General features: G+C 43.4%; 4 protein-coding genes across 5 annotated transcripts in view; 2 read left to right on the plus strand and 2 right to left on the minus strand.

Annotated features, from left to right (window-relative positions):
- Window positions 1–22,321: 22,321 nt before the first annotated feature.
- Window positions 22,322–28,518, minus strand: LSM3 (LSM3 homolog, U6 small nuclear RNA and mRNA degradation associated). Its single transcript, XM_034777086.1, has 4 exons — window positions 28,356–28,518; window positions 26,319–26,429; window positions 23,095–23,190; window positions 22,322–22,736 (listed from the first exon to the last, which is right to left on the minus strand). Exons 1-4 carry the CDS (start codon window positions 28,374–28,376, stop codon window positions 22,656–22,658), a joined length of 309 nt encoding a protein of 102 aa, XP_034632977.1. The 5' UTR covers window positions 28,377–28,518; the 3' UTR covers window positions 22,322–22,655.
- A 364-nt stretch (window positions 28,519–28,882) lies between these two features.
- Window positions 28,883–47,712, plus strand: XPC (XPC complex subunit, DNA damage recognition and repair factor). 2 transcript variants are annotated; one of them, XM_034777082.1, is made up of 16 exons: window positions 28,883–29,342; window positions 31,871–32,079; window positions 33,148–33,266; window positions 34,861–34,984; window positions 36,354–36,438; window positions 37,944–38,101; window positions 38,322–38,442; window positions 40,077–40,166; window positions 41,256–42,149; window positions 42,661–42,821; window positions 42,957–43,038; window positions 43,533–43,667; window positions 44,352–44,521; window positions 44,880–44,973; window positions 45,775–45,864; window positions 47,308–47,712. In XM_034777082.1, the coding sequence occupies exons 1-16, from the start codon at window positions 29,127–29,129 to the stop codon at window positions 47,518–47,520; spliced, it is 2,961 nt and encodes a 986-aa protein (XP_034632973.1). In that variant the 5' UTR covers window positions 28,883–29,126; the 3' UTR covers window positions 47,521–47,712. The 2 variants fall into 2 exon arrangements, with proteins under 2 accessions (XP_034632973.1, XP_034632972.1); XM_034777081.1 differs by having other exon boundaries at window positions 28,887–29,656; window positions 31,872–32,079.
- Window positions 47,713–50,232: 2,520 nt separating this feature from the next.
- Window positions 50,233–67,884, minus strand: TMEM43 (transmembrane protein 43). Its single transcript, XM_034777083.1, has 12 exons — window positions 67,635–67,884; window positions 66,549–66,698; window positions 64,681–64,815; window positions 63,633–63,727; window positions 61,139–61,188; window positions 59,668–59,737; window positions 57,230–57,300; window positions 56,892–57,013; window positions 56,031–56,105; window positions 55,837–55,938; window positions 53,945–54,062; window positions 50,233–52,747 (listed from the first exon to the last, which is right to left on the minus strand). Exons 1-12 carry the CDS (start codon window positions 67,644–67,646, stop codon window positions 52,545–52,547), a joined length of 1,203 nt encoding a protein of 400 aa, XP_034632974.1. The 5' UTR covers window positions 67,647–67,884; the 3' UTR covers window positions 50,233–52,544.
- Window positions 67,885–68,253: 369 nt separating this feature from the next.
- CHCHD4 (coiled-coil-helix-coiled-coil-helix domain containing 4) overlaps window positions 68,254–71,005 on the plus strand; it is a 20,442-nt gene continuing 17,690 nt past the window's right edge. The window contains exon 1 of the mRNA XM_034777085.1: window positions 68,254–68,427. Coding sequence (XP_034632976.1) covers window positions 68,406–68,427 — 22 coding nt within the window. The 5' untranslated portion in view covers window positions 68,254–68,405. The remainder of the gene's footprint in view (window positions 68,428–71,005) is intronic.

The raw sequence follows: 71,005 nt of genomic DNA on the forward strand, positions 1-71,005 counted from the left end.
TCAGATCCCCAAAGGAGAAATGCTAAGAATGCAGGCCATATTTACAGGAGGGGACTCAACCTTGGGAAGCAATGACTCCAGAAAAAGACTTGGGGAGTCATGATGGCTAGACAGTTGAACAAGAGCAGCTCCAGGTGAGATGCTGTGGCTAAAAGGTCTAATGCACACTATGGCTGGATAAACAAGGGAACACTGAGGAGGAGTAGAGAGGTTATATAACCTCTGTATTTGGCACTGGTACGATCACTACTGAAATACTGAACATTGAATTGAATCTATCTCCCCTTGTAAGTATTCTCACACTTCTTATCAACCTGTCTGTACTGGGCTAGCTTGATTATCACTTCAAAAGTTTTTTTACTCTTACTTAATTGGCCTCTCAGAGTTGGTAAGACAACTCCCACCTGTTCATGCTCTCTGTATGTGTGTATATATATCTCCTCAATATATGTTCCATTCTATATGCATCCGAAGAAGTGGGCTGTAGTCCACGAAAGCTTATGCTCTAATAAATTTGTTAGTCTCTAAGGTGCCACAAGTACTCCTGTTCTTTTTGTGAATACTGAAATACTGTGTCCAGTACGGGTGCCCACAATTCAAGAAGGATGTTGAAAAATTGCCACAAGAATGATTGAAGGGTTTGAAAACATACTTTATAGTGAGAGAATTAAGGAGTTCAATCTACTCAGCTTATCAAAGAGAAAGTTAAGGAGTGACTTGAGCAGAGTCTGTAAGTCAGGGGCATGGGCAGGGCCTACCCAATTAGCCCACCCAAATCTGAACCTGTATGAATGCCAGCTGAGAAAGTGCCATCCAGCAGGGGAGCCGACCCTTCCTTGGCCCCACTGGTGCTGGGTCCTGCTGGCCCTTCCAGGCAAGTCTCCTTGGGCAACGTGCTGTGCATACCCCTGTCCCTAGGCTCTACTGGCCCAGCCCAACCCACTGGCCTTGGTACTGCGGGAGAAGGCCTTGGCTGGCAGTGACGCTTCCCAACAGCCTGTGGTTTGGGGTTGGGCTATGGGGCTTCTGGGCTGTGTTCCTGGCCTTGCCATGGTCTGGCTGCATGCCTGGAGTGAGTCACAGCCCTGTGGGCCTCACCTTTCCCACTAGCTCCCAGCCCAGCTCAGTGGCTTTTTTGGAATGGGATCCAGCTTCTCTTGAGGCAGAGAGGTGCGATGAGCCCAGAACTGGGGGAACGGGACCAGGATCCAGATGCCCCCAGTGCTGTCAGGGCCTTGCCCCATGCCTGGTTCAACACTGGGGCTTGTTGCTGGCCACACTAGTGCAGGGTCCATCACTCTCTTCCCTGTACTGAGAGAAGCTCCCACCCTTCGGGCTGAGGGCTCCTGCCATGCTGATGACACCCCCTCCAAGCCATGTGAGCGCTCCTACTTGTCAGGATGCACAAGTGGGGGGATGCCTATCTCAGGGGGGTTCATGCCAGCAGCCCGGCTGCTGTATGTGCCAGTTCTGGGTCTGGGTAAGGGATCCTCTGGCCTTCTTGGAGAGACAACAAGGTCGTTAGGATTTGTGGATTCCATTCCCTCCTCTATTGCTGGCTGGCTGTGTGTGTTGGGGGCTGGGCCACATCAGTCACTGAGGCTGCTGTGGGTCTGGAAGGAGCCACCCCAAGACATCTCAAGCTTCCATGGGGCTGGGGCTGTGACCGTGCACCAGTTGGGAGTGGAGTGGAATGGGGCAGCACCCCCATCCTGTGCGTGGTATAGGGTGTTAGGATGCTCTGTAATCACACCCTGTCTAACCCCAATAGTGTGGCTCATGAGGCAGAACTACAGCATACTGGTGACTGAGTGCAGTGCCAGGCCCTTCCTGCCTGTCAAGGGATGGGAACCTGGGGCTTGCTCTCCCTTGTGGCCTGTGCCCCCCACACACCCACATCAGCTGTGTGCCGGTGCTGCCCCTGATGGGCCTGTTCCCTCCACCCTTCCCAGCAGGCAGCAGTGCCTGATGGAGTTAAGAGTCAAACCAGCCTGGGATCATGACTCCCCCAAGGAGCTGGAAAGCCACGGTCTGCATTTCTTGGGCCCAGCACAGTCGTGGCAATAACACGACACCTCCATGGATGGACTAGCAGGATTGGACCCTGTTGTCCACTCTGACCTGCAGCCAAAGTGCTAGGTTGTGCACTGACTGAGGTTCTCTCTGGGTCTGCGAAGCACGGTAGAGCCAGCAGGAAGCAATTACTCCATTGGGGCAAAGGAGAAGTGTCTATATGGGGCCTCTGTGTCCACACTGGTGGTGTGGCAGGGTACTGTTATAAGGGAGCACCCAGTGCTTTTGGGGGAGGGGAACAGTTCTTGCCCTCCAACACAAGGGGATTGTCATGGGGCACATGCTACTCACTGCTCAACAGCACCACCTCTTGGTCATCTGGGGAATTAGCTTGCCACTGTCCATGTCCTCTCCTGCAGTCACTGAGCCTGTTGCCTCACTCATTCACTCTGTGGTCCTTTCTCTCTGGATAGGAGCTGCAGTGCCTCTCCTTCATGGCTTAGCCTCTGGCCAAATCATGATTGTCCTTCCCTTCTGGGATCTTATCAAAGTCTTCTTCCTCAAAGTCTCAGGCAGTCTCTATCTCCATGATGCTGACTGTACTACTCCTGCAGTAGCTCACAGGGGATCCCAAGCCTGCCCGCTAAACCAAGTTCTAATCCTGGGACCCTCAAACCAGCAGTTCAGGTCTATCACTTTCAGACCTTACTGCTCCTTCCTTGGACTGCTTCCTCCCCAGCCTTTCTCTGGCTCCAACTCTCCCCCTTGTATCAGGGAGTGTGATTACAGACTGACCTCCCTGCAGCCCCTTCCTCAACTCCTGCATAGAAACCCTGCCTGTTCCTGCCCAGGTGCGCTTCATTCTCCATCAGTCTCATTGCCCCTTAGCTCCCCAGCAAGTGCAGCCTGAGATTAATTGGCCTCTCTTGCCACTTTAACCCTATCAGTGCTGGTGTGTTAGTGTGTTAACATCACAGCGATGTTAATGTTGTGTGTATTGCAGAAGGTGAGGCTGTGTACTCCATACATATCCTGGCTAGCCTGTACCAGGTAAGCTGGCCATAGAGTGGGTGGGGCTTGGAGTGAATGGATCTGTGGGGCTTGGAGTGAATAACCCATGGTGGATGGTGAGCCACGGAGGGACTGTAGGGTTGGCCCCCTGCTGGGGGAGGGGAGCCTGGTGGAGCAGTGATTTAAGGCCCTCATGGCTCAAGCTCTTTCTGTGACACCAGACCTTTGGTCATGGCCTAGCCACCATAAATGGGGGCCCACCCAAATATCCACTCCTAGCTACACCACGGCTGTAAGTACCTACATGGGAACAGAAATTTGATAATAAAGGACTCTTCAATCTGGCAGACAAAGGTATAATAAGATCTAGTGGTGGCTACAAATCAAAATTAGAGAATTCAGACTAGAACTAAGGTGAAGATTTTTAACAGTGAGGGTGATTAACCATTGGAACAATATACCAAGTGTTGTAGTAGATTCTTCATTACTGGAAAATTTTAAATCAAAATTGGATATTTTCCTAAAAATATGCCCTATTTCAAACAGGAATTAATTCAGGGAAGTCTTCTGGCCTGTATTATGCAGCAGAACAGACTAGATGATTACAATAGTCCCTTCTGGGTTATAATCTATGAATATATTAAGTGGACTGCAACCCTTTTACAAGCAGGTCACTTTATCAGATGGTAATAACATTAGAATTTAGTGGGCACCCTGCCTGATAGCCATAAGGGAAAAAAAAGTTGTCTATTATCACGTACATCCTATATTATTTTGGAGTAGGCTGATATGCTCATCTTCTCTCTGAAGATCCTAGTTCGACACTGCAGGTAAATGGGTGTTATTCTTTCAGCTGGTGGTCTTTGTTCAGCAAGGTCTGCCTTGAAGCTTCTGGCCCCCTACGCAAGACTAGAGAATAACACTTCTTATGGAGTCAGAGATGGGAGAATTTTTTTAATAATCATAGGATTTTCCATCTCGGGTCAGACCACTGTCCAGTCTAATTTAGCCCTAAAGAATTGTATTCACCCTCTTGCCTAGGGCAAATACGGGTTATGCTGGACAATAAGTGAATATCATTACTTCCCTTTTCCATTATCATCTCTACTACCACTGTAGTAAAAATAGGTGAGGAGAGGCTGATCTACTCTGACATCCTGCCTCTAGCACTAGCCAGTATTAGATGCTTCTCCTTTATGGCAAAGGTTTTCACTTATAGAAAGCTTATAAACATCACATGGAAGGATTTCAAGTGAGGAAACTTATTTTCTTCTTTACCTGCTTCTCTTGACAGGCAGGGATGTAAGCGGCAAAATCACATGTCCTGATCACTGCCTCCTTCAAGTTAGAAAGAGAGGCAAGGCGCAGCTATTTAAGTTATGCACGGCGACGTGACTGTTGGCTTTTTTTTTTTGTAGGACACAAACAAGCCCCCAGTGCACTAGTGCCTCTGAGCTTTTGCCCCTTAGATCCCCAAGCAGTTAGTGGTTTCCAGAGCATCTATTAGACTGGCCCTGCTACTTAAAAGTGATATGGTACTGGATAAAGTGGGCATCACAAGGGAGCACTGAAGTACATAGAGGGAAAGCATGAGGAGATCACTTGCCTAGTTCCAGCCCCTAATGGATCTGACTCTAGAAAGTGTACTTGTCACTGGGGATATAATGAGTGATGCAGCCAAAATTATATGAATGAAAAACTGCTTTTAATAGCTCCAGAAGTCAAGTGAAACCTTAGAAACATCCAGAAAAGTTTGGAAAACACATTCTTGGAGCAGATCCCCAGCTGTTGTGAATTATCATAGCTCCACTGGCTTCAACAAAGCTATGACAATTCAGAACAGCTGAGGGTCTGCCCCCATCTTTAATTTTCATTTTAAATGTCACACCTCTATTTACTTCCGGAAATCAGGATGGACTAAAAATAGAAACACTGGGATTGCTTCCTACTAGGTATTAATATAGAGCCTAGAATAATGGGATCTCGATCTCAACCGGGGCTTCTAGGTGCTACCAGAATAAGAATAATAAATAATAACAATAACAGAAAAATGCATGGTTCAGTGGTCTGAGAATAGGACTGAATACAGGGAATGTCTGGCTAATCCTAATCCCTGGTTCACAGAGTTCCTCCAGTTGTGGCCTTGGGTAAATCACTTAACCTCTGCATCTCATTTCTGTATCTCTAATCTGCCTGTTGCCAAAGTATCTAGGACTGAGTCTAGGAATTCCTGTCTATTCGAAAAGAGTGTGTGAGGGTTAGGCAATGTTTGTAAGATGCTTTGAAGATGTAAAGTGTAATTGTCTGGGGATTCCTGACTGGGGTGAAATCTTGGCCCCATTGATTTTAGAGGGGTCAAGATTCCACCTCAGGACTTTGTAACACCTAGAGAGTGTCCCTCCTGAGAACCCATCCTGGTTTTACACTTGCTCCAGTGCATGCTGGGACAGGACTTTGGGAGTTCAGGAAGCACTGATGGATACCAATACCATACAAATAGGATTAACAACACTCATAAATACAAACCAATGTGATCAAACTTTAAAATTAGGAATTCCCAGTAGCCTGGGACACAACACTGGACACTACCATCTAAGTGTTCAATACTACATTAAATAATAATTTTAAATAATTATTTTAAAGAATATAGGTAATTTTAAGAATACATTTGGACATATATATATAATTAAGTGGAGTTTTGAAAGAGAATTTATCCTCAAGAGTAGGAAATGTTGGGAATCACTCAAAAACACCTCTTCAGATGATATTCTCTGCCCTATGTCAAGATTGAAGATGCCCAGATAAGAATCCAAACCTTGATTATCACTCTGGAACTTCAAGACATTTTGAGCATCACTCATGACTAGCCATGGCATCCTACATTCTGCATACCATTGCATTTACTGTAAGGCAGTGGTTCTCAAACTTTTGTACTGGTGACCCCTTTCACATAGCTAGCCTCTGAGTGCGACCCCCCTTCTACATTAAAAATACTTTTTTATATATTTAACACCATTATAAATGCTGGATGCAAATACTGGGGTAGAGGCTGACTGCTCGTAACCCCCCATGTAATAACTTTGCGACCCCCTGAAGGGTCCCAACCTCCAGTTTGAGAACCCCTGCTGTAAGGGGACAGCATGCTGCAGAAAGCTATGTTGAAATATTTGCACAGATGGATGCAAACATAAAACTTCCTTCCCTCTCAGTGCACAATCTCCTCACTTCCCACTCACAACAGTTCTCTTATTCTGCCAAAGAAACAAGCCAAACAAAGTGAAATGACTATGGCACAGTCTGTGTTAGCTACTGCAGCCGCCTACAGCAGCCTAGTGAATTAACAATAGCCATTTCAGATGAAGGGTAAGAAAACCTGAGTGTACTGCTTTTTTGTGATAGTTTTAGGAGAGTGCACAATTTCCTGGGAAGAAATGAAGAAAAGCAGAAATTAATGCAAATGCTTATGTCAACATCTGCATTGCACATCACTCAAAAAGGGTATTTCGCTGTTTAGATAGGGTCTGTTTTTGGAAGTGAAACTTTTTATAGTGATCAATCAGGGAAGGGTTATAAATAAGTAAATTGGATCTATTGGAGATCAACCATGTAGGGTCTGAAACATACACAAGCCAATGGACTTTTCTCCTTTCAGAAATAAGCTGCTGCTATCATGGGAATAGTCTTTAGGGTTTATCTACATTTACCATGGATTGATGCTGCGGCAATCGATCCACAGGGGGTCATTTTAGTAGGTCTAGTGAAGACTCACTAAATCAACTGCTGATCGCTCTCCCGTCGACTCCGGTACTCCACCAGAATGAGAAGCATAAGGTAAGTCAACAGGAGAGTTTCTCCCGTTGACCCAGTGCAGTGTAGACACTGCAATAAATTGACCTAAGATATGTCGACTCCAGCGACTCCAGCTACGTTATTCACGTAGCTGGAGTTGCGTAATTTAGGTCGACTTAATCTCATAGACCTGCCCATAATGTTAGCTGGGACTGCAGTTAAGAATTAAATCTGAAGAAAAATGTGTATTTTGCTACAAGCCAAACAAATATCTTCTAACTGTACAATATGAGAAACCAAAAAAGATTCGGAGAGGTGATGAAGATAACTAGTCCATGTTGTCTAACTAACATTTCTTTAGTCATCTGATACAGCAGGATTATAGATCTGACATACGACAAGATCAGGCATCAATGGGACTACTCACCTAACTAAAGACAGGAGGACCAGACCCTTTGATCTGGGAATTGCTATATACATCAATAATACATGCTTAGCAATAAATTATATAAATAAATCTTCCCTTTTCCCTGGTACTTTCAACATTAGCTTCTCCGTTCCCTTGGTTCATATTTTCAAGTTCCTGAATAAAACACATCAGGCATCTTTGCGTCTTCATAACATTTTAAAATAAAGTTCTTACACTTTTTTGCTAGAGATCTATTGTATTTATTTGTTTAACCTAGTTATAAGCCAAGGGCTGAAATAAATCCTGGCTCCACTGAATACAATGGCAAAAGTCCCAGAACTTTATAAATCCTGACATCTGAGAAGTTTCTAAAGAATCAGGTTCATTTTCATCATCCCATCACATGGCTGTACAGATGGTGTGTTGACCAGAGATTCATAGAAGTTATGGAAAAGACACATTGTTTGCTCACCAAGTCCATCCACCCACAAGCAATGTAGGATTGCTCTCCATAGCATATTCTCCACTGATTTGTTGCATCTAGTTTATCATGTGACCATGCTAATGGTCTGTTCATCATGCAGTTAAGCTGGTGGTTTTCTCAACACCGAAGAGATGTTCAGGGATTAATGTAAGCCCTGGGTGAAATGAAAATTCCTTTAGCCTTGGCTCATGCATTGTAAAACTCCCACTTAAGTCCATCTCATTTCAAGTTCTGTTTTGTTAAACAATTAAAAACAAAACAAAATCTGTCTTAGGCTGGAAAGTTTTACATTCCAGTGCATATGAAGGATGGCAACGTGCAGCTTGTGGGCCAAATACAGCCCACACAGAGTTCCACAATGTGGCAGTTTTAATCTTCAGTACAGAGGAGAAACCCACAGAAACTATAGATCTGAGCATACAATGTTCCATCTTGCTCGGAGCAGAAACAGAGCATTGCATGATGGGCCCTGCAGTTAATGAGTACACTTGCAATCTGCAAAAACAACAAGGAGTCTGGTGGCACCTTAAAGACTAACAGATTTATTGGGCATAAGATTTCGTGGGTAAAAAAAACGCACTTCCTCAGATGCAATCTGCTACATCTTATTGCACTTAGACAACCAAGTACTGCCATTGATTTCAGTGGGAGCAGCACTGCTCCCTAGGTGTGAACCAGAGATAGCTAGCAAGGTGCTCGGAGGGCTCTTAGTTGCACTAAGTTTGCTACCCTATAATATACATTTTCACCCTTTAGTCCACTGATTCTTCGTATGTGCTGCATATTTATGAAGCCTTAGCATGCCAGAACCTCTTTGTTGGTGCACCAGCTTCATCCATGATATTGGTACAGACGTTCAAATAGCATTTGTGAGTTTATTGCCACTGTAGAACCAAAAGGAATGGATAAAAGATTGTAATGTTGTCGGGTCTAAAATATTGCGTATTGTAATTTCTCTGCAAATGTATGGGGCTAAAAAAATGTGCGTTGTGGTCTTCCAGTATTTTAGTAGTGTGGGAAGAAAAAAATTGTGTGTTATTTTGTCCTTATAATTGGTTCCTTGAGGCATTAAAATGCCCATGAAAATTATAAACATAAATACAAATGCAGATTTATTCAGCTTTATTTGGGTTGTTATGGAATCCAAAGTATCAACCCTACCGTAAAGGTATGTAAACAGATATAGCCAAGAGATTACTAAAGATCAGAAATTTTCATCTGGTACTGTAAATTAAATATTATTTCAGAGGTAGCTTGGAGGGTACTAGAAATGACCCTCCCCCCTTGCAAAATTTGGATCTAGATGTAAATTTCCTCAGTGTTTAGAGGTGGTCCAGATTTTCAATTCTGGCCTATCTATATAGAAAATATCTGACATTATGTCAAAAGGGATAAGCAGTTAGACAATTCCTGTGCTGCAGAAGAAGTGTTTTTCTCCACTCTCATAGAATCATAGAAATGCAGGGCTGGAAGGGACCCGAGGAGGCCATCTAGTCCATCCCTCTGTGCTGAGGTAGGACCAAGTATATCTCGACTATCCCTGACAGGTGTTTGTCTAATCTTTTATTAAAAACCTCAAATGACAGGGATTACAAACCTCCTTAGGTCACCTGTTCCAGTGCTTAACTATCCTTAGGCTTGGCAGGATTTGATTTTTTTTAATATTTTTTTTTTTTTGTAATTTCAACAGATATCAATATTTATTTGTATTTTGTAATCAATTTAAATATTCATGGTTTCATAGGAGGGGCTAAAGGGGGATCCTGGTGCAGCTGTGGGGCCAGTGAAAGTGGGGTTTGTAGGGGGCTCCCTGTGCAGCTGAGGGGCCCAGTTTACTGTATCCCTGCAGCTGCTAGGTACAGGGGAGGCTGTGCTCTCCAGAGAAGCGGAGACCCTGTTTGATTACTACTGATGGATTTTTTTTCACTGATTCATCTATTTCTGTGTGTGAAATTGATGATTAAAGATGATGGTACAAATCGAATCCTACCAAGCCTAACTATCTTTGTATTTAGAAAGTTTTTCCTAATATCAAACTTAAATCTCCTTTGCTGCAAACTAATCTGATTCTTCTTGTCCTACCCTCAGTGGACATAGCGACAATTGATCACCACCCTCCTTATACCAACTTTTTACATATTTGAAGACTTATGTCCCACCTCAGCCATCTCTTGTTTAGACTAAACATGCCCAGTTCTTTCAACCTTTCTTCATAGGTCATGTTGTCTAAACCTCTTGTCATTTTTATTGCTTTCCCCTGGTCTCTTTCCACTTGCTTAATATCTTTCTTAAAGTTTGGTGCTTAAAACTGAACACAGTACTTCAGCTGAGGCCACCAGTGCCAAGTAGAGCGGAAAATTACCTTCCACATCTTACATACAACACTCCGGCTACTACATAACAGAATGACATTTGCCTTTTTCTGAGCAGCATTGCACAGTAGACATTCTATTTGTCATCCACTACAACCCCCAGATCCTTTTCTGCAGTACTGCTGCCTAACTAGTTATTCACCATTTTGTATTTGTGCATTTTAATTTTCCTTCCTACACGTAGCCCTTGGCACTTGTCTTTATTGAATTTTATTATATTGATTTTGTACCTATTCTCCAGTTTATCAAGATCATCTTGAATCCTAATCTTGTCCCCTAAAGTGCTTGCAACCCCTCCCAGCCTAGTGTCATCCACAAATTTTATAAGCGTACTCTCCTCTCCATCAACCACGTCATTAATGAAAATATCGAACAGTACCAGACCCAAGACAAACCCCTGCAGGTCCCCACTTGATATGTCCTCTCAGCTTGACAGTGAACCATTGGTAACTACTTTTTGAGTATGATCTTTCAAGCAGTTGCACGCCCACCTCATACTAATTTCATCTAGACCATATTTCCCTAGTTTGCTTAGGAGAATGTCATGTGTGACAGTGTCAAAAGCCTTAATAAAGTTCAGTTGTATCACATCTACTGCTTCCTCCAGCCACTATTGTGGTTACTCTGTAAAAGAAGGCAATTATATTAGTTTGGCATGATTGGTTATTGACAAATCCATGTTAGCTATTACTTACCTTCCAGGCTTGAACAATTGATTGTTTAATAATTTGTTCCAGTATCTTTCCAACTTAGGCTGAGTGGTCTGTAACTCCCAAGGTGCTCTTTCTCCCCTTTTGGATGACCCTGTTTAGGACCATGTCTGCCTTTCATGAGTTATCAAAAATAATCGCTAACGGCTCAGAGTGCTTCAGCTAGTTTATCTATACTCTAGGGTGAATTTCATCAGGCCCTGCCAACTTAAGAACGTCTAACTTATCTAAGTATTCTTTCATTTGTTCTTTCCTTGTTTTGATGTGAGATCCTTCTCCCTTGTTAATATTAATTGTGCTAAGCATAGGGTCATCATTAATTTTTTTTTAATGCAAAGCTGAGCACTTCACTTCAGCATCTTCTATGTGATCTGTTATTAGCTCTCCTTCCCTCATTAAATAAGGGACCTACACTTTCCCCCATTATTCTCTTACTCCTAATGTATTTATAGAACCTATTCTTTTCCTTGCTAGGTGTAAGTCTTTTTTTGCCTTTAGCCTTTCTGATTTTGTCCTTACCTGCTTGTGCGATTCATTTATACCCATTCTTAGCAATTGTCATTGTTTCCACTTTTTTATTATTTTTATTATTTTCAGGTCCGTAAAGAGCTCTTGACGCAGCCATATTGATGATTTCTTATCATTCTTCCTATCTTTCTTTTGCATGGGGCTAGTTAGATACGATGTAGAAGAGGAGGAGAAAGAGTTGCCCAGCACAATCCACACAGATGTAGCTGGAAGATAGAATTTTCTGCTGTTTCATTTGCATGACAAGTTTCATCACTAACAGACTTTTGATAGACAATTTAACACTTGAAAATTGAGGTTCAGAGTTCTGATTCCAAAACAGATCAGTTACCCTAAAAGAGATCTGCAAAATAGGCAGGGCTAGCTCTTGAACAACCGCGGCCCCAGTACCATGGTATCTGGCTGCCAACTGAAGCTCTAATACAAAATCGTGGCCTCTGTAATTTGTAAGGAGTGTAGCTCCAGGTCCTTTAAATTCCACAATGACTCACACAGGACCTGATAATGCAGCCCTTACATGTAAGACTCAGTGGGACTCCTCTTGAGGAAGGCAGTGTGGTGCCAATTATGGACACTGGCTCTGGGTTCTACTCCCAGCTCTGCCACTGATTCACTATGTGATTTTGGGCAAGTCCTTTAATCTCTGTGCTTCATTTACCCCATCTATAAAAACGGAGATAATGAGGCTTATCTTTGTAAAATGCTTTCATGTTTACAGATGAAGTGTGCTTAAGTCCTCAGTATTATTATTCACATGAGGGCTCGTCATCTCTGTAAACTGGCTGCTACTCTACTCTAACATTCTGCTGAGCAATCTAAAACTGAGAAGAAACCCCTCCAAGGTACGAGGTGATGGTCAGGAATTGTCTCTATCCGTAGGATGATTTAATACCAAAGCAAGAGGTGAGACAATCTTGCTGCCCCTTGCCCTGAGCCAGACAGCATCAGGCTTGCAGTGTAGCAAAACACAAAACACAGAGTATATCCCATTCTTATGCAAACTCGCAAAAAAAAAAAATAATCTTTATTTGCAGGAAACTTAGGCTAGTGACCCAATGGAGACCAGCCCCTGCTACTCTGCCTGCTATTGCCTCAAACTCAAACCTCTCAAAATTTCCAAGGGCCTGCTGGTCCCTTAAAGTGGAAAATGTTCTGATTAATTCCTCACAAATATCCAGCTCATACACACAAGAGCCACACTGAAGGGAACAGTTATGCAACAAGGCCTTATGGAAGAGAAAAAGTGCTCAAGGCAAATTGGCCATTTACATCATAAATTTTCATGCTCTGTTTGTAATATCTTGCTGCAAGATTTTCACATTTCTGTTGCAACTAGAAATGGGTGAATAGGTTTGGATGAAATAAATAAAAATACCCAACCTGAACCTTCACCCCACACTTAATTTGAACAATTTACTTTTAAAGCTCAAACACATTTGGTGATTTCCGCATTTTTTTAGGTCATGTGCCCTCAATATCGTGGTTTCAAGTGGCAAAATTTGGTTTGATTTCAAATTTCCCCAAAATGCCGGGAGGTGTGTGAGTGGGAGGGAGCGTTGGCCTCATCTCTAACTAGAAGCAGAAGCAGCAAGAAATCTATTTCTGTAGTATCAATGGCTCTTGCAAGGAAGCCAGATTTCCAAGCTGGAGGCTCAGAGAGGCTTCCAAAAATCTGGATATTTTTTGGAACTGAAATGCCACGGCTTCAGAGGTTCACCCATCATTAACTATAACCAGAGGAAAAAAGTGTTAAAAGGCTAAAGTATTAACGAGATATGATGGCTGCTGCCACAGGGAAGGGCTACTTTAAGCACAAGCCAAGCAATCTGAGAGCTGGCTCAATGCATGTTCTGCAACTCAGGGGCAGGTCACATCTCCCTTTGGAGCAGCTAAAAGCAAGTTGACACCTCTCACTCCCTCATCTTCTCTTTTAGTATCAGAAAGGGACTGAGGAGGCAATCTACTGGCTGATCTCTTCTTTAGCAACAGGATCAGAGAAGGCAGCTTGTTATATAATTCCTTCCCTTCCCCACTGTGGCAGATTGGAGTCCTGCTTTTGCTTGGGGCCCCATGAACGTCAGACCAGCCTCATGCATCGCATTTCAGTGCGCAAGTATTATGTTCAGATTGAGAAAGCAGTTGTGTCTTACGTATATAGTTTAAATAGAGCTTCAGAGATTTGCTTAATGTGATAGATCTAGGCTGCCCATGATTCCCACTCCATCAGACATCACTTCTTTGAAATTAATGCAGTGTCCATAGAAACTTGACAAACATCTGCATATTGATCAAGTGCTTACTGATGCTTATGATTGCTCTCCCTTCTTGGCTGCTTAGGAGTCAGAAGAGTGAGAAGCACAAATGAATGACTACATCTGTTGCAATGTAGAATATGCTGCAGCTGACAACACTCTTACTAGCCTTTGGCTACAACAGAAAGAGCCAGAGAGATTAGTTCAATGTTTTTGTTTACTTTCTTAAAAGCTCTTCTCTGTTAATCAGACAAGAGAATCATTAGTATTGAATAAGGTGAACGATTTGCCTCCTTTTCAAATAGGAATTAGAGATTACAAGATGCTGTATTATACTAAAGGACGCAGCAGCATAGTCCAGTGGATAAGGCACTGGATTGGGAATCAGCAGATCTTTGCTTTCTACATTGACTCTGACCTATGGCAAGTTACTTCATCTCTTTGTGCTGCGGTTTCACCAGCAGTAGAAGGAGAACAACTATGTGGGTGAAACAAGCCAATCACTACGCTCTCGAATGAACTCACACAGAAAAATTATAAAAGACATAACCACCGTATCACCTGTGGGTGCATGCTTTTCATACAGTGATCACTCTCTATCTGAGCTCTCGTTCTCATCCTCAAAGGAGACCTACACAACATCTTCAAAAGATGAGCTTGGAAGCTTAAATTCATAACTTGGCTAGATGCTAGTGTGACAAAGTCAGGCTGGGCAGCTATAAGAGGGTGGTAGAAGGCATATATATTACCCCAGAATGATAAAGGCCCTTTTCCCTATAAGTTGAGAAGGGGTTACCTCAGGCCGATTCAGGACTCCCGAATCCAATTAAGGGCTGCCTGAGACCTTTTAAAAACTCTTCCTCAGGAGAGAGGGGGGGATAGCAAGACAAGCTGCTGCGGAGCTAGTAGCAATAAGGAAGAAAGGCTGCTCCAGGGTGGAGGGCTGCTCTCTTCCCTACAGGGGAAGCTACAAAACAGACTGTCTAGGGGAAGGGCTGGCACCCCAGGGCCAACAACAAGGCCACCCACCCTAGTGAGGGGAGGGAAAGGTATTTTCCCTTGCCTTCAGTTGGAATTGGTTTCCTTTTGTTTTGGGGTTGGGTTATTTTTGGCAGAGGGGCATTCCCTCAAGCCCACCCCAGGCTTCTCTGGAGAATACTGGGAAATAAACTGCCAAGTGGGAGAGTAAACACTGTCCAGAGTGGAGGCCGACTTACCCCAGGCCCTCACTGCCAGAGAGGGAAGCACTGAGCCTCTGAGCCAGAGGAGGTGCCTTGCCACACTGGATACTAAAAATCATGGACTGAATGAAGACACAGGATTTATGTTTATTACAACAATCTATAATCCACTTACCCCTGCCCTCCAAACTCCCACCCCCCCCTTTCCCCCTACCACTGGAGAGGCATTTGCAGACTACTTCACCTTGAATGATCCCTTGAAATATGTAAGCTCAAAAGTTTGTCTCTCTCACCTGCAGAAGTTGATCCAATAAAATATTACCTCACCCACATCATCACACATGAAAGAAAAGACAGACATGGTAGTTGGCTCTTGGATTAAAGAGTGACTGGAGCACTCGTGCCTAGAGGATGTCACAAATCTGTGGGCTGCACATATGCAACCACAATGGTTTTCATTTAAGATTACAGATGTGGTTTGGGGACTGAAATCAGGACAAGCAATTGCCACAAACCTTACCATTTGACCATAAGGAGAATTTCCATTTACCATACCAGTATTAAGTCGTTTAGCATATATGTAGAGCAGCCATTAGAAAGCAACATAACACTTGAGCAGGTTTGAATTGCACCAGCAGAGGGCAATAGTGATCATCTACGGCAGGGGTGGGCAAACTACGGCCTGCAGGCCGGATCCGGCCCCTCAGGGCTTTGGATTGCCCACCGTAGCACCGTGGGCCCCGCACCACTCTCAGAAGCAGCCTGCATCACCTCCCTGCGGCCCCCGGGCGGGGGGGCAGAGGGCTCTGTGCATTGTTCTTGCCTCCAGGCACTGCCCCCCGCAGCTCCCATTGGCCAGGAACAGGGAACCGCAGCCAATGGGAGCTTCGGGGAAGGTACCTGGAGGCGCAGCAAGAGCAGCACACGCGGAGCCCTCTGCCCCCCCACCCCCAGGGGCCGTAGCGTTTCCTGGAGTGGCGTGGTGCCGGGGACAGGGCAAGTATGCAGGGGGCCTGCCCTAGCCCCAGTGCACGCTGCTGCCACCCTGGAGCCGCTTTAAGTAAGCGACGCCGGGCCAGCGGCTGAACCCCTCCTACACCCCACCCCCCAATTCCCTGCCTGCACCCCACACCCCTCCTGCACCCCAACCCCCTGCCCTGAGCCCCTTGCCACACCCCACCTGCACCCCAACCCCCTACCTTGAGCCCCCTCCCACAATCCGCACCCCTCCTGCACCCGTCCTGAGCCCCCTCCTGCACCCCAACCCCCCTCATGTACCCCACACACCTCCTCTGCCCCAATCCCTTGTCCTGAGCCCCTTCCTGCACACCACACCCCCTCCCACACACCACACCCCCTCCTGCACCCCAACCCTACATACAATTTTCCCACCCAGATGTGGCCCTTGGCCCAAAAAGTTTGCCCACCCCTGATCTACAGCTACTTTAACCAATACATTATAAGGACCCTTTTAAGAACTACGTTTAATTTTAATATAGTATCTTCCGTTGGTTTGCACTGGAACTTCCTCTCTTGCCTTAATTAAGCAGGCAACTAAAATTTAGCTTGGAGGAATGTATCATAAACATATCAAATTTAAGACAAATCAGATTAGCTTCCATGCTTATTGTTAACACCTCAGTGCTTCTCCAAATTCTGCTGATCAGAAGCATGCAACATCTGTACACCGGGGAGAGGTAGCAATTTTACTTTAAAGTCCCGGAACTGGATGATCTAGAACATAGCAAATCATTTCACAGACTTTCTGACTGCAAGATCCACAGCCTTCGATGGAAGCCATCGCAATTATCTGAGGCAAAAAAATTAAATGATGTTCCTTTAAATTGTGCCTAATCTGTGTCACTGCTATGTAAAGAAAAGAAAAACAAACTGTCACTTTTATGATGTTAAAAAGAAACATGATTATAGCAATTAATCGTGAAGGATGAACATGACAAAGTCAGAGTCATCTGATGCAGAGACAATTTAAACTGCAGCTCAAGCATTAGTGCACCCTTTCCCTGGTTCAAGTTTTTTCCCTACAATCATAATTGGAAAGGTCTGGAGGAAGACTGGGTACACAGCTACAGCTAGGCTGATGCTCAGAATTATAAGCCTTTTAAATTAAGAAAGTTTATAAAGGAGAGACTCTCAGTTTCAACAACAAAAAAAATCAAGGTTCTCTGTGATTTACATAGAGTGCAGTGGGGAAGCCATTAAGTGACTCGTTACAAAATTTTAGACAAGCATTTTGTGTTTGGTGTTGAGCGATGCACTCACAAACACATTTGGAATAATGATTTGTGTGGCATTTGTGATGATTTTGTTGCCCAAAGATCATAAAATGAAATTAGAGCAAAGGAAAATTTAAAAGAGCAAGGAAAGTGTCTCAGTTGTGAGGTCTGTTAGACAGTGAATGATGGAGAATCCCTTAATGCATTGGCACCCTTGACAGCTATAGGATTTTGCACCCTCCCACTCCCAAATTAGAGATCCTCCACCAAGAGAACAACTCCCCCGACTCCTTCCGTGCAGCAGCTGGGTGTTATGACAAAGGTGCAGCAGCTAGAGAGAAATGGCCTGCTACTGGGAGACCAGGCCAGACCAGGGCTGCCATGAAGTTCCTTTAAATGAGGAGCCATATGCTGCCAGTGGCTAAGTCTGTGACTACAGTCAGTCCATAAAAAATATCCCCAAGGAAGTGGTGGAAGCCCCATTGGTTGAGTCATTTAAAAGTGGACTAGGTAATTATTAGAGAATATATTGTAAAGAGCAATCCTGTATTGGCAGGGGGTTGGATTACATGATTCAACTGGCTATGATTGGAGGAAGTTATGCTTGTAAAGCACTCTGTTGCTAAGGTGTTAGATGAATAAAGTATAATAATAATGAAAAATTTGTTTTAAATTTTAAGAAACTAGAGATGCAGAATTATTATTTATATAGCATTAGGGTTGTAACAGGTATTAGACTAAGACAAGCTCTGTGCCCCCATAGAGTTCACAATCTAAAATATACAACAGCATATCTACAAAAATGTTATAGGGCCAGACCCTTAGCTTGCAAGAGTCAGATAAAGCTTCATTGAAGTCAGTAGTGCTATGCCAATTTACTGCAGCTGAGGATCTTGCCCACTGCAAAATATTTCAGACATCTCCAGAAATAAACTATCATTTGGGGTCCAATAATGTTAATGCTTTCTTTTCAAAGTTTCAACTATTTTAGTAATTGCAATACTAATGTGTATTATGTGACTCAAACTTTTTGAGCCAAGGGCCACATCTGGGTGGGGAAATTGTATGCAGGGCCGGGGCAGGGGGTTGGGGTGCCGGAGGGAGGGGGCGCGGTGTGCATGAGAGGGCTCAGGGAAGGGGGGTGGGGTGCAGAGTGCAGGAGGGTGCAGACTGTGGAAGGGGGCTTAGGGCAGGTGGGAGGGGTGCAGGAGGGGTGCGGCAAGGGGCTCACGGCAGGAGGTTGGGGTGCACAGGGGTGCAGCAGGGAGCTCAGGGCAGGGAGTTGGGGGTGGGGTGTAGAAGGGATTCGGGCTCCAGCCCGACGCTGCGGGGGGCAATCCCGCAGACTGGATCCAAAGCCCTAAGGGGCTGGATCTGGCCCGCAGGCTGTAGTTTGCCCACCCCTGCTATAAAGCATTATATGCACTAAGGGTCAAATTCCCCCTTCTGATTCACACAGTAGGTTTAGATTCCACTATCCTATTATCCTCTATGCACGGTGGAGTCAAGGTAAGTCCTGTGGATCGTAGAAGAAAATTTTGCCCCAAAGAAAGTGCTCATATGAATAAGTGATTACCACCAAACCTTTTCACAGGATTAGGCAGAATTTTCTGAAATTCCTTTTTCTGCCCCCAGAGGCAGTTAATTGTTTTCCCAAAAGGCCAGGTGGTTCTGATCCAAAGTTTGGAAGTGGGTCCTTCTCTCATTCAAACATATTTAGGTAGCAATGCAAAATTTACCTCAGAAGCAGGTAACTGCACCTCTTTCCTTCAATAGTTTGTTTTGCTCTCCAGGCCACATCATCTAGTCCCTTCCTTTCACCCATCTGTTTCCCCCCTTCTTCCCCCATAAAAATTTGGATTATATATTATCTTTTTTCATTTGAACTTTCTATTTGCCTTTCCCATTCTTTTTGTTTAGTATATAAAAGGAACATCCTCTTTAGAAACTTGGAGCACAGCATTGTGCAGCCAAGTGCTTTGCAAACTTCCCTGTTGTGGATGACATGCACATTTCTCCTTTGCTATTCCAGGCCTGAGCCCCTGCATAGCTCTGCCATTGCAGCACATTAACCCACCTGTAGTATATACCCTTACTATTCAAGCCAAATCTCTCCTTTGCAGGGAGTAGCAATCCTGCCATGATGATAATGAGGTAACAGGTTTAGCCCACCCAAACTCACATGTAATCTAACCCAGATTTGAGAAAAGGATATTTAAAAGATGAAGGCTACCATGCAGTTACCCTACCCATTGCCCCTCCCCACCTTAATTATCTCTAAGAGCATGGTGTGGAAACAGAGCCTACCTTAGATACAGAATGAGAAACTCTGTGAACCAAAACATAGACTATACAATCTGTAGGTAAGAGTTACAAACTGAATATTTAATGCTGGTCCTTCCTCCTGCAATTTAGCCAGATTTGATCCAAGTCACTTTCATTGGCTCAGAAAGAAAATAAAGAACAATATGGTGACCGTAACTGGAAATAACAAGTGTTTGTCATGTTTTAAACAGAATTGGATACAGGCACATTCAGAAGCTTGACCTGTTTCTAATGCTGAACTTTAATCACATCAAGGCTGGTTCTCTACAGAATATTGAAGTCAATGGTAGCGATAGGCACAACTGGCACATGCATGCCTTCTGTGCTGCTGTTCTTCAAGGAGTGTTCAGCAGCAGCTGAGCGGTTAACCACAATTTTTTTTTTGAAATGGTGGTGTTTCACTGATGCTATTAGCAATGTAGCCAGCCAGGATTTCAGGAGTTTGAATCAGACATAATGCAGGCATGGACGGGAGGGATGGGACGTTGCCCCCTCCTCCTCCAGAACTGCAAACCTTGGGCAGCCATGGAATTTGCCCCCCATGCATGGCCCCAGTGGCCTGACTGGAGCTGCCCCCCCCCCAAATATAGAAGTCAAACTACACCTATGAATGCAGGGCACATGTACTAAACTGTTTTATACTTACTCTGCCCCGAAGTCATTTGTGCCTATGTAAATATCAAGACATATTTGGATGTCTAACTCTACTGCTCAGCATCAGTAATTAGGATCACATTTGATGGCAGTTTTAAATTAAAAACAAATGACTAATTTGAGGAGTATAGGTACAGCTCAAACATACATCACCGATAAAATCAGGCAAGGTGAACCAAGCTTAAACCTGAGGGAACAGAGCACCATCTAGTGTTTTGAATGAGTTAAAATTCAAAGATCAGCTTCAAATTAATCTACACAGAAAAATCGCAGGCAGAGATAGTCATGAAGGAAGAAGTAGTTGTAAACCTAATACCCATCCCACACCTCACCTATGGAGTAGAGGCTTTTTGGGGTCAATTGACAGGAAGTGCTGCACCTGTTTTGAAACACCACATTAAATACCAGCAGCAGACAGAAATAAGACAGAGTTGCACTGCACCAGAAGAAGCCATTAAGTGAAGTTTAGATGTTTACATGTTATGGGCATTTCCTAGTCTGCTGTGCTGAATGAGGTTTACCTGTTTCCTTGGAATGAGTTTCTCAAGGCAGGAAAGGTTTGAAAACCACAGTGGAAATGGGGCATATTACCTCCACTGTAGATCAGTAGTAAAAGGAAGCTGCAGCCTCTTCAGAAGAGGTGCTCTCCACAACTGCACATAGGAGCAGGGCATCCGAAGGAACTTTGGTGCCACTGGCGTCCTACACCTCATCAAAGGCAATACAGGTAGTGAATGGGAGTCAATGCAACTTGAACAGCATTAACTCTGCATGGATATGAATGTAGGTCATGTGCTGCAGCTGCTCTCCTTACCTCACAACAGAATTGACTTAGAGCAGCAGAGCTTCCAAGGCAATAATCAAACACAGCATAGAGAGGGAAGCTTGCTACAAACTCACTGGTTCCCTGCTCCACCAACCTTGTTCTGCTCCATTTCCCTTCAGTAGAAGAGAGCATATAAGGCTACATGAGGTGCCTAAAACACAAAAGCATTATTCTTAGATTAACTATTTTTACATGTGGAGAAGACTGGAACAATTTGCTTACCTAGCATGTTTTTTGCACCACATTCTAAAAGTTCTACTGCTTTCAACAGAAGGCTGTTATTTTTTAAATGGGATAATTAATGCACTGTTGTTACCTGCAGTAATTTGAACTTTGTTTCAGCAATTATTTCCATTTCACAGAGTTGAAGATACATCTCTCACTGTAAATGTAGGAAAATCATACTAGAGCTCCTCATATTATGAAACATATAGAAAAGTTAAGTTGAGGTATTCCACTGAAACCATAACTGGCTTTCTACCCACGTTCTCTTGAAATGAGGGGAGCAGAAACATACAGAACAGATGCAACGTGGAGGTTCTCGATCATCCTTGGCATAAAATGCAGCATGTTCTCTTTTTAGAATACAAACCCAGAAGTAGAGTCTAACACATCTGGCACTCTTATTACTCTGGGCACACAAACTAGGGGTACTGTAGATCAGGAAGGGTGTTCACTTCTAGGAGGACAGCAGCTTGTGCTGGCATTTATTACAAACTAAAATGTTAAACATGCACTATTTGAGAAACAGGCACAGTACAGAACCAGCATCCTCAATCTAGCCCAGAGAAATTTATTGAAATGGGAAATATACCCAATCAGGTAGCTGGCATTTTATAACTCATTATAAATTACATAGATACCTAGCTCTCAGGCAGTCCTTTTCAACAGTAGATCTCAAAGCGCTTTACAAATTTGGTTGGTATCATGATTCCCATTGTACAGATGGGGATTAATGGTTTTGCAGAATCTGCTATGCACTGTGGCTTAAACGAAATCACAATTTCAGACACAGATGCTATGATTCCCATGTGTCAGTGCTTGCTAGGTTTAAGAGTCTAAAGAAAGCAGGTTCCCATCAGCTACCAGGATCACACTTTCCAAATAGTCTGCAAGACACTGGTGACTACTTATACATATTGATGAACACAAATGGTTGATGTTCAGAGAACAAATCTAGTCAAAACTGATTTTGGATAATAGTTACTAGGGCTGTCCCAGTGTAAAGCAGAAGACTCTATACTTTAGAAATCATGAAATGTATGTGCATACACAAGGATACATGTTAAGAGACTAGGCACAAAACAGCCATCTGTATCTGAGTGATACAACAGCGCCCTGTAAAGTGTCACTACAAGCTGCAACCCTTGCAAATTAGCAGAAACAAAGATGTAATGCAATATAAAAAAATATTAGCCTCCTCCATAAAATAACTATAAGTGCACTTAATTCCACAATAAGTTGTAACTTGTAAATATGATGCATGTTGAAGAGGTTATTTTTATATACCAAAAATTGATGACAAATCAATAATCCAAAAGATAAACCATATTTATTAAAAAATTAGAACTCAGCAATTGCCAAGATTGTAAAACTGAAAAGATTAATTTACTGATTTGACAGACACCTGTATTATAGCATTTAAATTTACTCCTTGAAAACTAAACTGTCTCACACCATCCTTTCATCATTTTTGTCTGTTATTTTCAATGATCCACAAGCCAAGCAGGTGCAAAAAACAAAAACAAAACACAAACCAACAATATCATATAAAAATATGCACAGAGTTTTGCACAGAAGTGTGATCTGAATGGGAGCCTTATCTCAAAGCGAGCAGCTTTCCAACCAGGGAAAATCCTTTATGGTTTCAGCCAACCCGCAATGGAGGAGCTACGAGCACAACGCCGTCACCTCTGACAAAGAGCATTGGAATATTCCTCTTGGTAGACTAAGTGGAAGGAAAGGAAAGCATGATTTATACAATGCATCTGAGAAATGTAACCAACTTTAAATTCATGTTCAAAGAAATAGATATCAGAAGTTCATAAAAAGCAAGTTTTGAGGACATACAACTTAGAGTCTTATCCACACACTGAAAAGAGCAACACAGTTAGCAGGCAGGTTTGCTGTAGCTTTTACTTTGATAACAATTTGCCTGAAGTTGCTTTAACTCAAATCCTGCTCAAATCTAGCTATCAAAAATCAATTTTCATCTGTCAATTTTAAGTTTAACTAGATAAAACATTTAACTTAGAAAGCACTTTTAGTTTTTCTTTTCTCAACCATAAATACATTTAAACCCTTACTTTATAAATCTCTTCATAGGTTTCCTCATCAATCTCTATTGTTGTCACGGTCTCTTCAACATCACCCAAAATCATATTTAAGTGCTGATCATAAGCCTGTGAGAATGAGACTAGTTTAAATTATTTTCTTTACAATCTGTACCACACACAACAAAAAAAGTGTTTAAATATTTGTAGATCAAAGCAGTTCAAATACAAACTGATTAAAATGAAAGTACCTTTTCTCAGCGTATTTCAACTTGGACTCATGAATAATCAATTGCTTTGACCTTCAAATATACCAGTATTTTAACATTAGTGTTAATTTACTAGTGCACTAGTGAACACAGTACAACTTTTATTTTTACACATTAATTTTCTTTCAAATAGTTGTTACAGCTGTCACATACTTTAACCAAATTATAGTAGCACAGGTTTAAGATTACTAAAGTTATATAGGTAGGGCCCTAACAAATTCATGTTCCATTTTGGTCAATTTCATGGTAATATGATTTTAAAAATAATACATTCATTGGTTTCAAATATTTAAATCTGAAATTTCAGGGTGTTGTAACTGTGGGGGTCTCAACCCAAAATGGGATTGTGGGGGTGAGATTGCAAGGCTATCGTAAGGGATCGAAGTATTGCCACCCTTACACCTGCGCTGCTGCCTTTGGAGCTGGGCAGCCGGAAGGCAGCTGCTGGCTGGGTGCCCAGGTCTGAAGGCAATGCCGCCACCAGCAGCAGTGCAGAAGTAAGGGTGGCAATACTGTATGATGCCACCGTCACTTCAGCAGTGCTGCCTTCAGAGCGCAGCTCCCAGCCAGCAGCTGCAGAGCTTCCTGTAGCCGGGGGAGGTTCCCAGAGGTCGGCCTGACCTGGCCCCGGAAGCGGCCCATGCAGGGGAAGAGGAAGTCCTGTCCCTCCCCAGCCCATCCAGGACTAGCAACTGGAGCCCAGCGCACAGTAGGAAATCCTGGCTGGGGCATCCCCAGCCCTGACTCTACTCAGCTCCAGGCTCAGTGCTCAGGAATTAAAGGGGCCTTGAGCTGGCTGTGTGTGTGCAGGGGTGACCACAGTCCCTGGGCAGTTGCCCACTCGCCCACCCTTTAGGCCAGCCCTGCCCCCCTTCAAGCGACGACCTCCTCCCCGCGTACCTTGCTACCCTCACTTCTGTGTTGCTGCTGGTGGCAGTGCTGTCTTCAGAACTGGACTCCCGGCCAGCAGCTGCTACTCTCCAGCTGCCCTATGTGAAATCAGGTCTCCACTACAATAGCCAAATTTCACAGGGGAGACCAGATTTCACAGTCCATAACATGTTTTTCATAGCTGTGAATTTGGTAAGACCCTATATATAGAGCCTAATGTTGAAGGTTTCACCTAAGCCAAGATCCCCACAGAAGTAAAATGAAAGCTTACAAGAGTAAGGCTGCAGGATTGGCAACCTAGTGTGGGTTTTGTGTGTGCACTGATCACAGATTGGACATAAGTGTGCGGTATCTGCTCTATTTGCAGGTTATTTTGCCCTGACACCGTCTCTAAGTGAAGGAACTCTTTCATGAACTATCATTTTCATGTGTATAGAACCTCACAGTGATGACGTGGTGGATGAACAACAGACAAAATGTTGACCCCTCACTTCCACCTTTAACTATCAGATGGGTAGCCGTGTTAGTCTGGATCTGTAAAAAGCAACAGAGAGTCCTGTGGCACCTTTAAAACTAACAGATGTATTGGAGCATAAGTTTACGTGGGAGAATGCCCACTTCGTCGGATGCATGTAAGCTTATGCTCCAATACATCTGTTAGACTTAAAGGTGCCACAGGACTCTCTGTTACCTTTAACTATGTAATTCTATTTGAAGTATTCCTTAGAAAATTCAATGAGCTTTTTCCATTAAAAAGCCAGCAAGGTAGAACTCAGCAGTACAATGACATAATGCCTATGTATTCATGAAATAAAAGTTCCTACAGGAAACAGATTTGAAGCTTTCAAGATGTCATAAAAGAACACAGGCAAAAGGCTTAATGTGACCTTTTTAATTTAGTCATTTATGAACAGTAAAAATCCACACAATCATCTCCAGTAGGGATGTAAATACTGTTTAAAAAATTAACCGTTTAAATGATTTTAAAATATGTCATTTAAACAGTTAACTGTTTAAGTGGCTGGGGCCCATCAGGCCAGCATGGCTCGGGCCGCTCCGGGCAGGGAGTGCGGCTGGGCCTGCTCCGGCTGGCCGGGCCTAATGGTTAAGGCAGTTAACTGGTAAGACTATACTTACCAGTTAACTTTTTACATCCCTAATCTCCAGTATGCCCACTGAAACTGGATCTACCTGGGGCCAACTCAATAAGCCACGTAAGAATTTCAGCTAGCGTAGCACTCAGAAGGCCTAATCAGAGATGACCATTCCCAACACATTAAACCAACATGCCATGAACCACACTTGTGCTGAAGCCATTTCAAGGTTATTGTCCTTGGGATAGCCCATTTGGGACTTTGAAGATGAGGACTATACCACATTGCAGTGTTCAGAAGGGATGCTTTGACAAAATGCCAGATATCTACTTGTGAGAGCAAGGGACAGGCCATTATCACTGAAAGTTGCTTGAATACAGAATAGACTTCTGTAGGATATCAGCTTGATCCCAAATACCATTACTTTTAGAGAATGTTTCAATACCTACCTTTTATAAAGCTCTTTTCATCGGCAGATCTAAAAGTACTTTATAAAAAGGTTGGTATCATTATCCCTATTTTACAGATGGGAAACTGAGGTATAGCAAGCTGGAGTGACTTGCCCAAGGTCACTCAGGAGGTCAGTGGCAGAGGCAAGAAACAAACCTGGGTGTCTACTGAGTCCCAGTCCTGTGTTCTATCCACTAAGCAACATTGCTCTAAACTAGTTTAAGCTAGGTTTCTCCTGAACCATCATATTGTTAAGACAACTGGTAATGGCAGGAAAGAAAATCCAGCATCTTGTCATTCTAAGATAACAGAATAAAAGACAAGGATTTCTACCTTTTACCAGTACTGGTGCTCAGATACCAAGAAATGCTCAGATAACATGTCAGGCACAAAAGAAATTTCTATACACTTTAAACAGACCTTAAAAATGAACTTGAATGGAATACCACAAAGCAACCAACCTTTATGAGTATAAGTTGCCTTGCCTTTTATATCTACTATTTTATAGTTAAAAGTACACCAGTGTTAAATCTTGCCACAGTGTTTTACTTACATGTAATCTGCCTCGAAGTTCTCGGTCATTCCTCATTTTCACATAGATTCGTTCATCTAGACTGAGTCTGATCAGATCCAGTGGCTCCTCTACAGTATTTGTTGTTTGTTGCTAAAAAAAATAGAAAGCAGTTTTTGCAATATACACAAAAGCCTCTGAACTTTTATGTTCAAAAGCAGTCTCTCTCTCTCAGGGATAGGATAAAGTACCTTTCACCTTCAGGTCAGTTATTTGATCCTGCCCAAGCTGGTAGCAACCAAAAATCATTACCATAGGACGAGCATTTGGTGACCTGTATGAAGTTACATGAATTTCAGTCCACACTACCATCACAATTGGTACCCTTTACTGGCAGTCTTAATGGACAGGCCAGAAACCTGAACAGAAAGGGAACCAAATATGCCTTTCACTCTCAAAATAGAGCTCACATGGTCAGGTCTGAGATACTTTGGCAGGGGATGTAGAGAAGTTTACATTGTCACTAACTATACTGTTCTCATTGGTGGATAATTAATTATTGTAGCACCTAGCAGCTCTAGTCACGGACCAGGACCCCTCTGTCCTAAGCATTGTTCAAACAGAACAAAATGGTGGTCCTTGTCCCAAAGAGATAATGCATTGGGGTCTCCGGGGTAAGTGTCCTGTATTTTATATTCCTTCAAAATTATTCCTTCAGCTTCACTTTCAACAAAACAAACTGCAATAAAAATAGGAAACATAAAGCCATGCATCTCTTAAGCTTGATAGCACTGACAATATTAAGGTTCCAGGAGACTTAAAACAGCACTGAAATGGCACTAAGACCACAAGGAACAATTCAAGTTAGATTTTTATTTTTTAATAAAGCAAAGATCATAGTAAAGACTGAAACAAAGGAAAAAGTTTTGATGTAAAATGCAGTAGTGAGAGCTTAAAGATTTGCTGTTCCATAAGGAACATGCAGTCTGCCTCACATCAAAGGCTGCAGCTTTCTGCAATTTTTTTATGTCATGCCTCCACTCTGTCATAGAATCATAGAAAATCAGGGTTGGAAGAAACCTCAGGAGGTCATCTAGTCCAACCCCCTGCTCAAAGCAGAGCCAATTCCCAACTAAATCATCCCAGCCAGGGCTTTGTCAACTCGGGCTTTAAAAACCTCTATGGATGGAGATTCCACCACCTCCCTAGGTAACCCATTCCAGTGCTTCACCACCCTCCTAGTGAAATAGTTTTTCTTCCAATCTAGACTTCCCCCACTGCAACTTGAGACCATTGCTCCTTGTTCTGTCATCTGCCACCACTGAGAACAGCCTAGCTCCATCCTCTCTGGAACCCCCTTCATGTAGTTGAAGGCTACTATCCTTTTCCTGCTCTGCCTTAGCTTACTAACCCAGGGAAAAGGAAGCATCTCGTGTCACTCTTGAGCAAGCCCCTCTGGCTGAGCTAGGACTGAGGAGTGGTGGAGGCAGGCTCTGGAGTAGTGGTCACCAATCTCCCAGTCGATTGCGATCTCCGGTTACAACGGTCCCCCGTGGACCAGGGGGGCGGTTCTCCCTCCCCACGCTGCTCCTGCATGCAAGCACCACCCCCGAGGCTCCCATTGACTAGGAGCAGGGAGCTATGGCCAATGGGAGCTGCAGGAGTGGTACTTGCAGAGAGGGGCAGCTCAGAGAGCCATGTACCCCCCCCTCCCCCAAGGGCATGTTGACCCCTTCTGGGAGTGGCGTGGGGCCAGGATAGGCAGGGAGCCTGCCTTAGCTTTGCTGTGCCGCCGACTGGGAGCCACCCAAGGTAAATGTTGCTTGGTGGGAGGCCACACCCCAATCTGCCTCCCGGAGCCAGCACCCCATACCCCCCCCTAACCTCTACCCCCGCCTGACCCTCTCAGAGCCAGCACCCCACACCCCCACAGGAACCCCAACACTCCGCCCCAGCCCAGAGCCCCCTCCCACACTGCAAACCCCTCAGCCCAGAGCCCGCACCCAAACCCCTGCTGGGAAGGGGGCGGGCCCCAAACGTGGCTCCCGCCGAACAGTAAGAAAGGGGCGAGTCGCTCACCTGGTCCACTTCGTCCGCCATCTTTCAAACGCGAGCCCCGCCCCGCCTCCTCTCGCGCGAATCTGCCGCCCCTCGGCGAGCCGCCAGGAGCGCGGGCGAGTCGGCGCGTAAGAATGGAGGGTGGTGACGACACGCATTGCGCGAGAGAGGGGGCGTGGCTCGGTCTCCAAGCGAGGCTAGAGTGGCCGTTGCGCCGTTGGTCGGCCCAGGCTGGCAGAGGCGGGGCCTGGCGGGAGGGGCGGGGCAGGCGCTGTCTGTGCCCCACAGGCAGGGTGGGGGCGAGAGGAGCTAGGGGTGACTCCCACCTCACCCGTTGTTCTGCCCTAGACGCTGTGGCTCAGTTCCCCCCCCCCGTCACAGGGGGATGGGCAGGGTGAGCGCTGGCTCCCAAAGGGCGCGGCGAAGACCCACGCTACAGATGGGCAAACTGAGGCACTGCCCGGCCGTACCCACAGGCTCCTTTGGAATTACTTTAGAATGGCCTCAGTAGGCGCGAGAGCTGCCAGCCCACGGCCTGTCTGCCCCGCAGTGACCGCGCCAGGTGCTCCAGCAGCGGTGCCCCCAGGCAGGCGCACGGGGCGGGGTGGTAGCCGGGGACGTGCTAGTGCCAGGCAGCCTCGGGGCTGGAAAGTGGCCCGTGGAGACCAGTAACTGGCACGTGTGACCGGGGTAGCTCGTCTAGCCCCTGCCCGCAGTCACTCCCGTCCCGGGGGGCACGTAACGGGGACACGGCGTTCGCCCAGCCTGGAGCACGGGGGCAGAGCGGACACAATGGGAACAACCGCTGCCAAGAAGGGGCAATTAGCGAGCGCTGTCCAACAGGCCTTTGCAGCGCCCCGCACTGAGCAACGGCAGCCCCGCGATCCGGCCCTAGGCAGCTCTGCACAAACGGGATGTGACGGGCGCCGCCATCTCCTGCCCTTGCGGGCTGCAGCCCAGCCGGCTGGGACGGAAGAGACGTCAGGCAGAAGGGGAGGAGAGAACAGCGCTAGGAGCCGGCTGTGTCAGCCCAGCCTCCCCTGGGCTTTTCTGCAGCGACGGGAGGCCAGAGGGTGCACATGAGCGTGCAAAGGCCTTGCCAAAGGAAGGGGGGCTGCCTTCATCATCTCCGCCGTGTTTGCTTTGTGTCCCCCCACCAGTCTCTGGTTGCTCCCCTTGACAGACGCTGCTTTGAAGAGGAAACAGCATGGGCAAGAAGCGCAAAGGTTCCCTGCAGCAAGAGGCTGCCAACAAGAAAGTCAAGGGAGAGCCTGCTGCAGCAGCCACCAGGGCCCCCCAAACTCACAGGCAAGAATCAGAGGGTGAGTGTAGAAATAGACTCTTTCTTGGGCCACAGTCTGTTACAAGCAGTTGCATAAGCATCACGGAGAATATAAAATCAAAGAGAAGCAGCCCCTGGCACCAGATTGCGGGAGGGAGATTCATTTGGAGGGAGTCAGGGAGATTTCCCCTTCCCCCAACATGCTCCTTTGGAATTACTTTAAAAATGACTTTTAAATGATCTATCTGTGCTGATGAAGGATTTTTTGTACCATATTTCTATAGGACATTTAAAATCTTACTTGATTTTTTGGACTTTCCCCTCATTTAAATGTTACTGTGTTTGCAAGCCTCTGGCCTGCTGTCCAAAGTGCATTTCTAATTAGATTGTGAAGAACAAACCAAATTTTCCCCCGTAGTGTTTATTTCTAGCGGCATTCATTCTGTGACTTCAGTTTTCCTGTAAGGTTTTTATAGGAGTTTAAAAAAAAAAAAAGGTAAAAGTTTATTTAGAATTGTTTTTGACTCTATTTTTCTGTTTAAAGCTTAATAGAGCGTTTGGAATATTAAACAGCAGATATACCCCTTTAAAAACACAATCTGTTTTCATAGCCACTAAATAATGTAGTGTTTGTGTTTAACTCCATCTGCTGATATGTTGTCCCTTATACAATGTGTAATCATGTGATCATGACTGATTTAGCTTTTTTTGTACGCCTCATTTAAATTGTACAGATGTTACATAAGCAAGATAGTTTCCTCTCTAGAATTGAGAAAAGTTCTTAGTGCTGTCAGTAGACCATCCAAGATTTCCAACCTTTCCTTTGTCACAATGAAAGAGGGCAGGATCAAATGAATTAGTCTGGCAGCTTCAGCTAAGAAAAATGAAAGGTTCTAGGGTAGATTGTGGTTGGTGGCTTTTAGTAAGTACAAATCATTTTAACAGATCTTTAGGGCATTATCTTATCTGTGTAAAATATAAGCATGGAATTCAGGCCATTCTTAATGCAAATAATAGAATTTGATTGATTGTACATCTGCTTGTGGAAAAGGCTAACTGAAAAAAACACTATAAACTCTTAAGGCCTGAGCCTATATTTCTTGTGCATCCAACACTCCGGCTCATAATTAATATTATACTATGGTATCGTCGTTCCTTTACCACATCTTCCGTGCGTATTATTTCTCTCTGGATTTCACATAGGTGTAGAACAGGGAGTCTCAAACTGGGGGTTGGGGCCACTCGGGGTCGCAAGGTTATTACATGGGGAGGTTGCGAGCTGTCAGCCTCCACCCCAAATCCCGCTTTGTCTCCAGCATTTATAATGGTGTTATAAATTAAAAACACTTGTTTATATATTTAAGGGGGGTCACACTCAGAGGCTTGCTATGTGAAAGGGGTCACCAGTACAATAGTCTGAGAATCACTGGTGTAGAAGATGATGTGGTGAGAGTTCCAAGCAGTCTATCATTCCTTAACGTGTGAGAGAGACCCTAAATTTTCACAGAGAACTGTCCTGCTCTTTTGTGACTGCTCTGTCCAACATATTGGATTTGGTCCTTCAAAGTGCTCAGCACCTTTAACTCCTGTTCAGTGAGAGTTGAGGATTTGGTCCATTTTTTTCCTTACATAGAGTGGCTTTGGAAACCACTTATAGATATGAAATGACTATTCCTATATACTGGATACCAAATGAAATAAATTATGTGGAACCATGCCATATTCTAAAAAAGGAGGAAAACCTAGCACATTGCATGAGGGGATTGTGCCCATCAATCCAATCTCATATGTGTATAATGCAACCATCACAGTGGGCACAGTGGTTTCACCCAGGTGTGATGAGGAAAGCATCTTGCTATTGTTACGGGAGAATCTTCAGAAAAGAGGTGCTTTAAATCAGTCTTGCTAAATTCCACTTGTCTGGGGAAAAAAGCCTTTTGCAATAGGTGATTACAATATTTGTTTTTCATCCACCATCAAAGGTAAGGGTAGGTATTGTCTATCTTGTGTATTTTGGGCTGCCAAATTTCCCTGATGGTTTTGCTTCAAATGCACTTTTTGGTAAACACTTCACATTTGTTATTAAAATATTCTCATAGGCAGTATGTTCATTTTAAGCCTTCATTTTTCCCTGCCGCCTATGAGTGATATATGCTGGCTCCCTTGAAGTTGTTGGGAGTTTTATTATTGACTGAGTTCTGTGGAGCTAGGATTTCGCTCTTTGACATGTATTTTTCCCCTCTGATCCATTGCAGATGATTTTGAAGAGGAAAAGCCCAGTATGAAGAAGAATCTCTCAAAAGTTTCTGGTGGAAATAAGAAGAAGAAAGGAGATTGTGACACTGAAGTTCATAGCCTACCAGGTAGATCTTCAAGGCAAAAAGGAGCAAAATCAGTAGCGAAAGAGGAAAATAACATAGATGTAAAAAATAAAGGGAATCGTAACAAAGGGGAAATGTGCAGGTAAGTTAATGTACAGCATCAGCATAACAGTCTGGAACAATATTGTATTCACTGTTAAATCTGTTTAGTTATAGCCTGATCTTGCACATACGCACATGTTCCTTTACTCACACTAATAACCTCATAGTTCCAATATGCACTTGAGCATAATTATTCAGGTGCATGGTTGTTTGCAGGATCAGGCTGTTGGAATTCATTCTGGGTGGAAGGCTAATATTTGAGACATTTTCAAGTTTTAGTGCAAATAATTGTAATTTTATATGGAAGTTGTCAAGTAATTTAGGTCAAAAATTCAGGTTTGTTTGTCTTTAAATGAAGGTAGGGAGGAGGAATGTAACCTATGACAAGAAGCAATGGGCTTAAACTGCAACAAAGGAAGTAATAATCCTGCCTTCTGTGCAGGGGACTGGACTAGATGACCTACTGAGGTCCCTTCCAGTCCTACACTTCTATGATTCCATGACATTTTGTATTTAAAAATGTCAATAGACGCTTTTGTATGGACTAATAGCAGGAAGTGAAACTGATCAGTTTTGTTTCACTGGCCAACCTGAACAAAATTTACTAAAATAGCAAAACAGACACAGTTCTAATTCCTATTCTTTTTATATTGATGAGGCTTCAGCAAGATTAACAGTTCAGTGCATGAATTCTGTAAGGCCCTGATCCTGCAAAATGTTATATGGAGACAGAACCTCTGCATCTATGTAGAGCCCCATTGATTTCCCTGGGTTTTTTTGAGGGTGCAGATATCCATCTCCATGAAGATCCTTACAAGATGGGGACCTACATTACACACTGCACTGGGAAGAATATTTCCCCATATGTACTGTTCTCCCTCTATTTATGGTAGAGATGTTTTACTTTACAAGTACAGATACATTCTTTGCATTTGTGCTTTGCTTGTCAAATATTTTAAGGCTTTGCAGCTGTTATTTTTAATACAGATACATTGTATTTGTTTTTCTATTATTTTAATATTGTTTTCCTCCAATTTTTAAACAAACTAGCAAACTACACACTGCAACTCTGAAAGCCTTTTTTTGTTGTCTTTTGTAATCTTTATAGTGCTTTACCGAGCCCCTCTCAGAAGGAGATGACTTTGAAGAGACAGTCAACTATTAAAAAAGAAATGGATGATGATGATGATGGAGATGGAAGTGAGGATGAGTGGGAGGATGTGGAAGGTAACAGTCTTTTACAGTGGCCCTATCAACTATTATGCTCTAAATATTGTCATATACTGTTCTCAGTGATGATTTATTTGATTTTGGTGCAATCTCTCTTGGATTCAGATAGTTTCTACAGTCACTATTACAGCTATAGATTTTTTTATTGAATCTCTTATATAAATATTATAAAGGATCTAATCTAATATACAGATCAAGATTTTGAACGTCCCAGTGTTCATGGGTGTTTAAAGATGGGTCCAAACTAAAATCAATATACTTACCAACAGGTGGCATTTTAGCCTCATATTATTCATGCATAAACAGTGGATAAAGGGGCAGCCTTACCCCTTTTCTGACATTTCCTTTACTGCTTACTTAAATAACACAAGGTTCCTAGCAGAATTTTCCCCTGAGTTTAGGATTGCTCCCTGCAGAACCTCTCTGTCTTGCCCCTCATTCAGTCTGCCTCAGAAAGACAGTAGGGACCCTTTTATGTATGGTAGTTGGTGTTACTAAGACCCACCTAGTTTGGCCGCCAGTGTCTGTGAGCAGAACTGCTCTGCATATTTAAGCACCTGATACCTATTAACATGTGTAGCAGTGCTGCTACCCAATATGTGGCACTCTGAACTATTTGTAAATATGAAATATCACCTTATGCCGAGAGAAGCTTAGAATGAGTCCAACAGAAGAATCAGACTGTGATTTCCTAGAGATGGGGACTGGGCAAGTTAAGTCATTCAGTCAGATACCAGTTAGTTGGCCATCAAACCAGGCTGTGAAGACTAGAATTGTATTGTCTTGTAGCTGTAAATGTGTGCCTACTGAAGTGAACTCTCTACTTAAAAACACTCCTGAGTCTTGCCAGTCCTTTTGAACTGATACATTCAGGCTAAATCTTTCACTAAGACTAAGGCACCAAGGGAAGAGGAGCTCCAAAAGCCAGAGGGTGAAGTCGAGAATACCAAGGCTATGGTAGAATTTTGACATTGTTACCGTACGTAATAATATCTCTCTACCACAGGACACATGGTAGAGCCCCAGAACATGTTACTTTAAATAGGGCTGCAGCGCTGTAGAGAAGGCTGCATTCTCAGCTCCTACCTAATGTGGAGCACCCAGTCCACGAAAATATGAATGAAGATTATTTTACAAATAACTGTCTAAATGTAGTGATCCTGTAAGGTGCCATAGAGACTGATCTGAAACCCAAGTGCTTTGTCCCCACAACAAACGCAGCATGGCCCATAGCAAGGCAAAGCTTCCCTTATGCTGCTCCACCAATGTTCCTCAACCCACTTAGGAAGAAATTATTTGTTCTTTCGACTTTCTGCTAAAGTGATGTGATTGTGATGGTAGTGTAGTGAAAGGGAGACCTGTCTGCTAGAAACTGGACTGAGTCAATACCTTGATACTAAAGCGACTGGCATTCCATGAATACCTTAGATACAGAATATCCGCTCATTTAACATAGGTTACTAAAGAGACACCCAATGGCAGCGACTTTTGGCAGTCCAACTTTGGCTATGTTTGAACAGATGAACTTGAGAGGAGAGACTCCCCAGGGCCATTGATTCCATGGGTATTAATTTTAACTTTCCATTTCCAGAGCTCGAAGATCCTGTCCTGGATAAGTCAGGAGAAGCTGCTGCCCTTCCTGCACTGATGTTGCCCAGCCAACCAGTTGAGATAGAAATTGAAACTCCAGAGCAGGCAAAGAAAAGAGAGAGAAGGTAAGATCAGTTATACAGGGGAGGCAGCATAGGCTAGTGGGTAGAGCAGGAGGGGCAGGAGTTGGGAGACCTCTCAGGTTCCAGCTCTGATCATTGTCTGGCTGTATGACTTTATCATCAGTTGGGGTAAGTAAATGGTCATAGCTCCATTGACTTGAAGTCACTGGAGTTATGACCATTTAGACCATCTGAGGATCTGTCCTCTGATCTTTAGATGTGCTGAGCATCCAAAACTTGAACTGAAGTCAATGGGAACTCACGGTGCACAGCACCTTAGAAAATCAAGCCCTTAACTTTACTGTGCCTTTGTGTGTCCCCATGTATAAAGTGTATATACTTTTATAAAGCGGTTTGAGATCTGTGGCTGTTGTAATGTAATTATACAGTACTATAACTGTATATATCGGGGTGGCCAACCTGAGCCTGAGAAGGAGCCAGAATTTACGAATGTACATTGCCAAAGAGCCATAGTAATACATCAGTAGCCCCCCATCACTTCTAGCGCCTCCCACCCACTGGCAGCTCCCAGCACCTCCCGCACCTTCCGATCAGCTGTTCTGTGGTGTGCAGGAGGCTCTGCGGGGGAAGAGCGAGGGCACTGCAGGCTCCGGGGAGGGCACGGGAAGGGGTGGAGTGAGGGCAGGACCTGTGGCAGAGCCGGGGTTGAGCAATGAGCATCCCCCAGCACATTGGAAAGTTGGCGCCTGTAGCTCCAGCCCCAGAGTCAGTGTCTATACAAGGAGCCGCATATTAACTTCTGAAGAGCCACGTGGCTCCAGAGTCAGAGGTTGGCCACCCCGGTATATACCTCCTTTGTCTTTTCCCATTTCCATAAGATTTTTTTAATATAGTAGTACCCCATCAGTAAATTCAGTTAGGAACAGCCCTTTTAGATCCTGTCACAAATTTGGGTAGCCAGGCTAAGAATTTACATCTGGTCTTATAAATCTGTGCATACTAGTTACAGGTAGAATCTTGTTACCTGTATGCTGAATTTTTCTTTCCTAATTCACATGGGTATTGGGAGAGATGAGTAGTTAGTTAGTTAATGAAAAGTGCTAAATAATACTAAGTATTTTTTTATTGTTAGTTTGCTCTACCCCCTTACACTGACAGCTCTTTAAATTAAGGCACTAAGTCTCAGTAGTAAGGTATGTAGAGCTCACGGTTTTTTAATCACATCTGCACCTCATGACTGTTTGCATAGAATTGACTGAATTCTCCCAAAGCATGCACGGGTCTCCGTGTAAAACCTGGAATTGATTCTCTGACGCATTCTTTTTTTGATTATTCAGAGTCCTGGTCAGAAACCTGGAATGGTAGGTCCATAGGGCATTACAGCATTCATTTATTTTATAACACTTTGCAGAGAGAAAAGGAAAGCCGAGTTTGAGACCTATCTCCGGAGAATGATGAAACGCTTCAACAAGGAGGTTCATGAAGATACGCATAAGGTGAGGGTCACAGAAGCAACATGGCAGAGAGGGTACAGATCATGAAGACTTCAGAACAGTTGTGGTATGTGATTAAAAAGGCACAATGACATGCAGAGCCAATTCTGATCTGTATGATCCATGGACATGCCTAGAAATTAAAAGGAAAGTAAAGTTCCAATCAAATTCACATACAGGTTTCTCTCTGACCATCATTTGGAATGCCCTGCCGCTTGGAGAATCTGCATTACTGGAATTCAGGAACAAGATAGATGTCAGTGGTGTGTGTATATAGGATTAGCTACTGAACTGGGGTGATTCCTGCTCATATTCATGGAGTTAAACTGTTCATCACATTTGGGGCTGGTGATACTGATGAGCACCAAAGGGATTTTGATCCAAATCCTCAAAGGTATGTAGGCACCTAACTTCTATTTACATCAATGGGAGTTAAGTACTTACATACCTTTGAGGATCAGGGCCTTTATCACCTTCCTCTGGAGCACTGAAGGGTAAGATGGCCTTGTGTTCAAGGCACTGGGGCTCAGGAGATTTGGGTTCAATTTCTGTTTTGACACAGATTTCCTCTATGCCTCAGGTCCCTATTGCTAGATCCAAGGATATGACTTTCCTACTTCACTAGAGTGTTACAAGAATAAACCCATTATTGTGTAGTGCACAGATATGGTGAAGGTAGCCAGATAAGTACCTAGATACATTGAGTTAAATTAGGAAGGCATATGTACATGATTTTATCATTGTTTTGTTATTGGCGGATCTCCTTCCAGCTTCTGTTTCCGTACTGGCTATGGGAAAAGGGTGGGAAATCCAGTACAATGAAAAGTATTTAAAATAAGGACTAGCTTTTGACTTTGAAATTGCCTTTGAAGATGAATATTGCTTCTGCTTTCAGGTGAAGCAATGACAGTTGTTTCAAATGAACAAGACACAAAGTTGGTTTTATATCTGTTTTGTGCCTAGTCCTAGAAAACAAATGATGGGAAGTGTTTAAAACAAAGCTCATCAGTGTTTCCAGATGGTAGATGGATGCATGGCTGTCAAAAAGGGAACTTAACTGGCATTTCATTTTGCATTAATTTCAGGTATAGTTTTAAAATTTGCTCCTCCTATTTTAGCTATCGTTATTTCACTTCCCTAATAATTGTGTCATGGAGAGGGAATTGAAACAAAAATCTTAGAACTGATCATTTGAAAGACAGAATTTATGCTGTTCCAGCGGAGGCTACAGAAATTGTAGTCACAAAAGGCCACGTTCTCCTCTGGCTTATATGGCCACAACTCCTTTGAGAATCTTGGTATCTCCTTCCTCATATAGCTATTGGGTCAGATTCATGCTGGTATGTTAACTGTAATGGTGTTGCACCTGAATTAATATGGCTTGTTGTATTAGCTGAAGAGCCTTTGGATTTGCCCTATCCCTGGCTGTTGATGGAGGAGTAAAGTCATTAACTGTACCAAAAACACTGGCTGTTTCAATCTTAAAACCTATTTTCTATCTCCTCCAGGTTCACCTACTATGTTTGCTAGCAAATGGTTTCTATAGGAACAGGGTCTGCAACCAGCCAGATCTTCAGGCTATTGGCCTTTCCATCATCCCCACCCACTTCACTAAAGTGCCTGCAGGTCGTGTAGACCTTCTCTACCTCTCCAACTTGGTGAAATGGTAAGAATCTCCCTTATAAGCCAGCTCTCTCATGTTAATTTTTGATGCAGCACAAGGAGAAAGATCAAGGTTGATGAGTGTAGTCACCCAAGCTCAAGTGATTTATCTTGTTAAATATTAGTTTGGGGAAAATCCCCCCTCCTTTTTTTTAAGGGGGGGGTGAACTATGAAGCAGTTATTCAGGAAACTGGACACTAAGGTGAATTTGTCATTCTTCAAGGTTTGTTGCAACCTTCACTATCAACACTGAACTCTCTGTTGATGATCGAGAGAGCCTGCAGTCCACTTTAGAGAGACGCTTCGCCATCTACGCTGCAAGAGATGATGAAGAGTTGGTCCATGTGAGTGACTTGAAGTCTGGAAGCTCCCGAGGTTGCTTGCTGGGTTTGGATGCCAGATCACTGGGGCAGTATTGCTGCTGTAGAGGTTGCAGGTTAAGTTCAAGGGGTGGGGCTGAATTTGAAGAAAACAGATAGATCATCTCTGGGCTTCGGCTTTCTCTTTTATTTTTTTCTGTTTTGAACGTAGCCTCTGTGCTTTGAATGACATATGTGCCTTATAACCTGAACAAGCACCCACTGGGGTTCTGCTGTGATTAGGCCCTGGTTCTAAGCTGTACCCAACTGAAGGCCTGGTGACTTTGACCCTCTGTTCTAAGCAATATCCAAGTGCGTTAGTGTAATTGGTCCTGATGCTGGTGGCTTCACAGATAAGTGTGTGCATTTGTTCAAAATCATTACCCCCGAGTCTGCTCTGGCAGTGCAAAGCAACTTCAGAGACAAATTAACCAGCTCCCTAAAGATTCCTCTTTTGTAAAGCGATTCCTGGGGTCACACAGCCCCTTCTTGGTCCCTGGTTTAAAGGGTTTACCTGAAAAAAGAGTTGTGATCAAGGTGTCACTGCATTGAGGCAATCCTCAGCAGTCAGAATGACCCCTTGAGGCCAACACAGCCAGGTGTGATTTAGAGCAGCCTAAAGGCTTTAACTGACAACTGTTTTTCAAGGCATCTGGCAATAAGTCAGCCTGTGACTTTGGAACTGGGGTAGGGGGCAAACTAGAGTCATGTCTTTCCAGTTCACATAGGGGTTGCTGGTTAAAGAAAAATAATTCATGAGTATAAAACTGAACATTGAGGGAAGGTTTCCCATTCTTTGGGAGAGCAGCATGTGAACTGCCATTTTGCAGGCTTTCTGCCCCCAAGTCCATCATGGTCCTTGGAAACCTGGGAAATTGCAGCCTTGATCTAGTTGTAGAATGTCTTTGCTGTGGCTGGAGATGTAGAAGTACCTCTAGTTAGGAACTGAGGAATCATGTTTATATACATTGGCGGGAGAGGAGCACAGACAAAGTGAACCATGCCTAAGTTTGAACGCTTCTGGTTTGAATTTATCTGTTCTTGCCCATTTCTGCTGAACTCCCACATAACAAAACAGTCAGCAGGTCACCACTGATACTAGGTTACAGTTACTAAATTACCATTGCAGTGTCCACATGAATGGCAGATGTTTCTGTATAGTAACATCTTGTTAGCATACATAATTTACTCAATCTGTCCTTGAAAGAGGTGCCACTTTGTCTTCTTTCATTCCGTTTACCTCAGGAATGAGGAACAACGGTTCAGTGTTGGAGCACTAGACTAGGACTTGGGAGAACAGGGTGCAAGGCCCTGCTCCACCACAGACTTCCTTTGTAATCTTGGGCAAGTTATTTAACCTCTTTGTGCCTCTGTTCCCCATCTATAACATGAGGATAAACACATATATTGTGAGACATTGACATTGTGGTAATGGGCGCAATGTAAGTACCAGAAATGAATCTTTATCAGCACACATGGAAAGATCTGGATGAAACTGACTTTTGGGTTAAAATCTGGCTCCAATGTGGTTTTAAGCTGGCTGTTCATACTTAAAAAAAACAACCCCCTCTCCCCACCCTCCACCCCCAACCTCAAGTCTTTTCTTTTTTCTTAAATAGATGTTTTTACTTATTCTACGAGCATTACAGTTGCTGTGCCGGCTTGTGCTGTCTCTGCGACCCATTCCCCTGAAAGAGCCAGCAGGAAAGGTAGGGTTCATTGGGATTGTGAAAGAAAGGAATTGACTATTTTAGGGGTCCACACTCTGGCCCAGAGAATGATCGTTTGGAGTCACATGATGTTAATGAAGAAGAAAAAATTAGGCTGAATATCAGAAAAATCTTTGACAATGAGCTGTATTAGGGCAGAGTTGCCAGGGTTTACCTTAAGGTGTGATGTTAAACCGATTTAGCTAACAGTAAAGGCTGTGTGGACACTCTCTTATTTTAGTTTGAATGTCTTATTTCAGTTTAGCTTATACATGTTTCTATTCAAATTAAGATTAATAGAAATAAGCCAGGTTTAAACTGAAGTAAGAGTGTCCACACAGCCTTTGCACCAGTATAAATTAAATCAGTTTAAAGCCACACCTCAAGTTGAACTGGTGCGATTGAGACAAGGATTTAAGCTGTAGAATGTCTTCCACCACTTTTCTTTGGAGACCAAGTTGCTTGGGACTTTTAAAACTAGGCTGGATGAAACACTAGAGTTGGACTGAATGATTGAATAGGTCTTTTCCATCTCTGACATCTGTAATGGAGACTAAGGCCTGGTCCACACTAACCCCCACTTCGAACTAAGGTATGCAAATTCAGCTACTTTAATAACGTAGCTGAATTCGAAGTACCTTAGTTCGAACTTACCGTGGGTCCAGATGCGTCAGGCAGGCTCCCCCGTCGATGCCGCGTACTCCTCTCGTCGAGCTGGAGTACCGGCGTCGACGGTGAGCACTTCCGGGATCGATCCCAGAAGATCGATTGCTTACCTCCGGGTCCGGAGGTAAGTGTGGACCTGCCCTAATTAACAAGCTCAGATCCTTTAAAGCCAGCCAGCCCGTGTATCTAGTCAGTGTTTTCTTCTCTGGGGTTAGGAACACAGAATACAGCCTCTTGAAGCTCACCAAATGGCCCTCCCCAGCTGTTTGACTTATGGTTCCCTAAAACCTGCATATTAACAACAGTGTACTGTACTCACAAAGTTTTGTTCCGCTTCCACCTACCCCAGTTAGTAGAAGTTGGAGTTTGTCTAACAAACGTTATTTACTCTAGAAAAATCAAGATCGCCTCTTTTGTTTTCAGGGCAAGAGCTCCTGCAAGAAGCACGCTGCCAAAAACCCTAAGGCTCCATCAAGAAAAAGCTCCTGCAAAGGAGCCAAGCAACAGGAGACTCTGTCAGGGAGTGAAGGAGCTGACAAGGAATCAAACACCTCTGGAACCAAAAGGAAAAGTAAGTCAAAGGTGATCAAGGATTGCCAGGAACAAAAGGAATCCAGTGATGATGAAAGCAACCTCGGGGAAGAGGAAGGAGCACACAGGCCCAGAAACAATTGCCGACGAAGAGTGACCTTGAAAGTGTCTTACAAAGAGGAGAGTGGAAGTGATGAGGGCAGTGATTCTGAGTTTGAGGCTTCGGAGGAGGAGGACAGTCATTTCTCTGATGAGGATTTTGAAACTGTGTCTAAGAAGCAGAAAAGATCATCGGGGCCCCATAAAGCAAGGATAGCGGTTGAAAACAGCAGGAAAACCAGGTCTTTGGAATCAAAGGGGCCCAAGAATTCAGGTGGAAATGAGCAATTGCTGGCAAAAGCAGCTTCTCCAGGCTCTTCTAATACACCCAGGAAGAGGAACAAAATCATATCTAGTGACGATGATGGGGAGCAGGAGGTGGTGAAAGTGACAGGCACAGATCAGTGGCTGGAAATCTTTGTTGAGCGGGAAGACAGGTGGGTGTGTGTGGACTGCGTTCGTGGCATCGTTGGCCAGCCCTCTATGTGTTTCAAATATGCCACCAAGCCAGTTTCCTATATTGTGGGGATTGACAGCAACGGGCACGTAAAGGATGTAACACAAAGGTACGACCCAGCATGGATGACTTCGACAAGGAAATGTCGTGTGGATCCCCAGTGGTGGGAAGACACGCTGGAACCATATAGAAGCCCCTTTGTGGAAAGAGAGAAGAAGGAAGAAAGGGAGGTAAATGAACACCAGATATTCGGGTCATTTCATACCAAGAGCCAAATCCTGACATTCTGAATCTGGCAAAACTCCCTGGGAGATTTTCCCTGAGAAGGGATGCTGGGATTTGGTGCCAGAATATTTGCTGTAATCATATCTGGGTGTTTTAAATCTGGGATCACTAAGGGGAACATATATATATGTTAGTTACAAGAAATAAAATAAAATGGAGGCTGTTTAGGAGAGAATCTGGGGAGAACAAATGCAGAGGACAGACCCATTTGTAATTTGTCGCATAGAACAGCATTGCCCTTGTCGTTAAACACTTTGGACCAAGTTCATCTGTGGTGTAATTCCATCAACACCAAAGGAGATACACCAGGGATGCCTTTGGTCATTTGGATTACCTGCTTTTGTATGGGTTTCTGATTCTTTTTGGGATCAAGTTTATAATACAATCTTTCTTCTTTTTGTAAAATGCTGGTGCAAAAGACCATTGAATTCACTATTATTTGCATGGGTCATGCAGTTTCTAGTTAAGCTTCAAGACCAACCGCTGCCGACAGCCATTGGAGAGTACAAAAATCACCCTCTTTATGCATTGAAGAGGCATATCCTGAAATATGAGGCCATCTATCCTGAGACTGCTGCTATCCTAGGATACTGCAGAGGAGAGGCAGTATATTCCAGGTGAGACATACATGCTTGTCATATTGTAAAAATTTATATAGGTAGCTAAATTGATTGAACATCAGCAAGAGTTCTGTGTATTTTTGCAATCCATTGAAAGAGTATAGACGGTTGCTTTTGTTCTGGCGTCTTTAGAGACTGTGTGCACACACTGCACTCCCGGGACACCTGGCTGAAGCAAGCTCGAGTGGTGAGGATTGGGGAAGTGCCCTATAAGGTAAGGGAGCTTGGAATCACGTCATTGCACTGCCCTCTCTGGATAAATAGTCATTGCTTTTATACCTTTTACACAGACAAGATTTGCACTGGGGGTGGGATTCTTTCTCTCCAGGCTGCAGGGAGCTGCCCTGCTGCTGTGGATCCATCAGCCAGCCATGCGCCAGCTCTAACCAGAACTCCACTATGTGCTCTTCACACTCTCAGGGACCATCCCTGTTTGGAGGCCTCCTGCCTAGCAGAACTGCACTCGTTAGATTCTGTTCATAGCCTTCCAGGATCCTTCCTTGAACTGGAGGATTTGGCCCCAACTTGCTCACAACGTGCCTAGGTGCATCAAGCATAAGCTATAAGTTACAGATGTCAAAGCTATAGAATGAGCGCTCCTTTCCTCCCATACCCTTCTCTTTCGGTCTCCCAAATAAAATCTGAGATCCCTGACTAGTGTCCGTTTGTTTCTAAAGTGTGACAAATGCAGCCATTGTGTTTACACAGATGGTGAAAGGATATTCCAACCAGGCAAGGAAAGCACGACTGGCAGAGCCTTCAAACAGGGAGAAAGACGATTTGGGGCTGTTTGGCCTGTGGCAGACAGAGGAGTACCAGCCTCCTGTGGCAGTGGATGGAAGGGTAGGCAGGAGGGAAGAGAGGGTGGTGTGTGTGGGGTGAATGCAAAAATCTGGAATGAAGACACAGGCTTTAGTTTTCTAGAGCATCTTTATGTGTTCGAGGTAGAACAGTCTGCAGCTTCTGGATCCCAAAGTTCTGGGATTTGTAGATTATATTGGTTAACTGCCCAAATTTTAGTCACACCTTAAGTAGGCCTCCATTTTTATGATTGGAAATAATTATGGAGTTCTGTGCCTGCAATTCAGGGCTTGCAAACATGGGGAGTTATTCTCGATTAACTTTGGAAGTGAATTAAGTTAATTTGGAATAAGGCACTCTTGTTCCAGTGTAAGAGCATCCACCTATGGAGAAAATTGGAAATAGTTAATCTGCTTGAAATTCACACCCCACCATATTCTGGATTAATTTTTAATTTTAATTTTCAAGCCCTTAGTTACGAAGCACAGATGGTAACCATAAACCAGGGTTGTCAGTGTAGTTGCAAAGTGTAGGCCAATGCCTGAAAATATGGCTTGTGTCCTGAATATTAAAGAATTGTTGCCAGATGTCGCTAATCAGACATTCAGAATAAGGATCACTAAGCAGACACTCGTAATGTATCTATTTCTGAATGAGAGGAGAAATTTCCATTCATCTTCTGACTGAGCATGAGCTTCACTTTTTATTTTCATTTTTCAAAAACAGGTTCCCCGGAATGAATATGGAAACGTGTATCTCTTCCTGCCCTGTATGTTACCAATAGGCTGTGTGCAGCTAAAGCTTCCCAACCTGCATAGAGTGGCACGGAAACTGGACATTGACTGTGTTCAAGCCATCACTGGATTTGATTTTCACGGTGGCTACTCACACCCAGTGTATGTGATGTGCCTGCTTTCTGGTTTGTTTGATTTGTGAGGATTTTGTAAACTGCATGGTGGGTGCTCCGTGCTAAGGGGCTATACCATGCCATTTTCACTGTCAGCTGCTGTAGAGACAGAACACCTCAGAGCAAGCTGTGGCACGTGACATCACAGAATTCAGCTCAACAGCCTGTCCTTGCATTTCCATTAGCAGCCTGCTCTTGCTCTGGAAGAGTAGGGAAACCATGTGAGATACTCTGCTTTCTCTGTCTATGATGCATCAATATGTATTGGCTGGCTTCCTTTCTTCCTCTAGCACTTGGCCTGTTTTGCGGATGCATAAACTGATAGATGAATGTATTCTCCTTTTCAGTACTGATGGCTACATAGTCTGTGAAGAATACAAAGAGGTGCTCATCGCAGCCTGGGAGAATGAACAGGCGGAGATAGAAAAGAGGGAAAAGGAGGTGAGAATTATTTTCACGGGGTCTTTATTTTTATATTGAACAATAAGTTACCTTCACTTACAGTTATGTAAAGTAACAGTCAAACATGGGGGCTATTCAAGCATTAAACACAGAGCTGAGCCAATGTAAATGTGTAGTGGTCACAATCTTACATTTCAATAGAACCACTTGTCCAGCTGGATCCCAAAGCACTTTAGTCTGTCCATACCCTGGGCTAAATTTTAGGCACAATATAATTACCCAAGTTGGAATTTGCCAGGGAACGAGGGCCAGCATCCCTGCTCATTCAAAAATAGTTATGAATGGCCATGACATCAGTGTTATATTTAATCCAAATGATGGCCCCTCCAGCAGCCCTGGTTAGTGGGGCATTGATTCAGTACTTACTTTGAGAAAAGTGCCCAATTCAGTATTGACTCGGAGATGAATGCCCCATATCCTGCAGCATCTATTGACATGTTCTTTTGGGGCTTCCTATATAAGTACTGGCCAATCCTGACACTGCTGGGCTTGTGAGATGTGACACTGCAAAAAGCCATACTGGCTGCTGATAGTGAGTAAAATGGGATAAAGTCATATGATGGAGTAAATACAATGATTCCTGTACAAACAGATACCTCTTAAAATAATGATGATTGGTTAATAGGCCTACTGAATGCGCAGGAGTGATGCAATACATTTAAATTAATATACAGAATTTTTCTGTTTTGTTTAAACACCAAAGACTGTTTATATGGGTCTGAATATATCAGAATTCCTGACTTTAAGGATTTATTTTTTTGAAATAATAATTGCACATAGAAAAGAGAGAAGAGAGCACTGGGGAACTGGAAATTGCTGGCAAAAGGACTTCTCATAAGAGAGAGACTGAAGCAACGCTACTGCAGAAAGGTAAGAATCTGTGTGTATATCTGCTACTAGTAAGGACTAAGGAAAATGATAGCAGTAGAATTTGCACTGGATTCTTGAGTCTATTTTTTTTTCTCAGTTCTTACAATCTCTTCTTGCTTATGGGACAGCTCAAATGATTGTGATCAGGCTTTGACCCTTCTGAATGTCAAAGGTGGGGAGGTGTAAGAAGCCCAACTAAATGCTTCCTCGATTCATTTTAAAATATATTTAACATTGTAATTTGTCTAGTGCTCCCTTTGGCCTTTTCATGTGTTAGTTGCAGCCTGTGAAAACGCTTCTGGGCTTGTCATAGCAGATGAAGCTAACCGAGCACCATTGCTGTCCTCTCTATTAATGCAGCCTAATTACATCTCTTTCAACACAGCTGCTGGTGGTCAAGATCACTACATGCTTAGTCATTTGATGGATGACGCATGTAATCTTTAGCAGCGTTTGACCCTGTCTTGCTTTATACCCAAAATCTTAAATTTTCAATTGATACATCAGAGAACTTCCAAAATTTCTTCCCGCAAAGCTCTCTTCCCCTCTTCTCACACTAACTTTGAATAGGAGCTCATACTGGGTTTTGAACAAGAATTCAGCTCAATCGTGTCAGTTGAAATCTCATCCCTATTTAACATAAGATGAGCACTCCGCAACCAGGCAACATGGTTTTATATTATGGCCCTATTCTTCTGACATAGCCACTTCATATTTTGGATTTCTTAGTCCAAACCACACATGTAGTTTTCAGAGGAGCAAAGTGACCTGTGTTGGTTTGGGTTATGAAGTGAAATGATTCTGTCCTTAAATATGTTTTTCCTCATGCTTGGTGATAAGTCAGATTTTAAAGCCGGTTTATTCTTACACTCTCCTGACTAGTGAATATTCTTTCTAAACTTGAATTAATGCTGCACATATGAGACATGGACTGATACTGCTTTGTGTAGAGAATTACATAAAATGTACCACTTGTCTGTTATAGATAACTCCTGCTAACTACAGCAGCATGTTCCATGGTGTTGAGACTATATTATGACAAAAAAGACCCTTAAAAAACACCACCTAACCACAGTTGCCAACTTTCACATGGTACATAAGCACCCAGACTTTCACAATAAGCCAAAAAATCAAGCTAATCCCATTTCAAAACAAGGCCCAAACAAGCCAATCCCTAAGAACCCCAATACTCTGTGACTCGATCCCCCGCAGGGTGCCGTGTGGGACTGTGGTGGGCCTGCACCCCAGATTCCCTCCCCCCCTTGCCAGGAGCCGATTTAAAAAAAAAAAAAAAAAAAAAAGCTACAAGCCGAACAAGCTACAAGCCAAAAACTAGGAAACAACAACTCACAAACCAATTAAGCCAAAAACAAACCCAATTTCTGTGGGTTTTTTTGTGGGTTTGGCATGTCTGCCCCTAATATTCATGCTTATTTTTTCCAGAGTGAGGCATCCGGCTCCATGATGGAGAAAGGAGCTGGATTTTCTTCCGATGAAGAAGGGGAGCCAAGTTCAGAGACTCCAGCCGAAGATGTGGTTGTTTCTTGGCCTCAGAATCGGCAAGTGGATGAACAAAGAAAAGAGAAAAAAGGCAGAAAGAGCAAGCGTGAAAAGAAAGGAGAAGTAGCACACTTGTTCCCCTTTGAGAAGTTGTGACCAGAACTGAGTCCTAAACCCTTTGCATTCAATTTCCCGATGCAAGGATGAAGGTGGTTGGTTTCTTTAAAACCATCTAGTAAATACTTTCAGAGCTAGAAAATGTTTGTTTTCTACTAGTTGTCTACTTGGGACTGAATGAGTCATAATTCTATAATTAGAGCAAAGAACAGATGTGGCGGTAGATAAAAATACATCACAACAGGAGCATACCAGCCCGTGTGTGTTTTCAGCCCTTCAGTGTATAAGCATTTCTGGTGGTCAGAGGTGGACTCTCTCCATAGTGTAATCTCAAGCCTCTCTCTCTCTGATCCAGCATTAAGAGTTCTAAAAATATGAAACTGGATTTATTTCTTTTGGAGTCATGGGTAACCTTTTTATTTGTGGAGTTTTGAGGAACAGACTTGTAGATATCCTATACCTTCTGAGAAGAGTGACCCATTGCAGCTGTTCTTCCCCTTTGACAAGTATTGTCACCCCTGCAGTATACCTAGCTCTGCATCACTTTCACGATCTCCTTCCCCCAAGTCTTGTTTACTGACAAACAGAAGCATGTGTAGCTGCTATTCAGGAGTCCCTTGTGTACTCTATTATTGGCCTATTATCGCTATAGGTAGTTAACCCATATTGTTTCAAATCAGTCATGCAATAGATTGTTTTATTCACATTTGTAGTCCATCATCACAAGGGAGGAAATGTAAAGAATCAAGTAGCACCTCAGAGCCTGGCAGATCCCTAATATTTACATGTTTTGCAAAGGACAGAGATTTCTTAAGCGTAGTTTTGACTTATTTTACTTTCCCTGCCTCCATAATCCTTTCTAGAGAGAGAGAGAGAGAGAGAGAGAGAAAAGTCTTGAGATAATTGGGACACTGTCATGTTGCATTTTTTAAAGATTTTTTTTATATTGTCACCATCTTATCATTAAACTAAAATAACTAACTTGTCACCCTTAATGTTTATTCACTGTCTGCATATGGCATAGCTTAGACAATGAGAACAGACAAGGAACGTTTAGTTTGGTGCAAAATTTGAAAGAGCACCATTGCCAGAAGTAAGTCAGTGGGACTTGGGCACTTTTGAAACTGTTACCCATTATCTATAGCAAGTTTCACTTTCTCTGCAACACAGTGTTGGGTTTGTATTCTAAACACTGTAAGGGAATGTTTAAATCCATGCAAACTGTTTATGGGATTTTTAAAAAAAATGTAATTATCATTTCAATCTATTTTTTAGAAAACCTATAGTTGGGCTTAAATGGACCTAAATTTTCTCTTTAAGAAAACTCCTAGTTATGGTGGGAATACAGTAATGTTAAGAGCCTGCTGCTTTCTTGCCTTATGCCACAAGTTCAAACTCATTGTAATCCTAGTGGAGAGGCTAAAAATGCAAGAAAAAAAGCTTTAGTACTTATGTATATTTAGAAAAATATTTTTATACTGAATTTTTGGAAAAAAATAAAGTGTTTGCAAAGATCAATCTTGTGTATGGTCCCTGTTATTTCTATGGGTCATTTATCTGTATTCCCAATGAACAATTATTAAAGGAAAAAAGCAGTGACCCTGAGATAGCTTAGTTATCACACTTTTGTATTACATCAGCAGTATCACCAGTCCTAAGTGTTCAAAACATGTAAATTTGGGGTTTTTTACATTCTGCTCTTGAAGCTTTTTTTAAACAAAGATTAAAAACTTTTTTTAAATGAAAGCTGAGATTCTCGGGTAATTACTTGACTGCAGATGAGGCTTCAAGAAAAACTCTGTATTGCAAGATTTGAGAATACTGCAGCAATTACCAGAGGGCCCCTTCAGGGTCTGGGTCCTCCTGTGCAAATACATATGAGGACATGCTCACACCCTGAACCATTTTCAGTGTAAGGGCTAGAATCCAACTCTAACTGAAATTTTGGAGTCTTTCCCTTGCTTTAAATGGGTCTGAAATGGAGTGACAGCTAGGCATAAATGGAAGATTGAATTTTGGACTGTATCGCTGGTGGAGGTTCCTAGCCTGTACAACCAGCATAAGAGAAATTTTATGCTGCAGTTGTTAGTATAGAAACCTTGGCTGTATATATGCAATGAAAGCACCAATTCTGGCTATGTTGTTTAAAAAGAAAATGCACCTCCCATTACATGGAGTTTTGCTTCACGTTATTTGTGAACAAAGTAAGCTATTGGGGATCCATACTTAAAATTGTTCCGATTGTAGAATTAAGCCCAAAGCCCTTAAATATTTAATCCAATGGAACGAGAACCATTACAATAGTTCTAGTTCCATTGTATAATGCCTTTCAAAGAATTGTGGTGGAGATAGAAATGTTGCTGCAGTTAAATAAGGAAATGTATGCCAAGGTTTAAGCAACTTGATCAAGGCCTCACAGCAAGTTTGTGGCAAACTAGGAAACAGCCCCTGTCTCCAAGTTCTAGTGCTCTTCAACCACTCCACCATGCTGCCTCTAGTATAGATAAAGTGCCTTACCATGGATACTAGTAATTCAGGTAATATGAACATGCCTCCTGATAGTGAAATATTTGAATGCAAATCTACAATTACAGGTGCCTTTTTCTTCAGTGTCGTTTTAGTAATGAGCTCATTTGTCTGCAAGCTGTATGTCTCACTGTATTTAACAGTCTCCAGAAGAGTTTGGACTAGCTGTGGTTACAGCATCTTTAGCATCAAAGCCCAGTTACAAAACCAAAACACACACTTAACCATCTGAGAAACTTTTTTTAATAAAAACATACAAAAGTTCAGCACTTTGACAGAAAACTGTTTCAAGAGTCTCCATTGTACAGTAGCTGAATGCTGGTTGGGGTTTAAGTTTTAATATATGGAGATATACCCATCTCATAGAACTGGAAGGGACCCCAAAAGGTCATCAAGTCCAGCCCCCCTTCACAAGCAAGACCAAGTACTGATTTTTGCCCCAGATCCCTAAGTGGCCCCCTGCAGGATTTAACTCACAACCCTGGGTTTAGCAGGCCAATGCTCAAACCATTGAGCATTGTTAAACACATTGTTCCCTAAAAGGAAAACACAATTTGAGGTACTGGAAGATATACTGCAATGATTAAGTAGCAGACAAACACTCCATAAGTTTATTAATAGACTATTTGTATATCCAGGCAACCTACCTAAGAGCCTGTTCCAATTGACTTCATTGGGAGCAGAAGAGGGTCCTAGAGACTTGAAACTGAACCAACACTGGCTGGATACCAACGGGAATAAAAGGGCACCACTTAACAATGATTATTGTTCATTCAAGAAGTAGCAACTGCCCAAAGTTATATTTTACAAGCCATTCTATTTAATAGTTTTGTGCAAAAAAAAAAAAAAAAAAAACCTTTCACAAATTGCCCCATCACTAAAGCCTTGGATTCTTATCGTGTAGTCAACTTTTAAATAGGCCTTGGGCTGTTAGATAAGTTACTAATGCTAATAAACCCTAGTACCAACAGAAATTGATTTTAAAAATCACATGGCCTGATTCCTTAAACATGTCAACTGTATGTGTTAAGTGGATTTAAGGACTATGCCTTTCACATTCCTCAGCTTTGGTGTAGTTTCTCCTGTTTAAGATCCCAAGCAAGCAAAATCCCCTTCTTCAGCCGTTAGATATCTTCAAGTAAAATAGTGTAGCAAGGGGAAGGAAGCTTTCTTGAAGTTCTTAACTGGACTTTAAGGGATAAGATTTTGAAAACCAAGGTTGAAGTCAGTGAGCTGCCACGTTCCCGCTTTGTGCATGGAATTAGGTATTCTTCTTAAACATCAGTTGTGCTTACAAAAGTGGAAGCATAGGAAAAGGCAGGCTGAAAGACAGCCCCAAGTTGTTAGAAGCAAATGCACTTTTTAAAATAATACAAAAGGGGTTCCAAAAACAAATACTGGTGTTAGCAGAAAAATGTAAACATGAATCAGTGAGAGGTTAGAGGTGGAGTTGCTTCCCCCCCTAACATGACAAAGCCGAACATTTAGGTTACTAAAGTTTACAAAAAACATTAACTAATTTTGTAATGATTTAATTTCAATTAAGGTGTTTAAGTATGAGGCAGTTGCAAACCCTGCAAGAGAGCATTTAAATCCAAACACTACAGCTTATACAAGTACTCAGTTTGTCTCTGATGCATCTTTCATTAGCCAAATGAAGTGAAATAAATGGGAAAACATTACATCAGTTTTTAAGTACAGGAGTTTACACTAGTTTTACAGGTTACATCAGTTCTTCGTTTCAAGCTGTTATGATTTTTGACCTTAGACTATCCCTTTAAGCAGGTGGAATTTGAAATCAGTTTTCAAGTTTTACAAAACAAGGTAGACATGCTAGCAACTTGAAGCTGTCTCATTTGGGCACCCAAAGGGTTCTGATTCTGAGTAGGTGAAGGCTTTCTGAAAATCAGGCCCCTTTAAAATGTAACACGTTGAGCAGCCAAAATCACTAATTACTTCTGAAAACCTTACACATTATACGTGGCTTTCTAACTACTGAAAACAAATTAAATGCATAACACAGCTTTCACTCAGATGCAAGCAGCATTTTGTCTATGAACACGCATTTCAAAACATTGTCAACATAAGTATATTTCTCTGTGTACATAAGAAAATAGAGGGAATAGTTAAATGAGAGGCAGGCACACAAAATCTGCTAGAGATTGCACATCATGGATTGCTTAATTAAATCTGTCCCTATTCCCGTGTAAATAGCACACACCACTGTTCTTTTAACAAGTAAAGATTGGCAAATAATTAAGTAACAAATGCTGTTTCCTCCCCTAAATACACAGAATATCACCCACTCCAAACTGCAGCTTCTACAGTTACATTGTCTCATGGATGTATAATAAGCATAAAAAAATTGCATCTTGGTCTCCTACTGGACTCTCTAGTGTAGGGAGTCAAGATTCTGAACTGTAATGTGCCTTAAGCATGTCGTAATAGCTTGAAACATGATAAATGCACTGGGCTTCAAAGGATAATAAAAAAAAACAGGATTCAAGTGCAAGGGAAAAAAAGGAATTCTTCCATCTTCACTGATGCTTCTTTGGTGGAACCCGGGATTTTGCAATCACAATAGGAACGGCAGACAGCAACCCAATCAGTAGAGCCCATAGTGGGCGGTAGAAGAGCCACCCCACCGAAATAGTTAGCAGGGAGAGTGAGGTGGCTATACAAAAGGCAAAAGCTTTAAGTCCAATATCAACCAGATCTCGAACAACAGGAAACCAATCCACTGTGGTTAGGAAGAAAAATTAAACAGAAAATGAAACATTTGAGAATGTGAACAGCTGTAAGATTTAATACTCCTAAAAATTTGTGGTTAGAGTCCCCATACAGCTGCCAGTGAAATCAACGGAAAGACTCCCATCCACTTCAATGAACAATGGATAAGGTCTTTCCACAGTCCTTTCAATCAGAGGATCTCAGATCACTTTACAAACATTGACAAGGAAAGCCTCAACGTCTCTGGGAGGCAGCTATGGGTCATTCCCCTTCTCTTCAGATAGGGAAAGTCAGGCAAAGTAGTTAAATACCTGTTCCAAGATACAACAGTAATTGTATAGCAGAGCTGGGATTAGAATCCAAAGCCTCCTAGTGGCCAAGCCTGTCCCATATCTACAAGGCCATCCTTCTGCTTATGTTTAAAATACATAGGATAGATGTGTGTGAAAGGCACAAGAGGAAAGACTAGGTATAACTGGTCACATTTCACTGAAAACTGGAAATTGCATAAACTTCCTGGAAGAGTCTCAAGTACCATGAATGTTTTTCTCAAAATATGGGATAGATGCTATTTCAGAACAAGAGGTAGCTCTGGAATTCAATTTATGCAAGTTTAATGTAAAAAACGCTCTTTTGCCAAGTTTCTTCTTGTAACATTTGCCTTAAACTAAAATACAAATAATTCAAGGACCATTTTTTTGTTCTGTGTTTGTACAGCGCCTAGCACAGCGGTGGCCTGGGACTCAAGGCATTACTGCAATACAAATAATCACAACAATTCAGACTTCAGACATGGCAGTTCTGTATTTGGAAATAAGAGCAGGTCTGACAGAGATGCATGGGGAAAAGTCTTTAAAGAACCTGCCCAGCTTGTGTTATCAGTCTCTGACTTTGGTAAGCACCCGCTGGGGACTAGACTGAGAGACGAGACCATGAATTGTGACCTAATCCACATTTTAAATTACATGGGTTCAAGTCTCAAAGTTCTGATCCAGATTTCATACACTCACAAAGCAGACGTTTGGATCTGGGATTTTGGGTCTGATCATTATCGATTTAGAGGCCAATAGCAAAGTTCAGATCCCGATTCAAATTCTCCTCCCCACAAAAATTCATGTGTGTGTGTTGGTCATTTTATCATTAGGATCCAGTGTTTTGAGTCCGCTCCCATCTCTAAACCGAGCTCCGTTTCTAGTAACAGACTTACCCAAAGTGTAAAGGATTCTGGTCATAAGGTTGATGCCTACAAACATCGCCAGCCAGCCAGCTGCACGGAGACCCCAGGTCTTCATGGTGTTACTTTCATGCTCTTTTTGAAACACCTCCTGAAACCCAAACACTGTTATACATTGCCCATTTCTGGGTTCCTCCAAGCCCCAAATCCTGCTGCTTCCTGAACCTTATGAATAAACACATCACAGCTGATCATGCTTGGAAATATTAATGCTTCCCAAGAGATACAGGGCCATTTGCAATACTATACTGGCTGCTAAAAGTGTGGCTTTTTTTCCTAGCCCAACATGTTACAACAGTGGCCAAACGGCAGGGCCAAGGGCATCTTTGTGGAGTCCTAACTTGGTTCCCAAAATTTTCTGTCACACCTTGTGACTAAAGGTGAGGACACACCTGAAAAGTGCACAATTGTTGTTGCTGATGAACTCAAATAAGGAGCATCCATTTCCCTATCAAGAAAGAATCAGATAACCATTTAATCAAAAACTAGTGTGCTTACACCTCCGTAAAGATTGCTGCCTTCTCTCTCTCCTTATTCAGACACATGCACTAAAATCAGCAGTCTCCATTGGGACCAGGAAAATTGTAAAAGAGCTGCATATTAATTCATTTTGTTGTTTTTATTCAGAAGAGATACGTGTGTTTTGCTGACTAGAAATGTGGGCATGTTTCAAAAACAAGACACTGCCTAGCAAACAGTTTTAGTAAAGGAGATTTTCAGAACCACATGTACTACATTAATGAATTAAGTTCACACATGCTTTGAGATGCTCTGCAACTGCTTATAAAGATTTAATAGTAGTAAGACACCTCCTGGAAACTACTTGTATCCTGTTTGGACCAATTTCTACATTGGTGGTGTCTCTGTTTCTGCTGAAGTAAAAATATATTAAGGTTCACATCTTACAACGAAAGTGGTTACTATTTCTTATCTCTTTCCAGTTCAGCCTGAAGCAAGAGCCAGTTCACCTGCTTTTAGGAACTCAAATACTTGGCATCAAGGATCTTTGCAGCAGGGCACAAAACCATCACTAATGGGAGCCAACCTGCCAGGGGAGTAAGTGAATCACCAAACTGCTAGAACATGCAGGGTTTATTGGAACCCAGTTAGTTGCCTGAGGGTTCCTATCCAACTTTACTAACAAATTGTATTTAATGTCTAGGTCCCTTAAAAGGGAAGGATTTTGGAAGGGGTGGGGGTGGAATTACAGGCTTTAATTAAAGAACTAACTTTTTTAAAATATCACCTTTAGAAAGTATTTGGGTGATCATGAAACAAACAGATGGCAAACAATGGGGTGGGGGCTAAGAATTTACAACAGAGTTGTAGCTGAGTTGGTCTCAGGACATGAGAGAGGCAAGGTGGGTGAGGTAATCTCTTAGGTCCACTAACAGACATTACTGTACCCACAGTCACTCTCTCATTTACAGCAGAAGTAAGCAGTAGCAGAAGGAAGTTATTTTGTTTGGTAACTTTAGCCACAAATCACTATTTAATGAGCAAGAATGAAACAGCCAAACTGGCTACTGCTAATAGGGTAAGAGTACACAGAGTTTGCATTCTTCTGAGACAGAGCAAAGGTTAGGCATACACAAAGACCAGGGTGGGGGGGGGGATGAGGGAGGTGGACACAGGCTCACAACTTTCTTGCCCTCCAGCAGTGAGATTAGAGGCAGGAAAGGCAATACTCAGACCAGATTTCTCCTGTCCAGTAGCAGACTGGTAACTTAACACCTGATCTTTCCCCTGCAAATGGAACGTGAAGAGGGAGGAAACTCACTGTCCCATTCCCTGCTTCTTGCTACCTCCTCCAGTTTCAATGCTAGCTGTCTCCAATAGTTTACTCATGCTGTGGGATAACTCACCTCAGCAGAGAGATCGCCAGGATAAAGAATCTGCAGAATGTCTCCAGACTTGGTTTGGTACGAAACCAACTGGTCCCCTCGCTGACGAGCAATCACGGTCACCTTACAAGAGGCAGAGGAACCAATCAAAAGGCTTTACTTATTACAGCACTGGGGCCTTAGGGAGAAAATTACTGGAGAACCTGAAGATTTACCACTTCTGCTGGGCCCCGGTGGGACTTGTCTCCACTCAGACCCGCATAGAAGAATGAAACACGAAGGTCTCCCACCTGAAAATAGGGAAATCATCATAAGTTAATAAAGATTTACTTCAACAAAAGATTCCCAGTGAAGCCACTCTGCACGGGAACGTCATGGGAGGATGTTGTGCCATAGGCTTTGCACCAGCATGTGAGACAGCCAGGTAGGATTCCTGGGTTGTGATTTTTCCAGGCTGGGTTGGCAGAAGGGGAAGGCTGCAGACAGCACAGCTCAAGTCCCACAGGAGAGCAAGCTTTATGCCACTTTCCCCTCTGTCTGATTTAGGAGTGGCAAGGATGGGCTTCCAAAGAGAGTTCCAGTTAGCTCTCCTCAGCCGCAGGCAGGCAGTGCCAGCCAGCATCAACCTGGCTCACTCATTACTGCGCTCAGTTCACTTGCACTGAGCAGACCTAACTCAGACAGACCAGTTAGACACCGATGAAACCCACCTATGCGAGAATAGCAGTAGCCCTGCTCCTGTTTCTTTAAATTTAAAAGCATCTTCTTAGCCTGTCAGTCTAACATGCAGGAAGAAGACACTCAAGAAAAAGAGGAGGGTGAGGGCAGGATCAGAAGTTCCTTTGATATACAGAAATTAATCACTCTTCCATTAACTCTGCAGTCAGAGCTAAGTTGACAAACTGCTCAGCACTATGACTTCCATTGATTTCAATGGGAGACGAGAGTGGCGTGCAGCTTGCAGGATAAAACCATATCAATGGCATTTCTGATCCTGCCTTCACCCTCCTCTTTTTCTTCGAGGAATAGATTTTAGTTGCTGCCTTGATGGTCTTTTCAAAGCCCCTTCATCTTACTTCTGGACGCCCGGGATTCTCGCTGTGATAAAAGTAATCTCCTCTTCGAGTAATGTCAGCATGCGGATCCTCCAATTTCGACAGGCTCATCTGCTTAAAACTGTCAATTTTCTCAACAAGACCTGAGCAGAATAAAGAGCCAAATGTAGGTCTTAGGTGGCGCATTGACTTCAGGATCCATTTCGTTAGCCCTAGACAGCCATTTAAAAGTCCACCATCCCAAAAGATAATGAACCAAAAGCCATCCGCAGTGCAACGCCAGTGAACTTAATGGTGTTACACCAGTGATGAACTTGACCCAGTGTGTATTTGTTATACAAGTAAAAAACATCCCTTACCTTTTGAAAGAAAGAAACTGCCCACCTGGACATCAGGAGCAATTGCAGTGAAAGATTCCACAGCCATGGCACTTGGGGGAAAGAAATAACCTCTGTATAAATTCTAGTATTATGAGCACACTCTTGGCCAACAATATAGAATACACAGAAGCACAAAATACTGTACGCATGCTGATAGAGACAGACAAAGACCTGTGAGTGTGAGAGTGTCCCTGTGAGTTAAATAACTGCCATGATGTAAAGATAAATACATTAGAAGATTGTTAGGTGCTCAGATACTACAGTAATAGGACCACTAGTAGTTACTAAGGTCAGAAGGGGCAATTATGATCATCTGGTCTCATTCCTGCATAACACAGGTCAGAGAATTATACCAGGTGATTTTTCACATCTAGCCCATAACTTCTAGTTGAGCTAGAGCATCTCTTTTAGAAAGCCATTTAAGACGTCACATGATGAAGAATCCATCACATCCCTAAATAACTTGGTCCAAGGGTTAATTACCATTATGGTTTAAAAAATGAATCTTATTTCTAAGTCTGAATTTGCCTAGCTTTAGTTTCCAGCCACTGGATCTTGCTATGCCTTTGTGTCTGGTAAATTAAAGAGCCCTCTATCAGAAATCTTCTCCCCAAGTTGGGACTTAAAAACCATGATCAAGTTATAGTAGCAGAAGCCCCAGTAGTTCTGGAAGCACTTACACATGTGCTTAACTTTACTACCATGAATAGTTCCATTGATAACTCATGATAGTAAAGCAAACAAACATGCATAGTAAGTGTTTGAAGGATCAAAGCCCAAGATACATATAGAGAGAGCACCCTATAAAAGAAAGAATAAATTCAAAGACCATATCTTTTCCCTACAAACTTGTTTCTTAGAGTTTGAGTCTCTTACACTTATAAGAGTTAATGAGGGGATAAGGCACTTTGACACATTTAAAACCGACTTGAAAGACATAGATTGCCATCAGAAGGGCATGAACTGTAAATTTTAGTGTTCAAATTGGTGGGTTTGAGTCAGGCATGTAACTCATTTACAATTGCATTCACAGCTTTTATGGCTTGCACCATTTGACTCTGGGCTGCTACATATTTTATTGTTATTCCTGTGGCAGCCCTACAAGCAGAATGTGATTTGCTTTCAAATAATAATTTTAATGGTAGATCTGGTTGGAAAATGTCAATAAAAAAAATAAAGGAAAACTGACACAACAGTCCCTCCACCCTGCCATGTTTTCTGACCAGCTCTAAGTTATTCGCATTGCTCATGGTGCCAATTTGTTAAAAATACATAGAATATATTGGAAACAAAATTCCACTTGCATAAAAATGCTTCAGTTTATGGGACATTTGTGAAAGTCCAAATCTCCAAAACAAAGACGCAGAGATTTTGCAAAATCCCAAATGTCCGTTTTCCCACCTATCCTTATAGACATTCTTTGCCACATCACACCACTGGAAAATGCTCAGATACTACCCTAAACATGGTAGTATAAGAACCTTTATGTAATATTATTTGTATTACCATAGTGCTTAGGAGCTTCTAAATCAGAACCCCACTGTGCTAGGCACTGTACAAACACAGGACAAAAAGAAGGTCCCTACCCCAAGGATCTCACAAGAATAACTCAAAAGTTAATAACTCAATAAGTCAAAATGTGGCAGCAAGGAGTAATTAAAAATAAATTATGTCTTGAGTGACTGACACAAACCAATCTGTGATCTTGCATATGCGCTGTGAAAAGATGCGTGCACTATTGCATCTGGCATGACAATCACACGGGATGTCATTCTATTTTTGTATTTTTAATAGCTCCATGCTTCACTGATGGATTATGAAAGTCAGAAAGGAATCCTTTCTAGTTTTCATACTTGGAGGCAGCTCACTCCAGGGGCACAAGAATACAGTTGGAAGTCAGGAAGACCCCCTGCCTATTAATTATTAGTTATAATACAAATAACTTAATCTTGGCTCCACTGTTGATTCACTGTGGCCTGGTCCCCAGTAAGTCCCTACTTCGGACTAAGGTACGCAAATTCAGCTACGTTAATAACGTAGCTGAATTCGAAGTACCTTAGTCCGAACTTACCGCCGTCCAGACGCGGCAGGAAGGCTCCCCCCTTCGATGCCGCGTACTCCTCTCGGCGAGCTGGAGTACCGGCGCCGACTGCGAGCACTTCCGGGATCGATTTATCGCGTCTTAACCAGACGCGATAAATCGATCCCAGAACATCGATTGCGTGCCGCTGGACCCTCCAATAAGTGAAGACAAGGCCTGTGATACCCTTGGGCAAATCCCCTCCCCCACCGTGTCTGTATCTCAGTTTCCCCACCTATAAAATAGCAATAATTCTCACTACCTCACAGAGTGCTGTAAGGATTAGTCAGTTAGCACGTGTATCAAATTCAAAATATTATATTAAAGTCAGAATTACCTGGGGTTTTTATGGCCAATCTCTCGATCAAAGTTTCTGCTGTTCACAACTTCTGATTTCCATTCAGTGTCTAAGGAAAATGGGACAGAAGTTGGGAAGAGAAGAGTTAAAAACACTAAAATCAGGAATGTTCTGCTTAAATGCCACAGACGGAGACGACAAGCTTTAGGCAAGGTGCCTTATACTTGCAGTAACATTCTTTACACCAAGATGTACATTTAAAAAGGTTCCCTATGTACACGTACGTCTCATGACATATTTATAAAGGAATGGAAGGATTTAGGGAAAGACTACCTGGTGTGAAATCCTGGCTCCTCTAAAGTCAATGGGAGTTTTGACACGGACTTTAGTGAAGCCAGGATTCCACCCCGGTTCCCATCACTGGATGATTTCTGGCTGGCTGAGAAGGGAGAACTGTTCTGCTGGAACAAGCTGGTTCAGTGTGGAGATCCAGCAGACAGAGAGGGGAAGAAGCCCCAGTAGGACACAAAGTTATGCTACTGTCTTCACCACAAAGAAACACAAAGCAGCTTCTTGAGATGCTCAGTATTGGCTCTGGCAGCTTCCTTCTTACTCCTGCAGCATTATAATCTCTTCCCTCTTCTTTGTGCAGCTCATCTGCTGAGCAAGGAAAGCTCCATGTTTCCATGCAGGGACAAAGACAAAGCAAGGGATCCACATTAAAGGGTGAAGTGGGGGTGCTTGCATGGAATGCTCTCTTGTGTGACCTACTGACAACTATTGGATGGAACACACCGGTCCAGTCTATATTAGTTCCTTTCTAATGTAGGGCAGCTCCTTTAGCTCACAGCCACCAGTTCTGCTCCTGATATATCTCCATATCAGGGAGCTCTATATTCCAATAGGCTGATGGTATTTTTTATAATCATGCACATGCATTGTTACATACCCACATTACATGCCCATGTGCTTGAATCAGGGACAAATGAGGCTCAGAGACTAATCTCCTGAGATGTGATGACTCAGAGTCAGAGTATTTATTTTCTGCCATCGGGTAGCTCAGAATAAGAGGAAAATAATCCTCTCTGCTGCTTCTGCCAGATGTGCATTATAGTTTTTGCCAAATGCTTGTCAAAAGGCGGAGGCACTCAAGATACTGAGCATTTCCACTGGCTGACACCAGTGCCTGAGCAGTCTCTGAATACATTACATCTACAGTATGAAGTACACATGCCACTCCTCCCAGTCACCCGCTCTGACTATCCAAGCCTGAAGACATTTTGGGATTTCTAGGTTATTCATGAACAGCGTCCCAGTTTGGTCCTCATCTCAATTACCTCATGGAACAAAGTCTCTGCCATTTGCTAAGGGAGCATGGAATGAATCTTTCCCTGTTCCTCCAAACCCCATTCCTCTCTTCCTAGTAGGGCACTATAGGACTTATTTTTAAATCATCATGCAAACCACATTTTGAATTCAAAGGGGGAGTACTGTGCATTGATAAACTTACTATAAGAATATCTTGTTTCTTTCTTAACTTCGCCATTCTCCTCATATTCTCTGCAGAAAAAAAAAACACACAGCATGAAGGTCAGGACAGGGCCCACCGTACAAGTGAAACTTAAGGAAGCCCATGAGAAACCAAGCACAAGCCAAACTTACCTTTAGAATGAAGTGAACATTTCCCTAAATAATGGATTCTGAACAGCAAGGTCAGGGGGGAATCCTGCAGACAGGTATCATGAAGTGGCACACACCCTGCCCTTCCCATAGAGCTAACTGGAAGGGAGATGTCCACTAGATTAGTGGTGGGGAGCCCGATATGGGAAGGACTGAGAACCACTGCCCTAAACCAAGGACTCTTACTGCCATTAGCATCATATGCATATTATAGGTAGTTACTCTGATGGCAGTGTGTAGAGTACAGACACCTACTCTAGAACAGAGACAGTACCCAGCTAGCACAGGTATACGTAGCGGAGTAGACAGCGAGGCACAGCTTTGGTGAGTAGAGTAGAGATTCCTACATCCCTGAACCCTACAGTATATACCCCACATAGCTCTATACCACACCCAACCAATGCCTCCCATGTCTACACTGCTGCCTCCCTGCTGCCAGAGCCTTTCCCTCCTGCAGTGAAAGGCTCCAGCAGCGGGGAAAGGCTCTGGCAGAGGGGAGCTGACTGTGAAGCCCTGGACTGTGGCGCGCTACACACTGCAGTGACAAGTGCGGCTGTAGCTGCCTTTCACTGTGGCGTATAGCTACATGGGTGGTGCCCATACTTGACACAGTGCTGTAAATGTAGACATTCTCTAAATTGGGGACCTCTTGTTTTCTGCATCTTCATAATTTTCTAGATGATTGTTTTCTGAGTGTTATAACAGTTTCCCAAATAGTGAGTCCTGATTCCATACCCAAAGCTACAGACATCCATAACAAGTTTTTATGATAACAAATTATGTTGTTGTTTAAATGTCAGTAAAATAATCAGTAAATAATAATAATAATGCTTTGCTCTTCCATTGCACTGGTCAGCAAAGCAGCTAAAAGACCTTTCCTACATTCAATCTTGAAAGTTTCACAGCCCACTGGGACGAAGGTGCCACTAAGATTATTACAGGCAAACTCCAATGAACTGGAAGTTTTGGATGACCCCGAGACATTTAAGAAACTGGAATTTACAGAAATTAATTTTGGTTTTTTATATGACGGTTGAAATGGAGGGGGGCGGGGGGAAGGATAGAAAAAGTTTGGATAATCCAAAATTCAGATACTGTTTTTCTCATGTAGCCATTTTATAGATGGGCGAATTGAGACAGAGGAAATTAAGTGACTTGCCCAAGGCCACATACTGAGTCACGGCTGTTGGCAGGGCTGAGAATATAACCCATGAATCTGGATTCCCAGGCCTCTGTTCTAACCAGTATATCATACTAAATATATTTTAAAACATTTTAGGTTATGTTAAGATTATGGTATTGATTAGACACTTCCACAGAGTTTAAGGCCAGAAGGGACCCTTAGATTATCTAATCTGATTAAGTTTCACCTAGTTACCCATTCACGGCATTCCAGCCAATGATCAAGGGCTGTAGTTTACCACAGAATTCACATCTTAAATTGTGGGTTTTACTTGTTCTAAGAAAGTTCATCATGATTAAGGGGAGGAAAGGAAGAATCCATGTTTAACATGGAGAGGTTTCCAGATCCAGCAGAAGCCATTTAAAATGTGTTTACTTTCTGGCAAAGGAGGTCAAAAATGAGCTTGTGCCGCCATTCTCGAGTTTGAGAGTTCAACAGTGGGGAGGGTTCAGCAGGGCGATACCAGAAAGTGTTCTCTACTCTGCAGCTAGACTTTGCATTTAAAAAACTTAAGACATCAGGAGCAAATGCTTCGAGATTATGGGCTGCAAAATGATCAATGCAGGGAGAAGTCCTAGGCAATACTGAGCCATAGAGACTCATGGAAGTCAGCAGGGTTCCGCAGGGGCACATCCACATTGATCAGTCTGTATGATCCTTAGTGCCACTTTAAAAAAAAAATATCATGGATTTCTATACTTTTTAGAAAAGTGTATTCAACCGTTTTTGTAAATTATTATAAGTTATGCATGTGTGGATTCTACGGACATCAACAAATTAATATTCCAGGAGCCTATGGAATTGTATCAGAAAATAGAAGGTAAAAGCCACAGCTGTATCTTAAGATTTCAAGAGGTCTGATATAGTATTATATGAGGTTAGGGGATGGGGAAAACATTTCACATACTGCTGGAGGTTGTTGGGATTCTCCTGCAATTGGATCCACCCGCATAGAGCTCATTACAGGATTGGGGCCATAATCACTAAACCAAAATTAAATGTAGGGAAAATTAAATGAAATTGTGAAAACCCAAGGGCTCTAGGGCCATCACATTATCAAAAAAGGTAATTAGCCAGCGCCTTTTCCTTAAATTGTGATTGGATTCTGGTAAGAAGTCAAAATAATGAGCCTATGACTTACTTGGAGTCTTCATATTCTACCCATTGATACATTTCCACCTGACGTTTCAGTTTGACAGCGTGGACGGAGAGCCCATAGCTGGGATCAAACAAAGGCTATAGGATATAAATAAAATACAAGTCAGTCTAAAAAGCTGCATCTCAGACAACTCCAAACTGCATTTTTTCATTATCGATTCCAGCAGAGCAGATACTTGTGAATTTATCTTGGGGAGAGCTCATTTCATTGTGATGAAAAGGTAAGGGGCTGTCATGTAAAATTTTTCCTTCCAAAACACTCTGAAATAAAAAGAAAAAGGCCCCAGTGACATACAGCAAGACGGATGATGGAATAAAAGTATAACAACGCCTCAGGAAAAGTTATTTCTCTGAATTTCTAAGCTGTAGCTTCTTTCATCTGAGGATCTTGAAGAATTTTACACACATTAATTAAGCTTCCCAAAAACCACATGATAAGAACGTATCTCCATTTTGTGGATGGGACACCACATTTATCACTGTCAAAAGTATGTGAAATTTCATGAAGCCACAGAGATATCTCAGTGATGGATAGGATGTAAAAACCTTCAAAAACAGGGAGGCCTACACCCTATCTGCTTATACCACTGGTGAATTTGACCTGAAGAATCCAAGACAGCAAGTCATTGGCACAGCAAGGAAATTGAGCCAGGATTCCTGGTTCTCACTTCTAACTATTAAACCATGCATGAACCCATTTGAAGATAACCTTTTATTCTTTTCTGCTGGCCGCTATTCCATCACATTCTCTCTTGCAAAAAGAGCTGACCACAAACAACATCACTATCTCTGGAATAATCCAGAAGATGCACAGCCTCTGCAGCGTAAGATCCTCAGGACTTGTGTCTTCAGGAATGCACAGCTAGCTCCCAAACACACAGCACAGGAATGGGGAGGAACATATCCAGATGGGAGGTTTACAGCCCACAGTAGTATTTCATATCAAGCAAGTATAGGTTTAATCTGGCAGTAAAGAGTTTTCCTTCCTTTTAGTTCATGCATTATTTTCAAACCAACTATTGTTTATTTACCTTTGACGTTCTAAGGGCACCTGACAAGTGCACTAGTTTTCCCTCATTCTGTTGAAACACGCTGTGAATATTGTCAAGAGGGACCACAAGAGAAAGCCCCTCATCAAGGGAAGTGGCCGTCTTCAAAGCTCGTCCCTGTAGTCAATTAAAAGAGAAAAAAGAACATGTGGAGGTACAGTTACAGAGGGCCACTTTGTTAGTTTAGTAGGAGTTGGGGCCACAGCTTCCATGAAGTGCTAATAGGTTCAGCATCCATGCATGTAACCAAGGAACACATCTGCACTTCCAAGCTGTCACAATCTTATGTCTGATACTTAAGAGAGTAGTACTTATGTGTGAAACTAACCTCACCAATGTTAATGGAACTACTCATGTGCACAGGGATTACTCCCATGAGTAAGAGTTTGTGGGATAATCAGACTAGCAATAACAGGTGGCACCCTTAAAAAAAACCCACTACCCACACATGTAGTTCTACTGAAGAAAACAGAACTCTCTTGATTTACACTAGCATGAGAGCTCAATCCAGCAATCCTTATGCATGTAACACTCACAATGACTTTGATGGATGTTGCAGGCACATACAAGTTGCAGACTAAGACCTTGAAATTACTCTCTCTCACCTTTTACCTTACCTGTTGTTTTTGAATAACTGTAATGGTGGTACCATCGTGACTCTGTTCCACTGTCCAATTGTTCTGATTTACTATCTAGCCATTTTTTCTTCCCTTATTTTCAGATTATTGTTCCTTGTCCTACAATCTCCTAAACCTGCGAACAGTTCCCTTCCTTCATTTATATAGCGATGGTTAGAAACTGTAGATGAAAATCTGAAATACAATTTCACAAAATTCTGCTCCCACCCCAAAGTTTCGAACCAGCGCTAAGTATAAAGACCTTCAGGATAACAGATTATGGCCTCAATCCCGCAAACTCTTACGCATGCGCTTAACTTTACTACCTATGAGTAGTCCTGTTGATTTCAATGGGACTTCTCATGGTAGTAAAATTGAGAACATAATCAGACTAGGAATGAATTAAAATAGACGGTTTGACATAATGCATTAAATAACCTTAAGGATAATTTATCTACCCAGTTTGGCTAGATGTATTCAGTTCCTTTCATGTAAGTAGAATCAAGCTAACTGAAAATTTAGCCTTGCAATATACCAAGAGAATGAGGAAGCAATGAGAGAATAAAAACCAGGCTAGATAAAAATGATCACCCCGCTCGCTAATGGTAAGCCATTTTCTGAGACTGGTGAAACAAGTCAGCTAGACAACCTCCAATTCCCATATTCAATAGTGATTCATTCTGTGCTCCCGCAGCACATCAGCTCCCTCCTCACTACAACTGCCTCTCAGCTGTGCAGCATGGAGCAGAAATTATGTACACAAATGAGGTGCACTAGCACATAGCACACACATGCAAGTGCATGCAAACTCTTCCAACCACACTTGTCATGTGCTGTTGACCCACCTTTCTCTGCACTTCCCAGTCAATCCACTCCACTGCCAATGGATCTTATCTTACTCAGTCATATTATATTCTTGCTCTACTCTCCACACTCAGTTCTAGATAAAATCTCCATATATGGCTCTACCATCCCATCTCATATCCCGCTGTAACACTCCCATCTTCTAGGGGGTGTTGCAGGACCAGCCTGCAATTCAGGCTCTCCACATACAGGCCACCTCTCTCAAGTGTAAATTACTAATGAATCCTGGAGACAATCTGAACAGCTCAGCAACATAGTGTTACAAACATTTTAGCAAGAAGAGCTTTGTCTTGAAGAGCACTGGACTTTGGGCATAGAGGTAAACATGGACTTGAAACAAAAATCAAAAGTCAATAGTGTTTCACTTACCTCATTGGTAAAAATAAGGTAAAAAGAGAGAGAAAATGCCGCAAGTCCAATTAGCATCCCTCCAGCAGTGTCACTGAGTCTCTCCAGAAACCCTGGCTTGGGCTCACTTGTGATTTTAACATTTTCTTTCTTGCTGCTTGTGTCAGAGAACTGGTAAAGAAAAACAAACACCAAATAACTTCTTAGCTAAGGCAGAAATTGCTTTGCCACTCACAGGGTCCCTGTTTAAAAGGCACATCTCCTAATTTAGAGCAAACCTGATCTCTGTCCCAGTTAAACATTTGTCTCATCTCACTTTTATTACTTTTAGTTATTTATACCAGAAAAACTGAAAAATAAACAGAGGTTTATTGAATGAGGTAATTTACACAATAATAGTCCGGTGTATTCTTTAAAACTTCCTGAGCTATGTTTTGTTAGGTTTCTCATTTTGTGTCAGTAGCACATATTTGGGCGTTGGCAGGTTAAATTATATTCCTGGCACCTCTACCACATAAAAGTGGAGCTGTGACTAACAGACAATATTTTACATTACTATGGAATAACTGACAGTATTTTTCAAAAGTAAAGACCACTCTCCCTCTTATGAAGCATCTTGGGCAATAAATGGAGATAGCTGATTGGATCTAAACAAATATTATTCTATTGTCTTCAGATTAAAAGCAAGATAATATTGGAGTGGAGGCACTCGGTAGTTATATTGGTGGTGAGGAATAGCTAGAAACAGTTTTATAATTGCTTTAGGTAGCTAAATAAGATTTGTAGGTTTGGGGATTTTTTTTAGAAAATGCTCAGGAAGGGAGTGACCATCCCACCACTTTTTGTTCCAATCTGAGCATTGCATGTAGGATATAAAAACTGTGTTATAGCCAAACTGCCTCTTACAACTACACACACACTTCCCGCAGCACCACGAAGCTACCCAGTTAAAATACAACACGGTAGAGGGGCGGGGAGACTACGGGGTGCCACCGCGTCCCGGAGGGAGAAGCAGCCAGCGGGCAGGAGCGATTCAGCAGCCCAGGGGGGTGGTAACGTGAGTTATTCCCGGACAGACGAAAGCTACCCACCCGGACACACACTTACATGCCCGGACATCTTCAGCCTCAGCGGGCGCGGCTTAAGCCCGGGCTAACGCAGCGGAGACGGATACCCGCGCTGAGCTCGCCTCGCCCCGCCAGGCTCCCAACCCCGCACCGCCCCAGAGACCCCTCAACTGCCCCGCTCCCCGATGCACAGACTCCGAGCGCAGCGCAGCGAGAAAGTTGCCGCCCTAGGACTACACTGTTGCACATAGAACTTTAGCCCGGCAGCTGAGCCCCAGAGCAAGGCATGCTGGGAAATGTGGTTCCAAACTAAGAGTTGGCGTAGGGCATGCTGGGAAATGTAGTTTCAAGTTTTGTCGCCGTGGGGCATGCTGGGAAATGTAGTCCATGCGTTGGTTCGGGCAATCGAATCCGAGCCCTGACAGAAGCTCGCTGTCCCAGGGCACGATGGGAAATGCAGTCCTGTGTCTTTAAAAAGCGCGGCAAAACCCAAAGCACGCCGGGATAGGCAGAAGGGTGGCCCGCAAAGCTCCTGGTCTTTGCTGTGGCCCCCGCTTTCCTAACGGCTCCTCCGTGGAGGTTCGGCCGATAGAGGGCACCCTCTTCGCAGCCATCAGGGTCTTGAATACGGCTCTCAATCAGGCGCGGTGCAGGGCAGCCCGGGGTCCTTCGGGGAGCGGGGTGAGAGGTCGCAGTGTGGCGCGCCGGCTGCCGCTGGTTCAGGCGCTGGCGGGGACGGACGGGTCGCTGGCAGGGTCAGTCAGTCAGTCGCCGCGGGCCGGAGCTGCGGAGAGATCACCCATCCCTCACCATGTCCTACTGCAGGGAAGAAGGTGCGTGGCGGGGGGAAGGGGCGGGCGGGCGCGGGGGAAGGGCCTGTTCTCAGGGGCGGGTGGGGCCGGGCCGGCGGTGGTTTGGGGGCTGCGGGCTAGTGGAGGGTGGGGAGGGGCTGGGGAAGGAGAGCACGGGGGGGGGGGAGGGAATCACAGCAACGAGGGACCCAGCGTGGGGTAGCGGCACCCGGAGCTGCCTTCCTGCCAGCGCACGGGGACAGGCGGCGCCCGGCACCGCCATCAAGGGCAGTCTCCTGCGGGAGCCATAACTAACGGGTGCAGTGCGGCCAGCCTCAGGGGTTGTACAAATCAGGAGCCTTTTCTCCCTCCGTGTTTGCGTTCTGGTTTTTGAGCCTTTAGGGCTTGCTCGTGTCCCATTTTTATGCTTCCCCCTCCTCCCTCTCAGTCATGACAGCTAGGGGCTTCTTTTATAACAAATACAGCTGAATCTTTTCATTCCAACAATGGCGGTGTTAAGAAATACATCGAATATCATGAGATTTGTGATAAAACAATGAGAGTTGACACCTCACTGGCACAAGATGTCTCTGAGGCCAAGAGTTTAGTAGGCATCGAATAAGGCTTAGGCACACATAGGCATGGTAAAAAATACCCAGTTATGTTAGACTGTACTAACCCTTGTACTTTGCAGCATACTCCATTTTATAGCAGGGGTTAAGTAAGAACCTCCTCTCAGGGCTCATCTACACGGTGCCTCGGGCCTGCCAACATTCTGCCTTCAGCACTTTAGGATTCACATCCCTCTAGTGCGCATTGCCACCCTGTGTAGATAAGACTTAACTGTCCACTGTCAGGTTACCTTGTACCTTCCTATGAAGGGCTGGTGCTGTCTGTGCTGGCGATGTAATACTGGGTTATATGACCACTCATTAAATCTGGCATGGTAATTTCTGTGTCTTGTAGCCAGATTGCACTGTGGTTGTGCTAGATTTCACTATCTGAGCTGGGTCAGTGCTCAGATGGGAGAACAAGGAAAACCCCAAAGCTGCACAGGATGGTGTGTAAGACATACTGGGAGCATGCCTGTTTGGCTCCACGTTGACTCGGATATCCTAGGATGGTGCTACTGGGTGTTGTGCTGTATGAGGCATTTCAGAGACCTGACCACTCATCGCTATGGTTGCCAACTTTCTAGTTGCACAAAACTGAACACCCTAACCCTGCCCCTTCCCTGAGGCCCCACTCCTGCTCATTACATTCCCCCTCCCTTGGTGGTTTGCTCTCCCCCACTGTCACTGGGCTGGGGCAGGGGGTTGGGTTGCGGGAGGGGGTAAGGGCTCTAACTGGGAGTGTGGGCTCCAGGGTGGGGCCAGAAATGAGGGGTTCAGGATGCGGGAGGGGGCTCTGGGCTGGGGCAGGGAGTTGGGGTGTAGGAGGAGTGAGGGCTCTGGCTGGGGGTGCAGGCTCGGGGTGGGGATGGAGATGATGGGTTTGGGGGGGGTGGGGCTGAAGGATTTGGAGTGCGGGTTGAGGCAGGGAGTTGGGGTATGGGAGGGGGTGGGGCTGAGGATGGGGGTTCAGGGTGTGGGAGGGAGCTCTGGGTTGGGGGTGTGGGCTCTGAGGTGGGGCTAGGGATGAGGGTTTTGGGGGCAGGAGGGTGCTCCGGGTTGGGGGGGGCTCGGGGGTTGAGGTGTAGGCTTATCTCAGATGGCTCCCAATCAGGGGCACAGCGGTGGTGCTAAGGTAGGTTTCCTGCCCGTCCTGGCACTGAGGACCACGCTGCGCCCCGGAAGTGGCCAGCAGAAGGTTCGGCTCCTAGGAGGAGGCTCACAAGCAGCTCCGTGTGGCTGTTGCCTGCAGGCATGCGCACACCCAGCTTGTGTAAAGTGCGGAACTGGTGCTTGGGGTGGGGGCAGTGCACGGAGCCCCGTAGCCTCCCTGCCTAGGAGCCCGACCTGCTGCTGGCCACTCAGCTCTGAAGGCAGCACAGAGGTAAGGATGGCAATATCACAACTTCCCTACAATAGCCAGATTTTACAGTGTGTGACATGTTTTTCATGACCAGGAATTTGATAGGGCCCTATATATCACACCTGCTACTTCACTGCTATTCACTAGGCCAGTAATCCTGTCAAGGAAGGAAATCAGGTTGTTTTGCCATGATTTTTTCTTGAAAAATCCATGCTGGCTGTTCCTTATAACCCTGTTATCCTCTAGGTGTTTACAAATTGATTGATAATTTGTTCGAGTATTATTCATGGCTGCAAAGTTTGCTTGACAGGGTGGAGTGTTTGCAGTCATGCACTCTATAGTTTTTGAAATAGCAGTTGCCATGCTTCACGCATTTAACTGGTATATTTCAGACACATTGAAATGAACATTAGTAAATGTTTCACCAAACCATATACGTCTTGGGATTTGTATGTGTCCGCTGATGGCAATCACGTTGCCAATAGCCAGGAAAGCCTTAATTTCTAATCCCACTCTCCCTGGTGGCTCACTGGTAGCTTCATGGAAATGTGAGACAGAAGAGAGGCTATTGTATATCACCCTTTCTCTTCCCTCCTAAATAAGGATTGTTTCCCAATGAAGTTTCTGACACTCCTTTTGGGAGACT

The sequence above is a fragment of the Trachemys scripta genome, chromosome 7, assembly GCF_013100865.1.
Source record: "Trachemys scripta elegans isolate TJP31775 chromosome 7, CAS_Tse_1.0, whole genome shotgun sequence".
In the NCBI taxonomy this organism is placed as follows: Eukaryota; Metazoa; Chordata; order Testudines; family Emydidae; genus Trachemys; species Trachemys scripta.

Excerpts from the sequence above, each read along its gene's own strand:
- LSM3 (XM_034777086.1), bottom strand. The coding sequence starts at position 28,376 with ATGGCGGACGAAGTGGACCAG. Across the intron at positions 26,430-28,355 it reads TGGCGGACGAAGTGGACCAG|CAACAAACAACAAATACTGT; the intron begins GTGAGCGACTCG and ends TATTTTTTTTAG. Across the intron at positions 22,737-23,094 it reads CCTATGAAGAGATTTATAAA|TCTACCAAGAGGAATATTCC; the intron begins GTAAGGGTTTAA and ends CCTTCCACTTAG.
- XPC (XM_034777082.1), top strand. The coding sequence starts at position 29,127 with ATGGGAACAACCGCTGCCAAGAAGGGGCAATTAGCGAGCGCTGTCCAA. Across the intron at positions 43,039-43,532 it reads TTGGGGAAGTGCCCTATAAG|ATGGTGAAAGGATATTCCAA; the intron begins GTAAGGGAGCTT and ends GTGTTTACACAG. Across the intron at positions 44,974-45,774 it reads TAGAAAAGAGGGAAAAGGAG|AAAAGAGAGAAGAGAGCACT; the intron begins GTGAGAATTATT and ends AATTGCACATAG.
- TMEM43 (XM_034777083.1), bottom strand. Across the intron at positions 59,738-61,138 it reads AGAAACAAGATATTCTTATA|ACACTGAATGGAAATCAGAA; the intron begins GTAAGTTTATCA and ends CATTTTCCTTAG. Across the intron at positions 52,748-53,944 it reads CAGAATCCTTTACACTTTGG|TGGATTGGTTTCCTGTTGTT; the intron begins GTAAGTCTGTTA and ends TCCTAACCACAG.